Raw genomic sequence first — 72089 nt, forward strand, 5'->3', positions numbered from 1 at the left:
AAGGGTAAATTGGTTTCTGGTTATGCTGTATGTACTGCTTATGCTGTTGTTGAAAGTGCTTTTCTTCCTTCGGTGTTTTCCTCTCAAGTGGCTGAACTTGTGGCTTTAACTCGAGCTTGTACTTTGGCTCAAGATCAAACAGTTACTATCTATACAGATTCTCATTATGCTTTTGGAGTGGTACATGATTATGGTTTGCTCTGGAAATATAGAGGTTTCCTTACATCCACTGGTTCTCCTATTAAGAATAGTTCTTATGTATCTGCTCTTTTGGATGCTCTTTTATTGCTTAAAGCTATTGCTGTTGTTAAATGTGCTGCTCACAAAACCCCTCATGATGAAGTTACCCGTGGAAATGCTTTGGCAGATTCTACAGCCAAAGCAGCGGCCCTTTCTGCACCTCAGGCTGAACATACTTGTGTCTTTATTAAGCAGCCTCCACTAGCCTCCCTTGAGGATCTGGCTAAGATCCAGGAGGCAGTATCAGGAACTGAAAAACGCTCTTGGAGTGCTGCTGAATGCACTCTACATACTGATCATTTTTGGCATGCCCCAGATGGTCGCCTGGTAGCACCGAAGATGTTAATGCCCTATCTTGCTCGCATATACCATGGAATGGCACACGTGAGCAAAGGGGGGATGATTGCTGCAGTTAACCGAGATTGGTGTGCACCCAGTTTCCCATCTGTAGCACATTCCTACTGTCAACACTGTGTGATTTGTCCACAACACAACATTGGTAAAGCTGTTAAAGCTACGCGGGCAGCTCACCCTCCTCCTTGGGGACCTTTTGTAAATATTCAGATTGATTTTATTCAAATGTCTAAATGTTGTGGTTATGAATATGTGTTAGTTTTAGTTGATGTATTTACCAATTGGGTTGAAGCTTTTCCCTGCAGGAAAGCAGATGCCAGGACTGTTGTGAAACTTTTGCTTAAAGATTTTGTACCACGGTTTGGCATCCCTGTGAGTATCAACAGTGATCGTGGAACTCATTTTACTGGACAAATTGTAAAGGAGTTATGTGCAGCTTTGCAGATCCAGCACAACCTTCAGTCCCCTCATCACCCACAGTCTACTGGGACAGTGGAACGCCAGAATGGGATTTTAAAAAATAAACTAGCCAAGATTTGTGCTGAGACAAACTTAAAATGGCCAGATGCTCTTCCTCTAGCACTGATGAGTATGAGAGCCATTCCCAATCGAAAGACTGGACTCAGCCCTCATGAGATTTTAACAGGGCGCCCAATGCGATTACCAGCTGCACCCCCACTGACCCTAGCTCAGATGGACATTCATTTGATGGATGACATAATGCTTAAGTATTGTCAGGCACTAATGAAATGTGTTAAGTCTTTTTATATACAGGTGAAAGAAGCACTACCCAAGGATCCTGTACAACCTTGCCACTCGTTGGAACCAGGAGACTGGGTCTACATAAAGGTCCATCAATGAAAGACTGCTCTGGCTCCATGCTGGAAAGGCCCTTTCCAAGTCCTGTTAACCACCAACACTGCTGTGAAGTGTCAAGGACTACCTGCCTGGACCCATGCGTCTCACTGCAAAAAGACCCCTCCACCTCGGGAGGACACTCCTACTGATGACCAACGTACTACTTCCAGCCCTACTGTACCTACTGGACAGCGAGGAAGGAGGACAAGGTGAAGTGCTAGCAACCTCTCCCTTGTATCATGCTAAACCACAATTATCCTGGGAAAAGAAAAGAAGAAACATTCGTTCTGCGGAAACCTCCAAAGTCCAGGGATTCCTGACTACAAGAGACATTAAGAACTGGCCCTGGTGGAAGAAACGAAGCATTGTTACTTGGCAAGGAGGAAACTGTGATGATCATTCTTGGGAATGTGGGATTGAATGGTGGTTTGGATTTCTTACAGGGGAAGGGCTTTGTGCTTATGGACAAGTACCTTGGGGATGTACTGCCCTCCCTAATTGGCTTTCAGATGATAAATACCGAAACCACCTTGCTACCACAGCTGTTACCCCCACTAGCTCCTCAACCCTTGCCATCACCTCTGTAATTTATCCAGATACAAACAAAATTGTACATTCTAATGAAATTTATTGGCCAAGGCCTTCCCATCTTAGTGACCTATTAGAATATTGCTCAGAAAGATTATTTTTTAAGGTTCACAGGAATTCATATGAGCGAATAATTGAGTGGAAAACAAATGGATCAGTAGAAATAAAGATCCACAATATTACTGCAAATGAATCCCAAAAATTTATAATTGAAATAGATGGGTTTTATAGTGAAGTAGATATGATGGCTATCCCTGGAATTTGTACTATGCTACCTGAAAGAGGCCCTTATTGTTATTTGGTCACCCAATTAGTGAATGATCAAATGAATACCCAAACAGTTTGTTCTGCCACTAGAAATTTTACTTGTATTGAAACCATTCCAGTGATTGATAATGTAACCTGTACCTTATTGCAATACACTCCCTCCTATGCTATTAATATTAATGCCTCCCGGAAATATATAAAAGTATACAACCAACAGATGTGGTATAACCCTACACCAAACAGAGATGTAGCGGAATATCGATGGACTGTAATCAACACTACACTAGGGACTGTTAAGTTTACATTGCCCTTATCTAATTTCCAGATCACCTCTACATATCCAAATTGTTCACAAGGGGCTGCCATTAGATTAGCACAACAGAGGGCCTGGGTTATTTCCTCTAGAAAGAAAAGGGACCTGACTGGATCCTTATGGGATGGGGCCAACAGTGCAGCAGCAGTTTGGAATATTTTTAAGAACCAAGAACATGATGAGCAATTGGGTCAACTACAGAAGGCTACTGGCCTTATTTCTGGAGCTCAGCTAACCCAAGTAGAGGCTGGAGTGGGTAAGTTACATATTCTTTCCGCCTTTAGTTCTATGACCCAGAAATTACTGAGAGAGATGGTATTGAATATCACTGAGGCTGGGAAGGCATTGCAGTGGGATCTATCATGTTCAGAAATTCAGGATTTCCTGAATGACCAGCTGATGGCCATTCGGAGTGATTTTGAGCACCAGGCTTGGCCCACTGCCCTTACAGACACGTCAGGAATACCATCTGATCTGTGGCCATGGAGACATACTTGGAAACCTTCTGAGTGGAAGTGTGGACATTCACAGTGCTCCTTCCAAGCATATGGACTGGTTAAGGGAGTGTGGGCTCCCACGTACTGAATCCTACCAGGTCCATGGGGAGGATGCTTATGGGATTGGGTGATTCATCGAGATATCTGGGAAGTTAGACCACCTGATTTGCCTAATCGATTTTTAGTTAGTGCTCCTGGGATTACAACTGATATTTGGATGGGATTAGGAAATCAACGGACATTTTGGCCATTAGAACCACCACAGCTTCAGTGTGTACGGAAACTGAAGCCAGGAGAAGTTGTCACTGTTTATGATAGCGTCTGCTGGGAGGGTAGAGGACAAGAAACTACCTTGACAGGACACCCACTTTTTTAAAGCTAATGATAGCTGTGTGTATGTCAAAGCCACCACATTGCAAGATATACACATTAATCTTACCACTGCTGCAGGCAATCATATCATTTACTGGCCTGCAGATAGAATGTTGCAAGTAGCTCTTAGGTTTCAGGTATCATTTAACTGGATTAAAGTAATGCCTGATCGATTTCAAAATTTGCTTTCATTGTTACCAGAGGTTCAAAGAATCTCTGAATTACAAGGACAAATTCACATACTTCAGAATATATATCGAACTGAAAAAAATGCCTTTCATACAGCTTATAGAGTATCTACTTTGTGTACTAAGTATGATGTATTATGCTTTGTAACCAGAATTGTACAACAACCTCATCATATGCTTGCTCTGAGTATAATATTGCTTGCATTGCTGTTAGTCAGTTTAGGATTATGTTGTTGTTGTTGTAAAAGATGTAGTAATAGTAATACCTTTCATGTCCATGCTAATCATGCATTGTCATTTCATCCAATGAAAACTCCTACGGTTGAAACATCTGATGTAAAATCAGAAATCGATGGCTTAATGCAAATAGAGATTTGAGAATATCTGTTATACTAAAGTACAAAAGGGGGGAGTGTGGAAGAAGGGAAAGAATTGACAAAAATTTGTAGGGGATCTTAATGCATGTCAGTTTGTTAACAAGAGTTAGGCCAGCTGTAACCCTAATGACGTGAAACTTGTAGAAGCGAGGATTGTGTGAGGCGAGCAGAAAAGAACTGTGTGAGAAGTTATTACGACCTTGCACTGATAATTAAATCTGTAGGCTGGCGCCCAGAAGCTGAGAAAAATAAGATAGCAGGATAGCCTATGCATAAACAAAATGCATCTGTTGCTCATCATGTCTGTAATATTGCTTGCTATTGTCTGTAACAAAGGTATAAATGCTTGCTGTAATTGTTTACCTGTGGAGAGACCTGTCCGGGACTGGGGCAACCCAGTGTCCTAGGGCACTCCCTCCCTCAATTAATATTGCTTGAGAAATAATAAAGTATTTGAGTTTGCTACACCCAAACTAAAAGGGAGAACAGAGTTTTTCTCCGACACTCCCATGGCACAGGGAAGAGAAATGGCTGCAGTGGAGCCAGCCCAGGTAGGGATTATTGGTGGTGGTGGTGGAGGGGGGTGATTGGTGGGTTCCTGCTGGAGGAGAGGGACAGCAAAACAGCGGAGATGGGAAGGTTTGCACAGTCTGGTCTGGAGCTGCCCCTCTTTTCATCCCCAGCTCCTCACAATGAGGAGGGTGTTGGGCTTCCTACCAGGGAGCTCTCCCTGAACCCTGCTAGGGGCTCCATCTCCTGTATTAATCTGTGACTAGTAGGTGTGTGATGGATCTGCTGGGAGAGATGGGGCTCTCTTCATCCCCTCACCCTGGTATTTGCTGGATACTCTGAGCGGGATGGGGTGGGACTCTGTTGACTGCGATCCACCAGAGCTTCCATTTGTTTGGGAGTGTGAGTGGGGAGCAGATACTGAGTGTTGGGCTCTCACTCTTTCAGGGGCCGATGACCTTTGAGGAGGTGGCTGTGTATTTCACCAGGGAAGAGTGGGCTCTGCTGAACCCCACTCAGAGAGCCCTCTACTGGGATGTCATGCAGGAGAACTATGAGACAGTGACATCGCTGGGTAAGAATTCCCGTCCCCTCGGTTCTTGGAAGGGGAAATGAAGCGTGAAGGTTCATGCCACCCCCACCATGCCATCTGTACTCTGTCCTGTTGCAGCATCACCCCAGTATGCCAGTGACACACACACTACCAGAGAGCCTCCCCTGCTGCAGAATATTTTGGGATCAGAGCACAGAAGCAGTATCACACAGTGTCAAATGTCTCCTGTTTGCTCAAGAATAATGGGAGGTTAGGTCCAGCGTAATGAACAAAAGCTTCCTACCCCCGGCCTTCTCTCAAACGCTGAGCTTTCTCTACCCAAACCAGAATGTTATTGGAATGTAACAAGCAGGCTGCTGGAGTCAGAGCTGCCAGTCCAGCGTTACTTATCACACGGACACTCGGTGCATCGTTCAATGCTGGCTGGGAGTATCCAGACAGGGGAGCTCCAGCAGCAGAACATTGAAGCTCACCCAAGATTACAGATGACACAACTCCTCACTACTCTGGATTGCACCCCAGCATGTGAAAATGGCCTAGGTTGGTAGTGACATTTCTTGAGACCTGGAGAGTCTTGCTCCCCTATCACCATGTGTAATAACAATAACAGGCAAGGCCAAATATGGAAAACTGATTGTTCAGTTTGCTTTTGACCTGCATCGTATTTTGCAATATATTCCAAATAAGGGAATTAATGTGCAACGTAAGTGTCATTGTTTGTGGTTTTAAACTTTAAAAGGCTTGTGTGATGTTTAGCTCTGGGGGACAATATTCCAATAGTTGTCGCCCCCTGTGCACTTTTAACCAAGAAAAGGGCCTCAGGCTGAGCTGATTCAAAATCAATCGTGTGGTCATTTTCCACAAACGTTTCCACCTACTTTGAATGGACATGAATGACACATCTCGAAGAACAATAGTTACTAAAAGGTGGGTAACCGTTTTTTCAAAATCAATCATGTGGTCGTTTTCCAAAACAGCTTCAAGAGGGCCTTGTGATGAAATGTAAATGTCTTCTTCACACCTTCCCCCTGCAGGAGAATGGCTGTTTGACCAGCTGTTTGCCTTGCTGTCTCTGAGGAACTGGTCTGTGGGTGTTCCCCAGAATTGTAACTTTTTCAGTAATTTCATACTGTCAAATCTCATAATTGTACATACAGTGTTACTACACGTTTTAACAGGAGGATAATATTCAGTAAGTTATGCATTTTCAGATGATACCTCACAAGCCATACTGTGTACAAAACTAATCATAATTTTCTAGAAGAGTGAACACAGGGGTATAGACTGACAGTGTCTGTGTGTGTGTTCCCAGCAGATATGCGGGTATTTCAATTCCTCATAAGCATAGTGTTCGGCATCTTCAAGGACCTGGGGAACTGGTCCTGGGAATTCACTGGTTTACCAAGTGTGACACTGTATGGAATTGTGAGACACTTTGGTATTAATAATAAAATAAAATATAATCTGATCAAATTAAAATGAATGGTGCTAGATATGCCATGTAAGGTGTCAGTGAAAATGTTATGATTTGCCAAGTATGATAATTAAGTTTCTCTCTTTGTCTCACCTTTGTATTGTGAGTTATAGATCTGTAGGGTATATGTGTATTTCCAGACTTGTGCAGTGTTTCTGGGTGACACTCCCTGACGTATTGGCATCAACACTGCCTAGCCTGTTTGATGGCCCATTGAGGGTCATCAGCTGTACAATGAGCCCATGGAAAGGACCAAGGAGATTCACCTATTGAGTCAGCAAGACATGCTGGGCTTTTCCTGTGTACTGAGAACTCCAAGGGTTTTGCATGCCATGTGCTGTGAAGCTTCTGTTTGGGACACAGGAAGTACAAGCCACATGGCAAAAGGAATGTAACGGACAGCTGCATCATCTCCATTTTGTCTTCAATCCCCATTCCTGCCTCTGGGGCAACTTCTTTACAAACTGAACCCTGGAACAAAGGACTGAATGATCCATCCAAGCTGTGCATGTGTTCCAGACAGACTTTCAAGCCAGCAACTCACCAATACTGCTAAGAACCTGATTTATCCATTTTGGAATGTATCTGACTGCTTTTCCATTTAACTTCATTCTTTCATTCGTTCTTTCTTCTAAACACTTAGTTTAGCTGCTAAAGGATTGGCTGGCAGCATGGTATTTTGGATGAGATCCAAACCTATAGTGACTGGGTAATGTGGCTGACCTTCCACCCGCCCACTTCCTGGATCCAATTGGGATCACTCTTCTGCTGCCCTCTGGCCATGCTATATCACAGTGAGCAGAGTTTTTAAATAACCTCTCACTGTACTGGACCTAGGTGCTGATTAGGAGTCAGAGAACTGTCATGCAATAAAGGGGGCCATGTGATTTCTTTTTTCAGCATCTCGTTACTCAGTGTGTAGGATCAGAAGCACAGTTTGTGACTGGTCAGTGAGTTTAACTTCAGTGTTAACCACCAGTTTGGGGAGTATCTGCTCTCCCTTTTTTCAGCCTGCCCTGACCTTGGCATTTTCAGTGAGGACTGCCCCAGGCACACCAGGTCACACTAAGCACTGAAGTTAAATTAATAGAATGTTTTTTATGATCAAGTTTTATGAAATCAACTGAACTGCTTTCTTTTATTTCATCTGAGCAGGGTTTCTGTTTTTCCAGCGTGATGTGTTCTCCCAGCTGGAACAAGGGGAAGAGCCGTGGGTCCCAGACATCCAGGGTTCAGAGGAAAGAGAGATCCAAATGTCTCTCAATCCAGGGGTGGCTCTGGGCACCAGCAAAGCAAGCAGGTGCTCGGGTGGCCCATTTGCAGGGGCAGCAGGGATCCAGCCTGGGAGCTCAGAACCAATGGGGCCCTGGGAGCTGTAGTTCCTTGGTTAGCTCATGCTGCAGCTTGCTGCGAATGGAAAGCTGCACTAGGAAGGGCACGGAGACCATATTTTAACATTCAAAAAAGAGGACACTCTCCCGGACTCAGTCAGACCCCCTGTGCCTGGCCGCTGGCCCTCAGGACCACCCTGATTCCCCCCACGGCCACCCAGGTGACCGCAGGGGGAAACCCCGGCCCCGGGGCAGACTCACCTACACTCGCTTGGGCCCCCTGCGCCAGGCCCCAGCCTGCAGGACCACCCCAAATCCACCAGCAGCCACCCAGGCGAGGCCTGGTCTGGTGGTGGGTGTCCAGCTCCCAGAAGTTCCCTCCCTGGAGGACCAGTGGCCGGCAGACCCCGGACACGAGTCACACTCTCCCAGACTCAATCTGTCCCTCTGCGCCCAGCCGCCGGACTGCCCCAAATCCACCAGCGGCCTCGCCTGGTGGGATAGATGGCAGGTGTCTGATTCCCTCCCGCTTGCCCCATTTGGGACTCTTAGCCCCTAAAGCCGCTTGGGGCGACACCGGGCCTGAGGCAGACTCGCCTGGAGCCACCTGGATCCCCTGCACCCACCTGCCGGCCTCCAGGACCACCCGAAATCCACCAGCGACCACCCAGGCGAGACCTGGCCCAGCAGGACAGAGGGCGGGTGCCCAGGTCCCGCAGGCTTCCTCCCTGGAGGAGCTGCAGCTCCCAAAGCCACAGGGGAAGATCCCAGACCCAGGGCAGACTCTCCCAGACTCAGTCGGTTCCCCTGTGCCTGGCCACTGGCCCCCAGGACTGCCCCGAGTCCCTCCACAGCCACCGAGGATGCACTCGCTTGCGTACTGCTGCTTTCTGCCTGTGTCTAGGTGAAGTTTTCTACCCACACTAGCAGATAATGGGCTGTCACTAGGAGAGCAGGGGCTGCGGGTCAGGAGTGAGGGGCACGAGAAGAGCGGTGAGGGGGGAGCCTAGGGCTGGGACAGCAGGGGCTGCAGGTCTGGTGTGAGGGGCACTGGCAGTGTGATGACTGGGGAGCCCAGGCCTGGGACAGCAGGGGCTGTGGGTCGGGAATGAGGGGCACCAGAAGAGTGGAGAACGGGGAGCCCAGGGCTGGGATATCAGGGGCTGCAGGTTGGGAGTGAGGGGCACTGACAGAGCAGTGACTAGGGAGCCCAGTCCTGGGACAGTGGTGGCTGCAGGTCCGGAGTGAAGGGCACCGGCAGAGGGTTGACTAGGGAGCCCAGGCCTGCCCCACCAAAACAGCTGTGGGCCAAAAAGGAAGGTTGGGTTGGGGAGGTGATACTTGATTTTAAATCAACCAGGGACTCCCCGCTGAAGAGGTGGCTGGGATCCCTCAGGGTCAAATTGAAGAGCCTGGGGCTCCGGCGACTGGGGGAACCCAGAGCTTTGCAAGGCTGTGGCAGGGATTTAAAGGGCACAGAGCTCCTTCTGCTGAGGGGAGCCTGAGCCATTGAAATCCCAGCCCCACCCCATCCGTTGGAGCTGCGGCCAGGACTCAAAGGGCTCTGGGCTGCCCGTGGCCCTTTTAATAGCCCCTGAGCCCCAGGCTTCTGCTGCTGCTACTTTGGGCAGACCCCTGCTTCCACTGCCCCAGCCAGTAAATAGCCACGAGAACCCTGGGGAAGCAGCAGGGCTCTAGCAGCTAATTAAAGGGCTGGGGAGGTAGAAGCAATGGGAGTCCTGGACTTTTTAAATAGCCCCCAGAGCCCCACAGCCCTACTCCAGGGCTCCAGCAGCTGGGCTCTGGTGGAAATTTAAAGGTCCTGGGGCTCCAGCCACTGCTAGGAGCCCCAGGCCTTTTAAATTGTCCCTTGGGGAAGCTGGGCTACCCCGGTACAGCGCAATGGCTTTTGCCGGTACACGGTACTGGGGCTTGGGCGCGGGGCCCTCTTAGGGGCGAGGCCAATTCAGGGGAATTGGTTGAATTGGCCTAAAGCCGGCCCTGGCTGCTGGGATTTAAAGGGCTCTGGGCTCCCAACAGTTGCGGGCAGCCCAGAGCCCTATGAATCCTGGCCGAGGCTGAGATTTAAAGAGCTCTGGGCTCCCTGTGGCTGTGGGCAGCACAGAGCCTTTTGAATCCCGGCCACGGCTGAGATTTAAAGGGCTCTGGACTCCCCACAGCTGCGGGCAGCCCAGAACCCTTTGATTCCTGGCCACAGGCCGCACAGTGAACCATATGTTGTGCAGGCCTGGCATGGAGGGGCTAAATAGGTAAGAAATTTCCATGGCCTGTCACTAGCAAATAATAGCTACCATGGATCCTCCCAGAGGTGGCTACCTCTTAGCACTGCAGGAAGCAACCCTTCACAGAGACCATTTGTCTTGGGGTTTGGGATACTTCTCGAGCCACACTGCATTCAGAGTGACCCCCTCATCCCGTGCCAGCTGGAGAAAACAAAAGGGACCAGCCAACTCTCCTATTACCAGCTGAGAACCACTGATCCCCAAACAGTGGGAGGCCTCTGGCTTTGATGTGTATTAAATATCTGCCTGGTCTCTTTCTTCGGCAAACATCTAACAGAGCTAAAAGAGAGAACAAATGATTCTCAAAGGACAGTGGAAAGGTGATCACTGGGAAATTAATAACCTGCAACATCCAGGATGTAAAGCAACTCAGGGCAACAGGTTCCCCCCAAGAAAGAAGTTGTTGGGATTTAGAAACATGAGGAACAGCCCAAAACTCGAGAGGATTTTTAATTGACATTTGATAATGACACAGAAAGAGGGAAAACCTGAGCTTTCAGATCAGTTCAGCACAGAAATGAGGCAGAATTGGCCCCTCCAGTTTCACATGCACCTCTCTGCGTAGCACAGGCACAGCTCTGCCCAGCTGCTCCAACCCATCCCTCCATCAGCCAGTTACAGCTACAGCTGGCCCAGTGCACACAGCTGGAGGCAATGTGGATAAATGCTGGGGTTCCCATCTGTGAATGCAGCAAAGACAATGGCACGTTCTCTTAGTCTTTCCTCCGATCGATTATAGGTTCATAACTTTGAAGACCAGATGTGTCTATTAGGTGATGTACTCTGATGTCCTTTATACCACAGACCATAGAATTCATCCCGTTACTGCTGCACTGAGCTGAATACCTGAGTCCCTGTGGCTGTTTGTTAACCTTTGCATGGCCCACACAGAACCATCCTCAGTGGTTCTTGCCAGCTGCAGAGTTAAGGGTTGGGGGCAAAGTTAAGGTTGCATTGAAGGGGGTGTGTGTTTACATTAACTTCTCATTTCCTGGTTTGCAGAGGTTTAAGTTTAGTCACTATCTACACCAGAGGTGGACAAAGTATCCTCCTGCCTCCCTTGTTTTCCTTTTCTTGAGCAGGGTTTCCAGTTTCCAAACCCTCTGTGATCTCCCTGCTGGAAGGAGGGGAAGAGCCGTGGGTCCTGGATCTCCAGGGTTCAGAGGAAAGTGAGATCCTGGGAAGTCCCTGGACAGGTGAGGAACCATCAAATCAACCCAGAAAGTGTAAGTGCCTGAGAGAACCAGCTGGGATTCCCCACACAGACTCTGTGAGTTCAGGACAGTCCCCAGCAGATCTCACTCCTGGCTTCCTACAGATGGTGATTGACACCTTGGCTTGAGCTGCCTCCCTTCCTACTGAGTGTTTGGATGGGGTGTGGGCAGGGCCGACCTTGGGGACATGGCACCCTGGGCAAACTTGCATTTTGGTGCCCCTGGCTCCTGTGTGCATGGCACCCCCCCATTCCCTCTGTCCCCCATGGGCTCGCCAGGCTCCCCACCCTCCCTTCCCCCTGGCCCCTGCACTGTGCCCCCTTTGCTCCAAATACCTGCTCCCCCTTCACTCCTAACTTCTGCCCCCTCCAGCCCCTCCCAACACCTGCCCCCTCCTGTGCCCCTAAGCCCTGCACTGTGCCCCCTTCACCCCAACCCCTTCCCCTCTCTCCTGGGCCCCTAAGCTCTGCACTGTACCTCCTTCACCCCAGGACTGTGCCACCTTCACTCATACCCCCTGCACCTCGCTCCTGCACCCTGAACCCCTGCATGGTGCATACCTCCTTCACTCCAAACCCTGCCCCCTGCACCTCAACACCTGCCCCTTCCTGAGCCCCCAACCCCTGCACTATGCCCCTTTTGGCCCTGACCCTTGCATCCTCCCACACCCAAGTGGGGAACCTGACCTAGATGCACAAAGCAGCTGGCATTGCTGCTCGCTCCCCCACTGGACTGCTGCTCCCCTGCCCCTCGCAGCCCTGGGGGGCTGGGAGAGGGGAGCAAGGAGCGACATCAGGGCTTCCTGCACCCAGATCACTTTCCCTGCAGGCTGTGTAAGTGGAGGGCAGGAGAGCAGCTGCTCCTGATGTCTCAGCATAGGCCAGGTGGGGAAGTGACCTGGATGCACGGAGCCCTGGTGTGTTTGTTGGGGGGACTGTGTGTGTGTGTGTGTGTGTTGAGGGGAAGATATGAAGGAGTGTGTGTGTGTTGATGGGAGTTTGTGAAGGACTGTGTGTGTGGAGCAGGGCGGAGGAGGGGCCCCTCTGCTCTGGAGCAGTCACTTGGCTCTGACGGCTGGTCATCCAACTGCCCCCTGCAGCTCAGGTCTCTCCCACTCCCCCATGCAGCTGCTTATCTGCCTCCCGCAAAAGCGTATTTCCCCATCTGGTTTGGGTACCAGAACCACTGGAGATGCCCATGCACTGGTAGATGAGCGGATTATACCCATCTGTAGCATGTTCTGGATCTCCCGTTCTATAGCGGCTTGGGCATGAGGAGACACTCGGTAGGGTGGGGTTCTGATTGGGTGAGCATTGCCTGTATCAATGGAGTGGTATGCCCGTTCAGTCCGTCCTGGGGTGGCTGAGAACAATGGGGCGAAGCTAGTGCACAGCTCCTTGATTTGTTGCCGCTGCAGACGTTCCAGGGTGGTTGAGAGGTTCACCTCTTCCACGCCACCGTCTTTTTTTCCGTCGTAGTAGACACCGTCAGGCCACTCAGCATCCTCTCCCTGGACTGTAAACTGACAAACCTGTAAGTCTCTGGAATAGAAAGGCTTGAGAGAATTAACATGGTACACTTTAGGCTTTAGTGAGGAATTGGGAAATGCTATGAGGTAGTTTACAGCTCCCAGGCGCTCTTGGACCGTGAATGGCCCTTCCCATGATGCTTCCATCTTATGGGCCTGTTGCGCCTTCAAGACCATAACCTGGTCTCCTACCTTGAAGGACCGATCTCTGGCATGTCTGTCATACCAGGCCTTTTGCTCTTCTTGAGCATCCTTTAGGTTCTGTCTAGCAAGGGCTAAAGAGTGTCGGAGGGTGCTTTGTAGGTTGCTTACAAAGTCCAGAATGTTTGTTCCTGGAGAAGGCGTAAACCCCTCCCATTGCTGCTTCACCAACTGTAATGGCCCCTTAACCTCGTGACCATACACAAGTTCAAATGGTGAAAACCCTAAACTGGGATGTGGTACAGCCCTGTAGGCAAACAGCAACTGCTGCAACACTAGGTCCCAATTATTGGAGAATTCGTTGATGAATTTTCGTATCATGGCCCCCAAAGTTACATTGAACCTTTCCACCAGGCCATTGGTTTGATGGTGGTATGGGGTGGCAACCAAGTGATTCACCCCATGAGTTTCCCACAGTTTTTCCATGGTCCCTGCCAGGAAATTAGACCCTGAATCTGTAAGGATGTCGGAGGGCCAACCTACCCTGGCAAAGATGTCTGTTAGGGCCAGGCACACAGTGTTAGCCCTGGTGTTGCCTAGAGCTACTGCTTCCGGCCATCGGGTAGCAAAGTCCACTAAAGTCAGTACGTACTGCTTTCCTCTGGGCGTCTTTTTTGGGAAAGGACCCAGAATATCCACAGCTACTCGCTGAAATGGGACCTCAATTATGGGGAGTGGCTGGAGAGGGGCCTTGACCTGGTCTTGAGGCTTTCCCACTCTTTGGCATACCTCACAAGACCGGACATACTTGGCAACGTCCTTGCCCATCCCCTCCCAGTGGAAGGACTTCCCCAACCGGTCCTTGGTTCTGTTCACCCCAGCATGGCCACTGGGCTGATCATGGGCTAAGCTTAAGAGCTTCCCCCGGTACTTAGTTGGAACCACCAACTGTTTTTGCGGCTGCCATTCTTCCCGGTGTCCACCAGAAAGAATTTCCTTGTATAAAAGTCCTTGGTCTATAACAAACCGGGATCGATTAGAAGAGCTGAGAGGCGGTGGGGTGCTCCGTGCCGCCGCCCAAGCTTTCTGAAGGCTGTCATCTGCTTCCTGCTCAGTCTGGAACTGTTCCCTTGAGGCTGGGGTCACCAGTTCTTCCTCAGACTGTGGACTTGGGCTTGGTCCCTCTGGAAGCGATGTAGGTGATGGTGTTGTTTCCGTTGCTGGTGTACCGCTCTCCGCTGGTGCACCTGAGGGTATTTCAGACTCTGGCTGAGCCTTTTGGGTATGGCTGTCTTGTGCTTCTGCCAGTTCTGGCTCGCTGGCGCCCTCTGGCGTTGAGTTTGAAGATGTGGTTGCACTTGCTGGTGCTGGTTGCTGTTCCAGTTCCGGGCCTGGGACTGGAGGTGCTGTGGCTGTTTCAGTGGTTGGCATGGAATCCGGGTCCACTACCTGTGTCTGGGTCTCTGGTAACACAGACGGGGCCTCTGTGGACGGTTCAGGAACAGGAATGGGTCTGGAAGCTTGCCTGGTTTGGCTACGTGTAACCATTCCCACTCTCTTGGCCCGCCTCACCTGGTTGGCCAAGTCTTCCCCCAGTAGCATGGGGATAGGATAATTGTCATAGACTGCAAAAGTCCACATTCCTGACCAGCCTTTGTACTGGACAGGCAGTTGAGCTGTAGGCAAGTCTACAGCTTGTGACATGAAGGGGTAAATTGTAACTTTGGCCTTTGGGTTGATGAATTTGGGGTCAACGAAGGATTGGTGGATAGCTGACACTTGTGCCCCCGTGTCTCTCCACGCAGTAACCTTCTTTCCGCCCACTCTCAAATTTTCCCTTCGCTCCAAGGGTATTTGAGAGGCATCCGGGCCTGGGGATCTTTGGTGTGATGGTGGTGTAATGAATTGCACTCGCATGGTGTTCTTGGGACAGTTGGCCTTGATATGTCCCAGTTCATTACACTTAAAGCATCTTCCATCTGATGGGTCACTGGGCCGAGGTGAGTTACTGGAGACTGGTGAGGTTGAAGGGTAGGGTATCTGTGGCTTTACTTGGGTGGTATGTGGGGTCTTTGGCTGTCCTCGGTTGTGGGGTTTATGGTCTGTGTGCCCCCTGGGGTAATCGTTCCCCTTGACAGTAGCTTTCTTGCTTTCTGCCAGTTCCATCCATTTGGCTCCAATTTCCCCCGCCTCAGCGATATCTTTGGGATTTCCATCTTGTATGTACCGTGTGATGTCTTCAGGAACACCATCCAAGAACTGTTCCATTTGTATGAGGAGGTTTAGTTCTTCCAAGGTTTGAATGTTGTTTCCTGTTATCCAGGCCTCATAGTTTTTTGCAATGTAGTAGGCGTGTTTGGGAAATGACACCTCGGGTTTCCACTTTTGGGTTCTGAAGCGCCGACGGGCATGATCTGGGGTTATCCCCATCCTGTATCTGGCCTTGGTTTGAAAAAGTTTATAGTCATTCATTTGGTGCTTAGGCATTTCAGCTGCCACCTCTGCTAAAGGTCCACTGAGCTGTGACCTCAATTCTACCATGTACTGGTCCTCGGGAATGCTGTACCCAAGACAGGCTCTTTCAAAATTTTCCAAGAAGGCCTCGGTGTCATCACCTGCCTTGTAGGTGGGAAATTTCCTGTGCTGTGGAGCAATATTTGGCGCCGGGTTGTTAGGGTTGGCTGGCACAGGCAGCCCAGCTTTTGCCAACTCCAGTTCATGTTTTTTCTGTTTTTCCTTCTCTTCATTCTCTTTTTGTTGTTTTTCCATTTCTTTTTGTTGTTTTTCCATTTCTCGGCGGTGGGCCAACTCTTCTTCTGCTTGTTTCCTTCGGTAGGCCACCTCTTCTTCTTCTAGTTTTCTTTTGTGTGCTGCCTCTTGGGCTGCCTGTTCTCTTTGGAAGGCTGCCAGTTTCATGCTTTCTTCCTTTTCTTTCATCTCCATCTGTCGCCTGTGTTCAGCTTCTTTGATTTGTTCTTCGGCGTCAATTTTTGCCTTAGAAGTCATGGTTCCTGTTTTCTTGTGTTGGGGTGCCCTCCGGTGTTTATCTTCTGAACTCCAGGTTCTCTGTTGCCTCCTGAAGTCTGCCTAGCAACAGTGCTTTTTTCCCTTTCTCTCTCTAGCTAATGTTCAATGAAGGGAAACCAGAAAAACCACTTTATTTGCATGCCTATAAGTGCTGGTACTTGCCTCCTAATGGGAGGGCTATTGCATGACAAAAGACCCTTAACATGCAAGCCACAAACTGCGAGAGAGAGCAGAAAAAAAAATTCTCTCTGGTTCCCTTTTAAAACCAACTGCTTCTCTCTCTGCTAAAAAGCCCTTAGCAGAGAAAAGAAAAATATAATATTCCTACTGGCTTCCGGATTCTGTCTATATCCCACCACTGCTACACCATGTAATAACCTTAGTCCCAGATTTGGACCTTAGCGTCCAAAATATGGGGGTTAGCATGAAAACCTCCAAGCTTAGTTACCAGCTTGGACCTGGTACCTGCTGCCACCACCCAAAAAATTAGAGTGTTTTGGGGCACTCTGGTCCCTCTGAAAAACCTTCCCTGGGGACCCCAAGACCCAAATCCCTTGAGTCTCACAACCAAGGGAAATAATCCTTTTTCCCTTCCCCCCTCCAGGTGCTCCTGGAGAGATACACCGACACAAGCTCTGTGAAACTACACAGAGGGACTCCCCCTCTCCGTTCCCAATCCTGGAAACAAAAAGTACTTTCCTATTCCCCCAGAGGGAATGCAAAATCAGGCTAGCGATCCAACACACAAATCTCCCCTTGATTTCTTCCTCCCACCAATTCCCTGGTGAGTACAGACTCAATTTCCCTGAAGTAAAGAAAAACTCCAACAGGTCTTAAAAGAAAGCTTTATATAAAAAGAAAGAAAAATAAGTACAAATGTTCTCTCTGTATTAAGATGATACAACACAGGGTCAATTGCTTAAAAGAATATTGAATAAACAGCCTTATTCAAAAAGAATATAAATCAAAGCACTCCAGCACTTATATTCATGCAAATACCAAAGAAAAGAAACCATATAACTTACTATCTGATCTCTTTGTCCTTACACTTGGAAACAGAAGACTAGAAAATAGAAACTACTTCTCCAAAGCTCAGAGAAAGCAGGCAGCCAGAAAACAAAGACACAGACACTCAATTCCCTCCACCCAAAGTTGAAAAAATCCGGTTTCCTGATTGGTCCTCTGGTCAGGTGCTTCAGGTGAAAGAGACATTAACCCTTAGCTATCTGTTTATGACACTCCCTGTGCTGCTTTCATCAGCTCAGCCAGCCTCTCAGCAGCAGGTCAGATGGGAATCCAAACCCTGCGCCTGATATCCCCTTGGGTGGGGCACCCGTATGGCCCACCCTAAAGCCCGGAACTGGGTGTGGAGCAGAATTGATCCCCTCCACTCTCCCCTATGGGGATGAGTTTGGGGGAATTCAGTCCCTGATCTTTATTTTCTGTCTCTCCAGCACTTACTTGGGTTTGCTCTCTGCCTTTCCATCCCCAATTCTGAGATTTTTCCTCTCTTCTAGCAGGTGATGGGGTGATGAGGGAGAGTGAGGAGTAGAATCCTCACCAGGAAGATGCTGAACTCGCCGATGCGCATGGGGAATTACTGCAAAGATCCAAAGGGAATGTGTCCAGCCCCCATGAGCAGGGAAAAGCTGGGGAAAGTTACCACAGACCAGAGAGATAGCAGGGAAACCACTCAGAGGAGAGAGTGGATGAACCCATTAATTGTCAAGGAACTCACAGGGACCTCAAGGAAACTACATCCCAAGAGAAAATCCAAATGGAAGAGCGCGAGAATACATGCAGTGAGTGTGGGAAAAACTTCAATTACCACTCAGCCATTATTTGACATGAGATAATCCACACGAAAGAGAGACCCTATGAATGCTGTGAGTGCGGGAAAAGTTTCACTCAGAGATACAGCCTTATCTCTCATCAAAGAATCCACACGGGAGAGCGACCCTACAAATGCTGCAAGTGCGGGCTAAGCTTCACTCAGAGATCAGCCCTTATCTCTCATCAGACAATGCACACAGGAGAGCGACCCTACGAATGCTGCGAGTGTGGGAAAAGCTTCTCTTGGAGCTCAAACCTTACTGTACATCAGCGGATCCACACAGGAGAGAGACCCAGATCCTTTACAGCTGTGCTACCATCTAGCCAGTCATTCCCCATTTTGTAGTTGTGTACTTGATTTTTCCTTCCTAAGTGTAGTACTTTGTACTTGATTGTATTTCATCTTGATTTCATACCCATTCTCAGGTTTGTCAAGGTCATTTTGAATTCTAATCCTGTCCTCCAGAGTGCTTGCAACCCCCCCACCCCAATTTGGTGTTCTCTGTGTGTTTTGAAAGCATAGTCTCCATTTCATTCTCAAAGTCATTAATGAAAATGAATAGTAAGGGACCCACTAGACATGTCCTCTTGGTTTAACAGCAAACCACTGATAACTACTCTGACAGGATCTTTCAGCCAGTTTTGCTCTCACCTTACAGTATATTCATCTAGACCAGTGTTTCCCAAACTTACAACATTTGTGTACCCCTTCTGAGACATTTGTCCTCCCAGCATACCCCTTCTCCAATGAAGATAATTTTGGGGGGAAGGCCCTGCTCAGGCCACTGCTGGCCCCTTGCCTCCCGGGATCCCAGCTGCCTGCCTGGCTCAACCCGTTGCTGGCCTGGGTGAACAGGATCCCTGGCCAGCAGCAGGCTGAGTGGGACCAATGGATGGAACCCTGGGCCGGCAGCAGGCTGATTCGCTCAGCCCACTGTGGGTCTGGGGTCCCAGCCACCAGCCCCGCTCAGCCCACTGCCGGCCTGGGTGAACATGACCGAGGGCCGGCGGCCAGGAGCCGGCTGGCAGGAGCCGGTGGACGGAACCTCAGACTGGCAGAGGGCTATCCCTGCTATCCCAGCCCTAAGCTCCCTGTTCTCTGCTCTTCTGGTGCCCCTCACTCCCGACCCGCAGCCCCTGCTGTCCCAGGACTGGGCTCCCCAGTCACCACTCTGCCGGTGCCCCTCACTCCCGACCCGCAGCCCCTGCTGTCCCGGGACTGGGCTCCCTAGTCACTGCTCTGTCGGTGCCCCTCATTCCCAACCTGCAGCCCCTGGTGTTCCAGGCCTGGGCTCTCCAGTCACCCCTCTGCCGGTGCCCTTCACTCCCGACCCACAGCCCCACCTGTCTCAGCCCTGGGCTCCCCAGTTACCACATTGCCGGTGTCCCTCACTCCCAACCTGCAGTCCCTGCTGTCCCAGGCCTGGGCTCTCCAGTCACTGCTGTGTCACTGCCCCTCACTTCCGAGCTGCAGCCCCTGCTATCCCAGTCCTGAGCTCCCCGCTCTTCTGGTGCCCCTCATTCCTGAACCACAGTCCCTGCTGTTCCAGGCCTGGGCTCCCCAGTCACTGCTCTGCCGGTGCCCCTCACTCCTGACATGCAGCCTCTGCTATCCCAGCCCTGGGCTCCCCGCTCACCACTCTACCGGTGCCCCTCACTCCCGACCCACAGCCCCACCTGTCAAAGCCCTGGGCTCCCCAGTCACCACACTGCCAGTACCCCTCACTGCCGACCTGCAGCCTCTGCTGTCCCAGCCCTGGGCTCCCCCCTCACCGCTCTTCTGGTGCCCCTCACTCCTGACCCGCAGCCCCTGCTCTCCTAGTGACAGCCCATTATCTGCTAGTGGAGTAGAAATCTTCACCTAGACACAGAAAGCAGCAGTATGCAAGCGGACGCACCCTGGGTGGCTGTGGAGGGACTCGGGGCAGTCCTTGGGGCCGGTGGCCAGGCACAGGGGAACCGACTGAGTCTGGCCTGGGTCTGGGATCTTCTCCTGTGTCTTTGGGAGTGCGGGTCCTCTGAGGAGGAAGCCTGTGGGAGCTGGGCACCTGCCATCTGTCCTGCTGGGCCAGGTCTCGCCTGGGTGGTCGCTGGTGGATTTGGGGTTGTCCTGAAGGCCGGCAGGTGGGCACAGGGGATCCAGGTGGCTCCTGGTGAGTCCGCCTCAGGCCCAGTGTTGCCCAAGTGACTTTGGGGGCTGTGAGTCCCAAATGGGGCAAGCGGGAGGGAGTCAGACACCTGCCATCTATCCCACCAGGCGAGGCCACTGGTGGATTTGGGGCAGTCCGGCAACTGGGTGCAGGGGGACCGATTGAGTCTGGGAGAGTGTGGCCCAAGTCTGGGGTCTCCTCCTGTGGCTTTGGGGGCCACTGGTCCTCCAGGGAGGAAGCCTGTGGGAGCTGGACACCCGCCGCCAGGCCAGGCCTCGCCTGGGTGGCTGCTGGTGGATTTGGGGTGGTCCTGCAGGCTGGGGGCTGAGCGCAGGGGGCTCAAGTGAGTGCAGGTGAGTCTGCCTCGAGGCCAGGGTTTCCCCCTGTGATCACCTGGGCGGCTGCGGGGGGATTCAGGGAGGTTCTGAGGGCCAGCGGCCGGGCACAGGGGGTCTGACTGAGTCCAGGAGAGTGTCCTCTTTTTTGGATGTTAAAATATGGTCTCTGTGCCCTTCCCAGTGCAGCTCTCCATTCGCAGCAAGCTGCAGCATGAGCTAACCAAGGAACTACAGCTCCCAGGGCCCCCTGTTCGTTCTCAGCTCCCAGGCTGGATCCCTGCTGCCCCTGCAAATGGGCCACCTGAGCACCTGCTTGCTTTGCTGGTGCCCAGAGCCACCCCTGGATTGAGAGACATTTGAATCTAGTCCTGAGAAAACACCACCAGGTGAATAATTTCCACACTTCACTGAGTAAATGAGCCTCCAAGTTCCAGTGTATTGACAACCGTATAACATGGGTAAAATCAAAGAGTCCAGGATGGTTTAACCCACAGGTGTATACGTGTAAGATACACCCAGAGCTAAAGATTGTCCAAGAAAAGGAAATAAAAGCATTTCCTGTACACTGACTTAATGGATTCATAGAGACTTCCCTTCTCACTATTTCCTTTGAATTGCTGATAACTCCTCCACCGCCCTTTTATCTGACACTCTCGGTCAGGCACAGAAAAAGCAGCAGAAGTGTTAAAATGGTACATAGCAAGCTAGTTCCCAAATGGGCTGTTGAAATGACTCAGTTTTGATGGCACTTAAAATTCCTATTGGCATTTAAAAATAACCTGGGAACTGGGTGCAGGCTACAAACAAAGGAGCTTTTCATTCTGAAGCACATACCAAACTCCCTCTAGACTGCGCTGAGAAACTACACTGTATAACCAAATTCTCCTGGCAACTGGAGTAGCTTTGCTAAGGTTGCTGGATTTACACTGATGGAAAACTAGTGCACGAGGAGAACCAGGAAATCAAAGGGTACAGGTAATTTCTATCCCTTTTAGGTAAGGGAACCAAATGTGTGTGTAAAATATTAAATATCAACAATTGGCTGTAGTTTCAAGCTCTTCCCTATAGAAACTTAACTGCGTTATCTGTTTGCTCAAGCTGAAGAGAGAGCAAGGAGGACATCCCATGAACTCACAGCAGAGAGGATTCCAAACTCTGAGGAGAGGTAGCCTTTCTTTGTTTGAGCATTTCTATAGATATACATATAATGGCTAAATCTGCAAGGCAAATGGTTTGAAATGCACAACGTATTACCCTGCTGCCATCCATGCACCATCTCTTTAAATTCTGTTCTCAGCCGGCTCGAGCCAAACGTTACTAACATTCCCACTCTAACCTCTCATTACTTCATGGCCTGATCCAAAGCCCATACTTTAACAAAATTCTGTATTGGGATAGCTTACACTGTACGGTGGTGCAACAGCAACAACATAGTAAAGACGCAATCTCCCATTCTACAAGTCTAAGTTTTTTCTCCCTCATCTCCATAACTTTGGTGAAAAACGTAACCAATCCAGCTGGTAGTGCCCAGCTTTAAATAAGGGAGAACATAGATCCTATCACTAGTCAGGCAACTAATTAACTTCCCTGGGTGCTCAGATGCTACGATGGGGGCCTATACAAACCAAGAGAGGAGTAAAGCTTTTGTGGTAACAGCTATAAACGTATTAATGCCTTGCACTTCACTGTATGCATATTTTTACTGTAATGGCGACACTGACTAATCAAAAGGACAACTCTGCAATTTAGATACCACAGCAGATTTGGTATAATTACAATGAAATTAATTGTCCTTCCTCCCCACAAAATTAGTGAGAATATGCCAATAAGAAACAAATACAAATTTCATTCAGACACGTTTAATGTAGTTGAGAGGTAAAATATATCTGGTGGGTATGTTTCAGACTGTAAAAAAATATACAATCCATTGTTCACATAGTTAAGAAAAACAATTCAGTTACCAAAAATTTATTGATAAAAGTTTAATGTCAACTTACTTATAAAAATGAAAAAAAATTTTTTAAACATACACTGTACAATTGAACATCCGAGCCCTACTGACTATTAATGATAGTAAAGCATTTAAGGAAGTTGTGTCAAAAAGCAAAGGTTAACTCCAGGGATGTATGCTGCCTTAAAAAAAAAAGTTTCTTGTTTTCAGGAACCTACATGCCTGGCCTAGTTCTTAAAGCTAATTACAAAATCCTCTCTTCTACTGGTCCAGTTGTCCTGAGAGTTGTTTCTTCTAATAGCACTGTGAAAAGAAAAGAAATATTTGATGAGGTATCTGCATACAGCTCATTTCTAGTTCTTTGGAAGCAGGAAGAGAAGGCGGCAGTGCTCTAAGATGGTAATTCCCAGTCACAGCATTTGCTTCCATTCAACAATCTCTACAGGGATTGAAAATGTTTTTTCTGTTCACTTGCCCATAGGAAGTGCAGAGAAAAGTGTATTTGGTCCTGAAGCCATTTGTATTGGTAGAAAAGAATTTCTAGACATGGCAGGTTATGAAATACCTTGACGTGTGGGTTTGACCTAACTTTAAATAAAAGGACAAAAATAGATGTTAACTTTATAAAACTTCAGAAAGGTGCACAAAAAAAAAGGAAGCTTTTCCCTGGCATTTTCCCCATTTTCTTCTGCTGACATTTTCATTAGCATAGAAACAAGATACGTTTCTGGGGTGCTACAGCAGCCTCATAGCACAAAGAACATATAAGAATTAGGGGGAAAACAGAAGCTGGATATTCACAGTTCACTGTACAATGGCCCAATTAAGTAAAGAAAGACCTTTTTCCTCCTGCTTCTAGTATTGTCTTCACTCTCCTGGGCCATTGTAGCTCCCCAGAAACTTTTGAAATAATCTTCCAAAATACAAGAATTAATGTAAGTCAATTCCAGACCTCTCTCCCCAGCCCTTCCCCCCCCCCCGCATTCACCAGGGAGGTCTTCCTGCCCTCTCCATTGAAAGGGAGAAAAAGCGGAAAGCTGATCAGGCCTCTTCCCAGGAGGGCAGATAAAGGAATGCTGGGAAATGTAGTTCTTTCCCTGTTCCAGGGCTGTCTCTATAGGAACTATAGCTCCCAGGGCCCCCTGGTGGTTCTCAGCTCCAAGGCTGGATCTGCCCCTGCAAATGGGTCCCTGAGCACCTGCTTGCTTTGCTGATGCCTGAAACCAGCACTGAACCTACCTAAAATCTGCTGCATGCTTTTTAAAGTGTAAGTTTAGCACAACATATTTTCATTGAAAGCTGATTTGATCAAGGAATATTATCTGTAGTTAGTGAATTGAACTGCTGGTTTCTGCTGACTATTTCCTTTAGATTTTGCCAACAGGACCTCTCATCCTTTCTCACCTAGTTCTTGGGCTTAGACTGGAAGAGGAAAGCAGGTCTCTGCCTCTTTTTTTTTAATTCTGAGTCCATTTCTCAACTTTCAGTGAAGTAGCCATTTAACAAACTAGTTGAATAAGCTGAAATAAAGAAAATATTCTCTCTGCCACTTTGTAAGAGGCTTCTGTTATCACCATCTGGTTAACACTTGAACAAATGTACTTCCGGTGCTCAGCACAGTGAATTCCACCAGTTCAGTGGCTTAACTTTCTTTAGAATTTCAGCATAAACATGTACTACTTGAATATGAGTTAGTTTATTTTAATAGATTATACTATATTTAGGCCTTAACATAAGTTGTCAAAATTTCAAATGTAATTTTAAATAGGTTTATTTTTTGAAAGAAAAACTAATTTAAATATCACATCCTGATTTTTGTTTTTAAATCAGATGTATGCATTGGCAGATACAAAGTATTTCAAAAAGAAGCAATGTTGCCTCTTTTAAAAAACCCAACTTCCTTTTTTCAAAAGAGGTGCCCTTTATTGTTCACTTACATCAACTCCTCACATGGTAAAACTGGTCACTCTCTTTTCAATTCAGGTAGACGGCAAGAAATAAAAAATGGACAATGGATATTCTACCCGTTGTTAGGAGAGATCATAAATCCATCCCCACCTCTGGAATCATCCAGGTTATATAGTAATTAGTCTGTGTGTGGAGATGATACCAGCATGGCAACTTCTTTCCAGTACTGCACAAAAGAAAGGTATTAAATAAGTGTAATCTTAGGCTGTTTCCTGGAAGGCTGAAAATTGTATTGGGTAGGAGTGTGAGGGTTTGGTTCCTAAGTATTATAAGGAAGACGTTATGGAAGAACTACAGAAACTCATAGGCAAGAAAGTACCAGAATTTAATAGTATTTGTCAAATAACTCTGGAAATCATGGTTATACTTTTTTAATGTGTGACTTAAAATTTCTTTATTAGGGAATGTACTGGGAAAGTCAAGTATCAGACGAATCTTGATCTTTGTATAATGACAAATATTTACCTTTTGAAAAGGCCTCCTTGTTACATCACATCATTATGACCCTTTGTGGCGACAGAGGGAGCTGTCTTCTACAACAGCAGGGGCACGGTGAATGCCAGTTTCTTCCTGTTGTTACTGCATAGCACAAATGGATGAAGGTTAGGGGATCTGCGTGTGTGGATCTTCATCACCACCTGTATCGTAAGCATGCATATGCCGGCTTTCTGGGGTTTATAGTCTAGTCCAGTGGTTCTTAAGCAAGGGTGTGCAGAGGTCTTCCATGGGGTACATTAACTCATCTAGATATTTGCCTAGTTTTACAACAGGCTAGATAATGATTTTGTAAGCAAGTAGTTTTTAAGTGAGCTGAAACTTGGGGTACACAAGACAAATCAGACTCCTGAAAGGGGTACAGTAATCAGGAAAGGTTGAAAACCACAGGTCTAGCAGCTTGAAGCAGATTACCTAGCAAATAAATAAAAATTGCAAACTAACCTTAATATACTAAATAGAATGGATCTGAACTAGCAGATTTTTACCCAGAGAAATGATCCAAGCAGGCTGCAGGTTAATAGGGACCAAGCTGCACTTGCTTTACAGCTTGGAATCTCCCTGTCTTTTATTCACAGGCTAGAAATCCTTTAGCCTAGGTCCAGAACTTCCCCCAGGTCAGTCTTTGTTCTCAGATGTTTCCAAGAGTCTTCCTGTATGGGGAGTGAGGAACTCCAGATGATGTCACTCAAGGGGTTAAAGGGAGAGATTAAGGAAGATAAAAGCATAGCTGAGAAGTTAAATGATTTTTTTGAATCAGTCTTCACTGGTGAGAATATTATGAAGAATCACAGAAGTGTAGGACTGAAAGGGACCTCATTAGGTCATCTAATCCAGTCCCCTGCACTAAAGGTAGGACTACATGACGGACCAGTTCTGACAGGTGTTTGTCTAACCTATTCTTAAAAACCTCCAATGGTGGAAAGTCCACAGCGTCCCTAGACAATTTGTTCCAATGCTTAACCACCCTGACAGGAAGTTTTTCCTAACGTCCACCCTAAACCTCCCTTGCTGCAATGTAAGCCCATTGCTTCTTGTCTTCTCCTCAGCGGTTAAGAAGAACAATTTTTCACCTCCCTTCTTGTAACAACCTTTATTTGAAAACTGTTATCATGTTCCCCCTCAGTTTTCTCTTCTCCAAACTAAACCCATTTTTTCAATCTTCCCTCATACGCATGTTTGCTAGACCTTTGCTCTGCTCTGGACTTTCTCCAATTTGTCCATATCTTTCCTGAAATGTGGTGCCCAGAACTGGACACTGTACTCCAGCTGAGGCCATTATTGGCAGGCAGTAGAGTAGAAGAATTTCTTCTTGTGTCTCGTTTACAACACATGGAGAACAATTGATCACCTCCCTTTTTATAACAGCCGTCTGTGTATTTGAAGACAGTTATTAGACCTTCCCCGTCAGTCGTCTTTTCTTGAGAGTAAACATGCCCAGTGTTTTTAACCTTTCCTCATAGATCAGGTTTTCTAAACTTCTTATCAGTTTTGTTGCTTTCCTCTGGACTTTCTGCAATTTGTCCACAACTTTTTAAAGTGTTATGCCACAAACTGGACACAGTACTCCACCTGAGTCCTCACCACTGCTGAGTAGAGGGGGACAATGGCTTACTATGTCTTTTAGACTCCCCTAGAATATTCACCTTTTTAGCAACTGCCTCATGTTGTCTCCTATTCAATTTGTGGTCCTTTGTAACCCCTGATCCTTTTCAACTGTACTACTGCATAGCCATTGATTGGCCATTTTGTAGGTGTTATTGCTTTATTTATTCTCAGGGCCGGTGCTACCATTTAGGCAGCCTAGGCAATCACCTAGGGCACCAGAATAATTAGTGGGCACCGTTTTGCTGGAGGGAGCGGCAGGCTGCTCTGGTGGAGCTGACACAGTGGTGTCTGCAGATGGTCAGCTGCTCGCGCGGCTCCGGTGGACCTCCCGCAGGCACTACAGGGACCAGCATGCTGGGCAGTGAAATTGCCGTCCGCCTAGGGTGCTCAAACCCCTAGCGTTGGTCCTGTTTATTCTCAAGTAGAGTTTGCACTTGTCTTTATTGAATTCCATCTTACTGATTCGAGACCAATTCTTCAGTGCTTTGAATTCTAATTCTGCCCTCCAAAGTGTTAGCAATCCTTCCCATCTTGGTAGGATCTTCAGATTTTATAAGCATGCTTTTCACTCTACTATCCAAGTCATTAATGAAACTATTGAGTAGCTGCAGCCCCAGGACAGACCTCTGCAGGCAGTAGATACATCCCTTAGTTGGCCACAGAACCATTGATAACTACTCTTTGAATATGGTCTTTCAACCAGTTTTTTACCCACTTTATAGTAATTTAATCATTTCCCTAGTTTGGGAAATTTGTTCCATTTGTTCCATATGTTTCCAAGTATCAGAACTAGCTCAACTGGTATCTAAGTTAGCCACTGTTTCACAGGATGGAGGGCAGCAAATTTGTACATCTATTTTAAAAAGGGTCTGTGGGTGACTGGAATTACGATTCACAAAGCTTTGCATCTGTGCCTGGCAAATTTATTGAAATGACCATTTAAAAGAGAAAACAAAATGTTTGAAGGATCATGGTATGATAGGGTTTTATCAGCATGGTTTCTAGAGAGGAAAATGTCTCATTATTGTCTTAAAATTCTTTTCAGAGGGGTAGCCGTGTTAGTCTGTATCAGGAAAAACACTGAGGAGTCCTTGTGGCACCTTAGAGACTAACAAATGTATTTGGCATAAACTTTTGTGGGCTAAAACCCACTTCATCAGATGCATGGAGTGAAAAATACAGTAAGCAGTCTATATATCACAGCAGATGAAAAGATGGGAATTGCCTTACCAAGTGGGGGGTCAGTGCTAACGAGGCCAATTCAGTTTAAGGTGGAAGTGGCCAATTCTGAACAGTTGACCAGAAGGGGTGACTATCAAGAGAGGGAAAATTGCTTTTGTAGTGCTAACAAGGCCAATGCAATCAAGGTGAATGTCTCCCATTTCCAACAGTTGACAAGAAGGTGCGAGTATCAGCAGATAGAAAATGTATACCTGCTTATTGTATTTTTCACTCCATGCATCTAATGAAATTGGTTTTAGCCCACAAAAGCTTATGCCCAAATAAATGTTAGTCTCCAAGGTGCCACGAGGACTCCACATTAAAATTCTTTGAACGTATCAATGAGGTGGTGGATAAAGGAGAACCAGTTGATGTTTACCTGGACTCCAAAAAGGCCTTTGTCCAGGTCCCTCAATAAAGAAACTAAGTAGTCACGGACTTAGAGGCGAAGTATTCTTATGGATGAAAATCTGAATAGGAGTTAGGAAGCAAAGGGTTATGTCTATAGTGCAAGTATTACAGTTGCATCTGCTCAGCTGTGGTGTAGATTCTTGCTGCAGTGATGGAAAGGGTTTTTTTGAAATTCACTCCCTTGAGAGATGCTATCTAGGATGACAGAAGAATTCTTCTTTTGACCTAGTTGGTGTCTATACTAGGGCTTAGATCGGCTTGATTATGTTTTTTAGGAATGCGACTTTTTCAAATCTCTAAGCAGCATAGTTAGGTTGACCTAAGTTTTAGGTGTAGGCCAGGTTTAGGAGTAAATGGCCAATTTTCGTCTTGTCAAAATATAAACCATATGATGCCTCCAAGGTTACTAGGCTCCTTTTCGTTTAATGTATTAATGATCTGTAAAGGAGGGCAAGCAGTGAGGTAGCAAAATTTGCAGCTGGCACAATTCCTTAGGTTAGTCAGGACTAGAGGGAACTAAATAAGCTGGGTGAGCAGGCAACATGGTGACAAAGAAATGCAAATGGGAGATATAGTGTTAACTCCTTAGAAGTGTTACAATGTCCTAAGTTAACTGTATCAAATCAAGAAAAGGATGTGGGCATCCAACTCCCCAGTAAACATTCTAGAACCCAAAACCAATGCTTTGTGCATGAGGGCTGAGATCTGCACAAGGGGCCATAATCCTGGTGCTTTAAAACATGCCAATTATTCAAATATGTGTTTACTGTCAAAGGTATGCTAGAAGATAGTACTTAGCTTGTCATCTGCAAAGAACATTATTCCATTAATTCTTAGTGGGTGAGGAAGCTCCTTTTCTCCCCCTCTTCTGTTTATAATATGTTACAGCTAAAGGAATCTGGAAGTAAACTTTTGTGTGTTGCCTCTTTATTGGTTGTTTTTTCTCCTGAAGATATGATCCTATCTCTCTGGGTTTTATTTTTCAGGGCACAGATAACTCTGTCTTACTCTGACAGTGGCCCAGATATGTTTAGGCTAGTGTCGAGCATCCTAGAGGAGGCACACAAGCCAGAACCAGTTACAGATTGGTAAGTTTATACTGAAAACTTGCATGGTGTTGTGTCTTCCAGTTTAAAGTTTTATCTATTTTACTTACCAGTAGACATTTGACAAGACAAATTATGTGTTGTCTGATATAGTACTGAGTTTTAAGATCTCATCATTTAAATAAGCTATCATCAAGTTAAATTGGAAAGGTCTGTTACTAGTACTTCCTTGGAATAAACTGAAGTAGAAAGGGGCAGTCTTCTGTTCATCCTTCTATCAGCAGATGGCAGTTGGAAAAGAAATGAATGTCTTTCGTTACTTTAATTTATTAAGAGGATTAATGGAAGTATGTCTGTGGATATGTCTGAAGGTAGAGTTAGCTCATAATTCAGAACATTCTGAAATGTATTTGCAAAAAGAATAGGAGTAGCTGTTGCACCTTAGAGATTAACAAATTTGAGTATAAGCTTTCGTGGGCTAAAACCCACTTCATCGGATGCATGCAGTGGAAAATACGGTAGGAAGATATATATACGCACACAGAAGATGAAACAATGGGTGTTAGCATACACACTGTAGTGAGAGTGATCAGTTAAGGTGAGCTATTACCAGCAGGAGAGAGAGCCACACTTTTTGTAGTGGTAATCAAAATGATCCCTTTCCAGCAGTTGCCAAGAAGGTGTGAGGAATTGCTGGAAATGGGCATTTTGATTGCCACTACAAAAAGTGTTTTTTTCCCTTTCCTGCTGATAATAGCTCACCTTAACTGATCACTCTCGTTAGAGTGTGTATGGTAACATCCATTGTTTCATGTTCTCTGTGTGTGTGTGTATATATATATATCTTCCTACTGTATTTTCCACTGCATGCATCCGATGAAGTGGGCTGTAGTCCACAAAAGCTTATGCTCAAATAAATGTGTTAGTCTCTAAGTTGCCACAAGTAGTCCTGTTCTTTTTGTGGATACAGACGAACACGGCTGCTACTCTGAAATCTGAAATATATTTGTATTTCTAGATACTATAAAAATCTAAGGATTTTGAACTGATTGATCATTGCATCTAAATCATTTTGAGTAACTGGCCTCCAACTGAAGAATTTGACTGTAGCATAGATAGCCTTTTTCACTCAACTAAGCCAAATGTGGAAGGGTTTATAGAGGGAGTTTTAACTATATATACACAAGTCTATTAAAAAACTCCATTATAATACCTTCCCCATTTGTTTTAGTTGAGTGAAAAAGGCACTGTGCCAAATGCTATGGCAAAATTCTTCAGCTGAAGGCCAGTTACTCAAAATGATTTAGATGCAATGATCAATCAGTATAAAATCCTAAGATTTTTATAATGTCTAGACATACAAATACATTTCAAAAAGAACAGGAGTACTTGTGGCACCTTAGAAACTAACAAATTTATTTCAGCATAAGCTTTCGTGAGCTACATCTGATGCATCCGAAGAAGTGAGCTGTAGCTCACAAAAGCTTATGCTGAAATAAATGTGTTAGTTTCTAAGGTGCCACAAGTACTCCTGTTCTTTTTTTTGTGTGGATATAGACTAACATGGCTGCTACTCTGAAAATACATTTCAGAATGTTTTGGATTGTTTATCTATTTCCAAGATTTATGAACTATAATATCTAAGAGAACAAAAAATATCCCCTGAACAGTAGCCAGTCCTGCAAATCAGTATTTTTTCTTCAGTCACGGAAAAGGATAACATCAGAAACAAAACATTAGTGTTGTATCTCTTCCCATATCATCCATCTGTTTTGTCTTTTTAGACTGTAAAGTATTTGGGAGCAGGGACCAGATTTATGTTCTGTAAGGTGCCTAGTGTACTTTGGGGTCTGACTAAATAATACTTTTAATTATACAACTGTGCTGAAGTTTGCTAGTGGGATCTACACAAATCATATTGTAGGAACATGAAAGTTAAATTTCTACTATTTTTATTTTTCAAATGCAAAAAATATGTATTTGTATGTAGCAGAAGAAAATAACATGGTGCCTTGGGTGCTGTACTGATGAGTTGCTTATTCAAAAGACAATGTCCATTAAGTTGTGGGACTATGCCAGCAAAGGAGGTACTCCTTGTTATTACTGTGGTGAATTTTGGGGTGTCTTCCTTTATAAAGAGAAGCAATGATCTATTGATCAGGCATAGTGAAAAGAGCCATCATTTTGATTGCCATCAAGAAGGGCCCATGTTTTGGGTACTAGAAAAGGGAGTTTGTGATGCTTTCAGGTGCTACCCAGACCAGCAAGGAGTTATGTTATCACCTGCCCTGTGCCTTAAATGCTTGTGTGACACCAACAGCTGGCATTCAACATGCAGGTCACATTCTGGTTTCCGTTGGCAAGCTACTTTTTAACAGCGTGACTGCAAAACTTGCCCTGTCCCCCAAGTCCCAAATTTCCCCCAAATTCTGTTCCCTGTAGTGTCCCATCCTCTCCTGGAACTACTCCTTAAAAGAGATAGTACACAATAGCTCATTAGTTTAACTGGGGTTTGACAAACACTCTGTTTTAATCAAAACACTGAATTGGTTTATAGTAAAAACAAGTTTATTAAACAAAAGCCCATAGTTTTAAGTGATACCAAGTATAAGAAATAGAGAAAGGGTTACCAGCAAATGAGTAAAAATACAATTTTAAAATTAAAACTTAATTTCTGCAAGTTACAATCTTGTCCTCAGCAGGTTTCTCACCTATACGAAATACCCAGGGACTTCAAGCACTTGAGTTGAAGGATCCAACATTCTGTAATTTCAAGATCTCTGACCCCTTTAGCTCCTCAAGTGATGGTGCCTGTCAAGGTTCCTTCCCCACTCTGAACTTTAGGGTACAGATGTGGGGGACCTGGATGAGAAGTTCTAAGCTCAATTACCAGCTTAGTTCTGGTCTGGCTGCCACCACTCCCAAGCACTACTTTCCTTCCCTGGGTAGCCTTGAAAGACTTCACCAATTTCCTGGTGAACACAGATCCAAACCTCTTGGATCTTAAAACAAGGAGAAATGAACCATCCCCCCTCCTTTCTCCCACCAACTCCTGGTGAACCCAGATCCAACTCCCTTGGATCTTAAAACAAGGAAAAAATCAATCAAGTATTAAAAAAAAGGCTTTTAATTAAAGAAAAGAAAGGTAAAAAAAAAACCTCTAGGAGAGATTAGCATACCAGCTACTCTCACAGACAACAGATTTCAAACACAGAGGATGTTCCCCTGGGCAAAACCTTAGTTACACAAAAAAAAAATCCACATACCCTATTTGAGTGTTCCTCTAATTGCACAAGACAAGTTACAAAGAAATAAACACAAACCTATTTATTTCCTTCACTAATACTCACTACTTAATAAGAGGCTGAATTCTGGAGCTTTCCTACTCCGGTCAAAGTGAAACTGACCCAGACAAAGGGAACTTCCCTCCTCCCTTCTGAACCATCTTGTTCCCCCATTGGTTCTTCTGGTCATGTGTCAGCTAGGCTAGGTGAACTTCTTAACCCTTTACAGGTAAAAGAGGCATTAACCCTTAACTATCTGTTTATGACAGTGCCAAAATGGTTTTTCTCTCTCCCTATAGCTTCCCAAAGTTCATTGATCCTGCTTCGAGGCAGGAAGGCTTCCTGGAGATGCAGTTCCCATCCTCCCACTTGCTGTCCTTATGGATTTGTTTATCTTGCATGTAAATGTGTCTTCCTTTTGTCTGCCTGACAACCGGGCTGGTCAGACATGAAATACACAGTCCTTTGTCTAGGGCAGACTGGGTTATGCTCTGCTTGCCAAACTCATTTGAAGAACGTAATTTTAGCACAGCTGAACTCTTTGTACACAAGTCTGCATCCATTATGGAAGAATATTACTGAACAGTGAGGTTTTAGATTTCTGATAATATATTACATGCCATCTTTTGGGTAATTATCATGAGAAGAGCGTATTAGGTGTACTGAGTGTGTCAAGAGTTGCTGATGCAAAGTAGTGACCATCAGTGGGTCTCTATCTCAGAGTTTATGCAGAAAATTTGAAATACCAAATAGCTTGAGTTAAATGTCTGCTTTTAAGGCATACACTTCCTATTTTTACTATGCCTGATCATTTCTAAAATACATATGCTGGGAGGGGAAATTATTCCCCTCACCTTCTTCGTGCCCGATACCTCTCCATGTGGTGAGTGAAGTGGTTGCTTCAAGGGTGGGGTAACATACATTGTTGCAGCTTTTCTCCATTACCCAACTTCCTTCTGGTACCCAAAGGAGCTTCTCACAGAGATGTGATAGTATAGTGTTATATTACACTTCTTCAGCTCTATCCTGCACTGAGGGTCCTAGGGAACAAATTTGACCAGACCTGATGGCATACCTCCACTGGAACTGTGTGGCAGTTGGCTTGGGGAAGAACTAGAGACCCGGAACTAGTGCAGACATATAGAGCATGTGGATCTCTTGGAATTGGTAGGATTTGTTGGCAGGTCCTGCAGCCTCCTGACTGGGCTTCACTCTTTCTTGCACCCAAACATTTGGTGAGGAAATTCCACAAGGAGGATCAGAGTTCCTCCTCCTCCCTGCAAAAAATAGAATGATGGAGACTATATAGCTAACAGTGACTTTACTGACTTCTCTTAGATAGTTAGTATTTGGGGGGAAAAATCAAGAGAGCGATTTGCTAGTGCATTATTTCTCTTGAATTTTTATCTTCTCAATCTTAAAACATAATCAGTTATCATAGAAGGTTGCTAAGAGGAGAGGCCATCAGATGTTTTCAAGCACTGCAGGAGTCAAATCTGTATCTGGTGGCTTACAAATGTTGTTAAACTTCAAGCAGAATGATGTATATATTTTAAACAATGACTGGAAAACCTTATAGCAAGTGATTTAAACAAATGTTTTCTTGCTGGGGGCAAAAACATACTTTTCTTGAACAAGGAAAATGTAATTAAAAAAAGGAAATAAGGAATCAACTTTGCGGAGATGTTGGGAAAGTTAATTTTGTTTTAGAACTCTATGGAATCTTTCTATGGAAAGTGCTCTAGAAGTTCAAATGTCAATACAGAAACCCTTTAAGAATCAGTAATGAAGTTTCTGAAGATATGAAGAGCAAATAGTTGTGATTGAAGCACCATAATGTGACACATTAAAAGTAGACTAGAAAAAACAATAAAAAATAGACTTCAGGAAATAATTATCTGCTGTCAACAGTCTAGTATGCTAATAGTGTTTTATCACTAATTCCTGTGACAAAACTGCTTGAAATCACATCTTTAGCAAAGGTCTTAGTAGTAGCTTTGCATTTTGAAAAAAAACAACACTAAACTCTGAACAGAGCTATAATGTAACATGAATGTGTTTGGTCATTCCTAAAAGTGCAATTCTATTTGTTACAGGAATTATCTGTTGAGATTGTTTCCCCCTATTTTGGCATCTGACACTGGAAACAATGGTGACTTGTCAGGTCTGTCTTCTGAGCACCGTTTACAAAGTAAAGATTTTCCAAACCCGACTGGCACATGGAACTGTTACCAAGGATACTTGCAAAAGTTATCTGCTGTGGAGACTTCACACAGAGTATTTGACAACCTTCATCTTATAGAGTCTTTGCTTTCTCCTTCTGACCTTTATATTCAGCCATCTGCTGGAATCTTGAACATTTATTCTGAAAATCCTGCTTTTGAAAATAATGCCATCTTTCAGCAAGAAAGATTAGTGTTTCAGAATGTACAGTTAATCAGCATGTGTGCAATTATCATAAGATGAACTTAAATGGAGACCGTGAAAAGAACTGCTCTGATTTTATTTATTTTTCTTCTCAGTTTCGAATTAAAGATGGCACTGGTATTCAGAAAGAGTATTGGGAAACTGACCGAGCAAGAGGCAAACCTATGAAAAATGACCAACAAGCGCAGGCAAAGTACTCCAATGATTTATCAAGTCCACCTACTAATGGCACATGGGACAAAGTGTTCCAGGACAATCATTTGGTTTCTAAAAGATATGAAAATTTTACAACTTCTTGTAAATCACAGCCATCTAGTCACCCACCGCTCTATTTTTTCAATCAACCATTTACTAAAGAAAATGGTTTTCCTGGAGGAACAAATAGAAACCTGCAGGAAGCTCACATGCAAAATGGCCAGAATAGCTTCAGTTTGAGGGAAACCTGTAATAACATTGAATATAAGAACCGTATTAATCCTAAAGAATGCTTTTATAAATCTTGTGACTATCGTTTACTTCTAAAAACTGCTCTACAAAATAGAAATTTTCATTCACTTTGCGATGGCCATACTTCTTTCTCATTAATGTCTGATTTTAAGCAAAATGGCCTATTTTGTGAGGAATCAAGTGCACCATACTTTGCCTTTCCAATTCCTTTAAAGAAATGTAGGCCTCGAAGAAATTGCCTTTGGCCTGCTAATGAGATTGGTATTCAACTGGATAAGTGTTATTTACAGTGCAGAACTCTGAAGGAGGAGAGGAAAAAGGTAATAATCTATACCATGATAGACTTGTATGTAGGAGGTGATTATAAAGGAACAGCTAGGTAGAGTAGAAATTCCTGCAATATACTAGTGAAAAGGAACAAGTCTTGCTGCCTTTTTGAAATATTGTGACTTTCATTGTACTCTAAATATTTTGAGCCCCATCTACAACAATCTATTCTGAGTCTACACAATTGTAAGAAGATACCAGACAGTGTGACTGTCGTACAATTGTGCATGACACTGAGGTTCACCTTTTTGTTTTTCAGCTGCACAGAAGTTAGGGCAACTTGTTCAGCAGTAATTTTCTTGAAATAAATTACACTTGCCACCAATGGTTACTTAACCAAGTACCCTCTTTGGCCACAGTGTCTTATGTTATCTGGTGACATGGATCCTATACTTTGGTTCATGTTGTTCAGTGCAAGCTCAGTAGCCAATAGTTACCACCATCCATGGATCGTGGAAGAGATCACTGATGTAAGCCTGGATGGTTGATAAAGCAGGACCTTTATTAGTCCAGCTCTTTTTGGATAGTGCTCAGTTTGGCATGAACGGAGGGAGGGCCAAGAGGATGGTTGTTTATATCCAGGGATGGCTCTAGGCACCAGCAAAGCAAGCAGGTGTTTGGGGCAGCTCATTTGCAGGGGTGGCAGGGATCCAGCCTGGGAGCTGAGAACCAACAGGGGGCCCTGGGAGCTGTAGTTCCTTGATTAGCTCCCTGCATATAGCACCAACCTTGGTGCAGGGAAAGAACTACATTTCCCAGCATTCTCTTGGCCGCTATCAACAGGAAAGGGAGGGGGAGTGAGGTAGCTGAGACCTCATGCTGCAGCTTGGTGTGAATGGAGAGCTGCACTGGGAAGGGCAGGGAGACCGCGCCCCCATCCACTCCTTCCCAATTTCCACCCCCTCACCAACCTCCCCCAGAAATCCCAAACCATCCAACCCCCCTGCTCCTTGTCCCCTGATTGCCCCCTTCCGGGACCCCTGCCCCTAACTGCCCCTCAGGACCCCACCCGCTATCTGTCCCCTGCCTGCCCTGGCTCCCATACACACCCCCACCCCCTGACAGACTCCTGGGACTCCTATGCCTATCCAACTGCTGCCTATTCCCTGACTGCAGCCCCCAGAACCCCTGACCCATCTAACCCCCCTCTCCCTGCCCCTGATTGCCCCCAAACCTCTGCCCATCCACCCCCCCGCTCCCTGTCCCCTGACTGTCCCGACCCCTCTCCACACCCCTGCCCCATCCAACCCCCCCTGCTCTCTGTTCCTTGACTGCCCTCTGGAACCCCCTACCCCTTCTCCAACCTCCCAGCCCCTTACCATGCTGCTAAGACTAGCGTGTCTGGCTCTGCACAGAGCCGGACATGCTGCCGCAGACATCTTGCTGCACTCCCCCATGGAGCACACAGCCCTGCCCGCCCCCAGCGCTGCCGGCTGAGGCTGCAGGGAGGAGTGGGGGGCAGAGGAAGATCCAGCTGAGCTGCCCTGTCAGCTGCGCCACACTCTGCATTGGGAGGAAAATCCTGAACCTTCTGAGAGTTTGATCGCTATTTAAAACCCCCAAAGCCGGACATGTCCGTGATAATACGAACATATGATAACCCTAGTTGTATGCTCAAGGAGTAGGCTTTGGCCCAGATATCCCCTTCAGAAGACATCACCAGACTGGATTAGGGATACTGGTGTGACTTCACCTTGCAGCCCCCAAAGAAGGAATTGGGGGGACTAAATAGACAGTGCCGTCTATAAATGAAGCCTAGCAAGGGAGGTACGTGGATTCCACTAGAATTTAAAATGAAAAGTAAGGGAGGGGAAGCTCTGGACCTGGGAAGCTTTAGATACAGTACCAGGTACGTAGGAGGATATCCACTTCTGAGCCATGGAAGCAAAAATTGACTTTTCCTTTCCAAATGTAGCTAATATTCAGAAAGGAAATCTAGCACCTGCCTTCCAGATTTGAACACCTCAAAATTCAGGAGTGCTCAAGCTCAGTTTGGGCAGCTGTTACTTCATTTCTCCCAAATCAAATATACTGATCCACTGTAACTTGCTGTAGAAAAAGTAGGATAATATGGAGCAAGAAATGCTTCCCAGTGGTTATTAGGACTGGAACTGCTATTTTCAACAGCCATTGACTTTAGTTTTATTTGTTTAAAAGGAAGACAGTGATATTGCATTGGCAAATTCCCCATAGAAACAAAGAGTGGAACAAAAGAATAATAAAGGCACCTCAGCTTTTCCTCATTTATGGAGGACAGTCTTATAATATGCATCCAGATAGCCTCCAATCACACAAGCTGAAAATTGTTGCACTTTACTGCAATTCTGTAACTATATGGGAACCAATCCTGTCTGTGTTCTGTGCACATCCAAAATTCCTGCTGAATGACCCACCCTCAGAGCGAGTTACCAGTGTCCCAGGGCTGGGACAGCAGGATGGTGCAGGTGGGGAGGCGGTGAGAGAGCCCAGGGCTGGGGTGTCAGGGAGTACGGGTGGAGGGGGGGAGGCCCAGAGCTGGGGTGGCAGGGTGTTTGTGTGTGGGTGCTGAGGGGGAGACCCCAGGGCTGGGGCAACAGGGGGGTGCGGCAGGGAGCCCAGGGCTGGGGTGGGGGGCAGCCGAACATTTTTTTGCTTGGGGTGTCAGAAAACCTACATCCGGCCCTGTTTATATCTGACTTAAAATATAAGAGGGATGTCCCTCTAAAATACAGTCTGTTGGCTTTGTCCCATCTTTATTTGCCTAGGCCTATTGTCATGGGTGACTTTGATGTCCACGTAGATGACTTTTCAGAGCTGATATCTTCTCAAAGCCAATATGTTAAACCTGGGATTCTCCTTGGGGATTTCAAACACAACCACTACAGCAATTGAGGACATCTCATGTACTTGCTAGTAGTTCCTGGATTTGAGTCTCTAAGAGCCCTTAACACAGTTTTCTCAGTAGGCAGTTGTGAATTCATATTGCTAATTAGGTGTGACAAAGCTAGAGTTTAACCTTCCAAGGATTGTGCAAGATCCCTCTATTTCCTTGGGTCTGTACCCAAGATTGATTGTTGGTTACAGATGTTGATTCTAGATTTATGCTCTAAAGTAGTACTTATTTTTACAGCCATTTTTTAGCAGTTTGAAGTTTAATAATGACTTCTTATTGTTTTAAATGCCTCCAGAGACTTAAACAGCAGACACATCTCATGCATCTACATAGTGAAAAAATAGAAAAGCTGAGGCTATCAGATAAAACTGTTCTAAATATTTTGAAGGTATGTGCTTTCTCTTCAGATTGAAACTGATCTTGCAAGACACTTTCCAGGAGCACAAAGATCTAACTCAGATAAGACTCCTGTTTCCCAACTTCCTGCTAACCCTTCAGAAGTGGATCGTTTGATTATGTACCAGTTATCAGAACAGGCCAGAGTAAGCATACTTACAGCATGGAATGTTCTGCAAGGATGAGTAACATCAGGTTATATGTTTGTGGGTTTATTATTTTGTGGAGGATTTGAAAAATTAACTCTTTTGGTGTTTGCAATATATTCGGTAGGTGCTCACCTTAATAAGAAAAATGGAAAGGCTTCGTGGTACTCCTCTCCATGAGAATATATCCAAAACTCTAGAACGTTATTTGGAAGCCATTCATGTTACACAAGCGAGGTGGAAAGATGAGATTGATAATGCTGCTGATCCACAGAGACAAGGAGCACCTTGCTATAATAATGAAAATGGTAAATACTTTTGTTTGCTTTGTAGTTCCACATTTCAATTTGTAACACATTTTAAATGTTGTCCTGGCAACAGGTAGACTTACTCCATTAAACAGAAACTTTCTCTATACGTGGGCTTTTGACTTTAAAAGAGAAAAATCCCTCACTTGTATCAGGTAATTTCTACATAGACTTAACTGTTTTGTGGTGTTGATTTTTAGACCCCTTCTTGTCATAAGATATTTTCTCAGTTAAAAAAAGCCTTCTTTGTTATATTAAATAATCAGACTTTGTTAAAGACACTGGATGAATTCCTGCTTGTTTCAGTGCATGCTGTTAGTTAACAAGTAGAGTATATGAGAGTTATCACTGTAAAAAGGTAGCCTATGACTGGGAATTGATACCAAACAAAAATATCTGCCAAGTAAGCAATTCAGCGTCCTTAAGCAGGTTATACTCATTTTAAAAAATTGAGTTTCTTCATTAATAGTGATTGAGAGTGAACTTTCATCCTTCTTAGCTTACAGAGTAAAAATTCTCTTGGTCTTACACTGCTCGTTAATTGATGTTTTGTCTATCACAAAACCACTACAGTAACTCCTCACTTAACACTGTAAAGTTATGTTCCTGAGAAATGCAACTTTAAGTGAGACGATGTTAAGTTAATCCAATTTCCCCATGAGAATTAATGTAAATGAAGGGATTAGGTTCCAGGGAATTTTTTGTTCGCTAAACAAAAGGCTATATAACACACACACACACACACACACACACACACACACACACACACACACACACACACACACACACACACACACACACACACACACACACACACACACACACACACTATAAATTTTAAACAAACAATTTAATACGGCTACACAGTGATGATGACTGTGAAGCTTGGTTGAGGTGGAGGAGTCAGAGGGTGGGATATTTCCCAGGGAATGCCTTACTGCTAAATTATGAACTAACAATTGGCTGAGTTCTCAATGATTAACTCTCATACTCTACAAGGCAGCAGGGAAGGAGGGAGGGCAGATAGAGACAAAGACACACTGTGTGTGTGTGTGTGTGTGTGTGTGTGTGTGTGTGAGACAGGCTGTCTGGTGTGTGTGTGTGTGTGTGTGTGTGTGACAGAGAGAGAGAGAGGGAGAGGGAGAGAGAGATGTGCATTTCCCCTTTAAGTACACTTCCTTGTTACTTAGATCAGGTTGCAGAAACCAGCTGCTACCAGCAAGTTCCCTCCATCCTGACCCCTGTTGTGTTTCCACCCTGCTCTATGGAAGATGGGGTAAGCGGGACGCAGGAGCGGGAGGGGGGAAACACCCTGACATTAGCCCCCTCTTCCTCCCGCCCTCCCCCTGTACAGCAAGCAGGAGTCTCTGGGAGCAGCTCCAAGGCAGAGGGCAGGAGCAGCACATGGTGTGGGAGGAGGGAGAGCTGCTGCACAGGGAACTTAGGGGAGCTGCTAGGGGGGCTGCTGGTCCACGCTGGTTACACCCACCCACCAGCTGGTGGCAACGGGCTGCTCTTCCTGCAAGCAGTAGACAAAGCAGGTGGCTGCCAAATGATGTTAGAAGGGAGCATTTCCCAATTTTAAATGAGCATGCTCCCTAATTGATCAGCAATGTAACAACGAAACAACATTAACCGGGATGATTTTAAGTGAGGAGTTCCTGTACAAATTTGGCACGATTGACAGCTTCTGCTGAGGAATGGCAAGCCAGAATTTTTGATGACACTGGTGAATCAAAACCAGGTGTTGTTGAGATCACATCTATCCAATTTGGAGAAACCAAAAAAAAAAGTTTGTTTTATATTTTGTTTTTGCTTTATTAAAAAAAAAGGGAGAAGGATAACTCATAATGTAAGATAGAAGTCAAGGATCCTAAGATTAAGCATATTGTGGGCTAGTGCTATCCTGCTAGCAATGAAAAGAGCAGGCTTTACTCCCCAAATCTTGGGGTTGAAGAGTTGGAGTTCACCGCCAAGAACAGTAAGTAAATTCTGCATAAAAAAGTCCAGACTCCAAAAGTGGAATCCAAAGTCACAGTTGAAAAAATAAGACCATCCTAATCCTGTGGACTTTTTCCTCTTAAAGATGTCAGATAGACTAGATAAACTGTCATAACCCCACCACCCCATACACATTTGAGCGAGTAGACAGATTCTTGTAGACTTCCACTGCAATTGCCTTATTCCAAACAGGGACGGAAGAATTGACTCTTTAATGACAAATATCTCTGGCAGTTTTATCCATGCTAGCCCCAATCACATTTCCAGCCAGAGTCTATGTGGATAGTGCACTAGTTAAAAGGCAGCTTTGGCTTCATTCGTGGGATTATATTTTCAAGCAATTGTGATCTGTGTAACCAGAGGAGAATGGCAGAGAATTTCAAGTAGAAAAAGTCTGTCTTCCTCCACACATTCTCCAGAAATACCATACATACTTTAAATCTTGCATCTCCTTCCAACAAGTCCAGATGCAATAGGAAAGACCATTCATCCTATACAGGCAAACTGAAGATTAGATCTTGTAGGAAACAAGGCAAGAGTTATCTTTCAAGGTGTTTTCTCCTTTGTGACTTTTTGATTTGTTATGATTATCCACAAGGAATAAATATCTTACACAGAGCAGTATATCATGGTTGACCATGTTAAACGTTGCAGAGAGAGCCAGGATAAAGGAGGAAGGCTGCCCTCCAACCATCTTCATCAAGAGAACATCCATCTGTGCCAATAATACAGTGTTTGCTCCATGTTCTTGGCTGAATCCAGATTGCATAGAGTCCAATATCTTGGTTTCAGACCAATGAGACTGAAAGTGGTCTATTGCTAGCTTTCTGGGAACCCTAAAGATTTCATAGTGGATACTAGCCAAGTCCAATACGTCCAGGGTGTAATTCAGTCTGTTCTGTGATTGAAGGCTGAAGGGTGGACATACTCACTGAGTAAGGCATTGGCTTTCTCCATCTAGTGAAGCTCTCATTTACATTTTTTAAACCAAGCGGGAAGGGTAGGTATAAAACTTGCAGGTTTGGGATTAAATCTCCTCTAGGGTGTGCAAGAATTCCTGTGTTGTGAATGGGCTGAACTCAATGAATGACAAATAAGCTTATGCTCAGATAAATTTGTTAGGTGCCACAAGTCCTCTTGTTCTTTTTGTGGATACAAACTAACGCGGCTGCTACTCTGAAACATGTGATTGTCACACTATCTTGAAGGAAAGGAAATTGTTAGTACAAAGTTCTCCTTTTTCTTTGATTTGTACATTAGTACCATTTGTTACCAAGAACTCATGTTCTGGAATCTGAATTTATCTCATAACTTAGGTGCATTGGAAAGCCTAGAACATAACTAAAGAAATATTGGAAATATGGTTCTTTAATACCAGGATGCAGTCTTTCCTGTGGGATTACATTACTATAATACAAAGTGTTGGCTGAATTCAAGAGATTTTTGTCTAACTGATAGATGTCATGGTTGTATATTAGTTCTGTTGTGATGTGGTTGCATATTCTTGTCTTTTTAGATGTTCTTACTCTAGCAGCTGCCATTAAAGAGTTAGCTGTTTCCACACGCAAGGCTTGTACTGCTTTATGGTGTGCCCTGCAGATGACTACCAAAAACCTGCTTAAGCACGGAAGTGAAACAGAAGGAGGTTTGAAAGGAAACAGCACACAAGAAAAAAATAGTGCAGATCCTGAAAACCAGGGAAGTAAAAAGAAAAACATGAGAAACCCATGCAGATTTCTGAATAACTGTGCAGGGAAAGAAAGAAAGAAAGAAAGTGAATTGACTTGTGCTATGGAGAACTGTTTTGCTAGGTCATCAGAAAAAATAAGAATAACCAGCTGATCAGTGCTGCAATTTTATTACTGTGATTCTAGTGTTGACAAATATTTATTGTAATAGTGTTATTGCAGTTGTAATATTGCTGGTATTACAGAGTCTTCTATGTAAGATAAAGATTTTATTAATAAGGGGAACTGGGCAATAGATGACCATTTTCTCAACCACTTAGCCAAAGCTACGTATCAGCTGTGGCTCAAGCCATGACCTGAGAAACCAGTGAGTGGCTATGATCATTTTGATTTTTTTCTTCATTTTCAGAAACATTCCATATTTATTTTAATGTTTTGATTAAACGTTCATTTAAAATTCTGTTTTAATAAGATACAGTTGTATCTTTTGCCCAATCTTCCTAGTAATCAGATTTAACAATTTACTCAGGAACTATGTATATTATATATAAATATATACACAGTATATAGGGGATTTTTGAGGAGTAGGGATGTTTGCAAGATATTTACACAAAGCTAACTATACTAGGTTACCAAAACCCTTTAACAGATTTGTTTTAGCATGAGAAAATTTCATATGTTTAATTGCTATTACTAATCTTGATTCTGTTGCTTAGGCAATCACAACGGTTACGTATCAATGTGACTGTAAAGTGAGAATTAGAAAAGGATGAATAATTCATACTTTGATCTTATCACCCTACTTATGAATATTTTAATGCTTTATCAATTGTGTCTTAATGTTAGATTGTCTTTCACAATGTACTAATTACCAAGTATGTTCTTAGGTGTTAGTATATTGATTGGTTTTGGAGAGCAGTTCTTGTTTTAAAAAAAAAGAATTATGTTACGGACAGGAAAAAAACATTTAAAGACTTAAAATGAAGATTTTTCTGTTTCCTAATGTTATGATGTTGAATTTGACACTTTCTCGATAAATATATAATTCTCTTTGCCTATACATGTGCTTGCTAAATATTGCAAACAGTCTGTAATTTTGGACCTGTGAATGTTTCTAGAACATCTGTAGTCTTATAGTTGTATTAATACCAATACAGTATCAATGGTAGTACCATTGTTAATGGTAATGAGGTGATGAGTCCATCATTTTGTAGAATGGAAAATCACTAATGCCTCATTTTGATCCACTGATTAAACAAAGGAATTATTAGAAGGCAGAATCTTGTTAAATGATGCTCCACTTTTTCTAAAGAAAATTTAATCATTAATGGATGGTTTCAATGGACATTTTAAAGTCTTATTCTAAAACTAAAAATTGGTACTGAAGAGAATTATTTTAGTGCTGCCTGAGTGCATTTTGTGTGCATGTGTGTGCAATCTGTTTGCACTAATATCTGAAGGTCAAATGTGTTTTTGTGAAACTATAGTCGGTGGTTTGAAAATGTTTCAGAGTTCACAGTATTTGAGTTGTTGATAGAATTCTAAGTTTTTGGTTATGATTTTATGTTAACAGGAAATAGAATTTGAAAGTCTTGATTTGCATTACTGTTTACAAAATAATTGGAGTCTTGCAGGATTGTTTTGTAGCATTGGATGTATTGGGCATTGTAGTGGGGTGACCACCCGCTCTGGACCTAGAGGGATTGGAAAAGCGCTGCAGAAAGCTGGGGCTGGGCAAGGTAAAACCCCAGCTTACTTGGGGGAAGGGGCTGCAGCTGAGACCACGCCCCAAACTAAGGAACTGGGCCTTATAAGGAGGCCAGGGCAGCCAGCGGGTGCAGCCTCTCTCTGATTGGAGAGGGAGACAGGCCTGGCTGCTGGGGAACTCACCCAGAGGACCTAGTGGGAGGCAGGGCTGGGTAAAGGCCTTAGGAGCTGGGAAGCCCTAGGCGAGTAACTCCTCAGGCTGCAGGGCCTAGTTTTAGGCCCACCTAGGTATTGGGCTTGCAGAGGGGAAGCCAGATGGTGTGTGAAGGCAGCCAATCCAGAGCCCTTGTTGCCTGTGATGATTGGCTGATAACCTGCAGTCTGCCCCAGGGTGCGGGGGCTAAACAGAGACTGACAGTAGCCAGGACTGAGGTGATGTGGGGGTTCCCCTGGGGTGGGGAATCCCAGTAAGACTGTGGGGTACTGCAGGAGGCAGAACCCTGGGATAAGGGCACCGGGGTCCTGGGAGGGACACGGAGCCAACAGCAAGCGGATCACCGGCCTGTAGAGGGCGCCCCTGGGTCCAAGAGCTAATTCCCGAGGATAACCAGCAGGAGGCACCACAGGGGTGAGTGTGAGCTGTGCTACAGGCATATTAGGTCCTTATAGTTTTGTTTGTATGTAAGTTATTGTAAAGGAATGTGATCTTAATCAGTTCATAATATAGTTAATGTGCCTTTAAAAGTCTTATTTTTCAAAAATGGTAGGTAACTGTGTATGGTCACTTAAGCTTTTGGTTGCAATTTAGTAATACATTGAAAGGGTTTAATGTAGCTGCATTTGACTATAGCTACCGTAGCATATGGTATTAGTGTTTTTCTCGCGTAATATTTGATGGTCCAGTTATAGACTCTCTAACATGTATAAGGCACCGTAGCTGTTGAGAGTTGCCCGAAGTCAAATGTATTAATGACTGAGTTTAGTTGTGTTGCCCACAAATGCAACATGGCCACATTTAATTCTTTTTGACTTGATCTGCCTGTGTTCTTAAAATACGAACTATCTGATGGTCATTTTAGTATGGGAAGTTTTTTGCCCAGTTCTTGAAATACTTTTAACAATTAGCATCACTGATATGTAAAAACAAGACTTTAGTTCTGTTTCTGTTTTGTTCCACACTCTTCCATATTTCAGGGGGAAAGTCCAGTCTTTTGGAAGCTGAGCAGTTTGAATTTGGGATTACAGTAGCTTTATGCAGCCATACAGTGTCCCGAATTGACTACTGTTTGACTTGATAATGAAAAGCAATTTCCATAAATAATCCATTCAGTCCTTCACACCGTTCAGTGTAATTTCCTTTCTGCTTTGTTAGGGCCTAATCCTAGTCTCATTTGATTGACTTCAGAGGAAGCAGACCTGGGTTATTAGGTAGCCGTCTGGATTAAAGTGGATAGTGGTTTGTGAGTTTTTCAGTTTGTGAAGCAAACAAACAGTATATAGTATATACATATACTATACATGCTGACCTTACACGGGTACAAGATACCACTTACTCTGCTCTAAGGGCTGGAAAGCCAGAAACTGGGGCTGCCCTGTGGGCTGCAACTACACCAGAGCTGGGCCCTCCCATTCTGTTGACAGGCTGGATGTACGTGACTGGAGGAGGCAAGAGGGATCCTCGCTGTACTGCTATGAGGACAATTAAACCTGTTCCTTCTCTCTTTAGGGGGCAGAATATATCCTTCCTCTCCAACCAGCTGGGCTCTCACCTTCCCCTCCCTCCCATACAGTCATCAGAAAAACCTAGGACTTCTGAGTGATGTCCAGTGCTTGGGGCCTAGACACCAGAAGTGACAGCCGGATCCCACCCCTGGCCCAGGACAGTTGTTTTTGGTGTTAAAAGGCCCCATCGTTGCAGTGGACGCAGGCCAAGGATAGTAGTTAGCTCAGTCCGGTGACCTAATGGATGAGGCCACACCACACACATCCCCACCCCAGGGCAGTCCCATGCGAGAGCCTGAGAACCAGGATCCATGAAGCGACATTTCCCGCCCTGCCCTGACAGGTGGGCTCTGCAGATGATGGTGGAGGGCAGCGGGAGGGAAGGTTGCACTAGTGCTGCCTGGGCTGTATCTTCACCAAGGGTAAATGGAGGGGGTCAAACAGCCTGTGCCTGACACTCCGCAGTGCTACAATCACTGCGAGGAGAAGTCAAATGCTGCACCAAGGCTGGTGAGTTCCCCGTGAATTCCCATGTGAGCACACACTGCCACTGTCCTCCACACACTGTGCATGAGCACACACACAGTGCCACTGTCCTCCACACACACACTGCCACTGTCCTCCACACACACACCACACACACACACAAACACCCCATGCATGCTGTGCACACATAGACTGCAATGAAAGAGACACAAAGTGCACACTGCGGAGACAGCCTGTTTGTTTCCAGGTTGCTTTTATTTCCACAGCTACTGACGTGTGATGTCTCTGCTTTCCGTGGGCAGAAATGCAGTGGAGGAGAATCTCATGTCCCTGAGCTGCAGGTGCCAGTAGCAGGGAAAATGCAGAGCACTGAAATCTTACAACACTCAAAAATCATTTCCCACTGTGGGTTGGGGTGTCCAGGAGGACCCAAGGGAAGAGATTAGGGGGAGAGGAGGGTGGGGTAACCAAGGTGCACTATGGGAATGAGGGATTTAGAGACCCTGAGAGGATGGGTGGGTGTGGGTTGCAGGGCCCCATGGTGGCTGAAAAGGGGAACCCAGCAGGTTAGGGGGTAGCAGAGATTGGAGATGAGGAACCTCACACCTTGGGGATGGACTGGGACAGTGGGATGCTGGGAAAGTGGGGCCCAGCAATGGCGAAATGGGCTGGAGGTAATTGGGAGGGAGGAGGTCAGGGTCGGGACACTAAGGATGGGGGAGGGGTGCTGAGGATGGGGTGGGAGGATGAGGCGGTCGGGGGCGGGGTGCTGAAGATGGGGTGGGAAAGGAGGAGTTCAGGGGAGGGGAGCTGAGGGGGAGATTGAGAGCGGGGCACTGAGGCCAGGGGTGGAAGGAGGTGGGGCCAGGGCACTGAGGGTGTGGGGGTGTGGGGGAGGAGGAGGAGGTGGGGCCAGGGCACTGAGGATGGGGTGGGAGTAGGAGGAGGTCAGGGGCAGGCAGCTGAGGGTGTGGGGGAGGAGGTCAGGGGAGAGGCACTGAAGGTGTGGGGGAGGAGGAGGAGTTGGGGACAGGGCACTGAGGATGCTGGGGAGGAGGAGGTGGGGCAGGGCACTCAGGACGGGGGAGGAGGAAGGAGGTTGGGGCGCGGTACTGAGGATGTGGGAGGAAGAGGAGGAGGTCAGAGGTGGGGCACTGAGGATGGGGTGGGAAGAGGGAGAGGGCACTGAGGATGGGGGCGGGGAGGAAGGAGGTTGGAGGTGGGTCCCTGAGGGTGTCGGGGGAGGAGGAGGTTGGGGGCGGGGCATTGAGGACGTGGTGGGAGGAGGAGGAGGAGGAAGTGGGGGCGGGGCAATTAGGTGGTTGGGGAGGAGGAGGTTGGGGCGGGGCAGTGTGTGGGGGAGGAGGAGGTGGGGACAGGGCACTGAGGACGGGGGGGAGGAAGGAGGTTGGGGGCGGGGCACTGAGGACGGGGGGGAGGAAAGAGGTTGGGGCGGGGCCCTGAGGGTATTGGGGAGGAGGAGCTCGGGAAAGGGCACTGAGGATGTTGTGGGAGGAGGTTGGAGGTGGGGCACTGAGGGTGGGGGCAGAAGGACGAGGTGGGGATAGGGCACTGAGGACGGGGGAGGAAGGAGATTGGGGGCAGGGCACTGCGGGTGTGCGGGAGGAGGAGGTTGGGGCGCAGCTCTGAGGATGGAGGAGGAGGTCGGGGCGGGGCAGTGAAGTTGTTGGGGAGGAGGAGATGGGGCAGGGCACTGAGGACGTTGTGGGAGGAGGCGGGGCGGGACACTGAGGATGTGGGGAAGGAGGAGGTTGGGGCGCAGCGCTGAGGGTGGGGGAGGAGGAGGAGGTGGGGGCGGGGCAGTAGAGCAGCAGTACCACCCGCTGGCCAGTCAGGGTAAGGCACAGAGCAGTATCCCCCTGGAGAGGCAGTGACACCTGGTGGCCAGTCAGGTTAATACACAAAGGGTGTTTCCCAGAGAGAAGTGACAAGCTGTAGTCAGCAGGGGCAGCACCATCCTCTTCCCCGGGCAGTGCGGGGGGCGGGGCGCTGAGGTGGAGTAGACTGAAGACTGTGGCAGCTGCGCGCCCCCCTTGTCGCCATGAGTCCTGCCACTCTCTGTGGCCCACCTCCTGCAGCTCCTCAGTGACGCGTAAACCCCGCCCCCTCTCTTCTGAGGCCCTGCCCCCTGCCCAGGCCAGAAGCCAGAGCCGGGGTGTGTGACTGCTGCGCTAGCTGGTACCATCGGGCAGGCAGCCGCAGCGCTGCCCCGTCTTGTCGTCCTGCTGCCTGGGGCTGTGACTGCTCCTCAGCGTCCAGCTGCTGCCCTTTGACTGCTGCCTGGGTAGGGAGCTGGGCAGGGCTCCAGTGCCAGTAGAGTCCCCGGGCAACAGCAACCATGGGCACAAAGGGCTCCCCCAAGCTTGCCAGGCACCAGTTAGATGCAGAGGGGGGTGTCTATGGGGGGAGGAGATGAGCGGGGGGGGTCTGTTAGGAGCTGGCTGGGGTGCTGTCTGCGGGGGAATGAGGGTCGCTGGCTGGGGAGGTCTCTGCAGGGAGCAGGTATGAGTGGGAGGTCTGAGGGGCGCTGGCTGGGGGGGGTCTCTGCAGGGGGAGGGGATGAGTAGAAGGTCTGAGAGGCACTGGTTGGGGGGGTCTCTGCAGGGGGAGGGGATGAGTGGTGGGGGTGAGGCCCCGGTTGGGGGGGGTCTCTGTGGTGGGAGGGGATGAGCGGGGGGGTCTGACGGGCACTGGCTGAGAGGGGTCTCTGTGGGGAGAGGGGATAAGCAGGGGGAGGGGCGCTGGATGGGGGGGTCTCTGTGGGAGGCAGCGGATGAGTGGGGGAAGGGGAGCTGGCTGGGGGGGGTCTCTGCAGGGGGAGGCGATGAGCCGGGGGGTCTGAGGGGCACTGGCTGGGGGCGTCTCTGTGGCAGGAGGGGATGAGCAGGGGAAGGGGAGCTGGCTGAAGGGGTCTCTGCTGGGGGGAGGGGATGAGTAGGGGGAACTGAGAGGCATTGGCTGAGGGGGCTTTGTGGAGGGAAGGGATGAGTGGGGGGTCTGAGAGGTGCTGGATGGGAGTCTCTCCGGGGGGGGTGGCGGGGCTGAGCCACGGGGTCTGGGACGGGTAGACCCATTGACCTCCCCCTCCCATGCCTGGCCTGGGCCCTGCTCCCTCTGGAGCCGCCCTGGGGCTGCCCCGGGTTCCCCATCCACTGCGGAGCTGCAGCCTCCAGGTACTGGAGCGAGGCCCCAGGGGCTGGGCCAGTGCCGGGGCCGGGGCCGGGCGGTGACTCTGCCCCAGTGTCCAGGGGTGGGGGGCCCCAGCATCTCGCAGCACCAGGATCTGCTTCCTGGGGCTGAGCCATGGGGTGCTCGGAGCTGCTGCCCCAGCCACAGCCAGTGCCCCTGGGCCTGGCCAGGCTCTGCTCTGGGGCCCCAAGGGGGGACTGGCCCCACTGGGGTCCCGGTGTGTGGCTGGGTGGGGGCTGCTGGGTGGGGGCAGTGAGACCGGGCGGGGAGGTGGGGGGGGGGACCAGCGCTACTGGGGTCCTGGCGTGTGGCTGGGCAGGAGCTGTTGGGGGGGTGGGACAGTGAGACTGGGCGGCGGAGTCCCGGGGGTGGGAGACCTGGGCAACATGTGGATGAAAGAGCCGGTGACCCCCAAGGAGCGGCGAGAGAAGGGAAGGGTGCTGAGATCCCCTCGGATTTATTGCTGCCCTGTCCCATGGGAACCCCATCCAGAGTGATCCCCCATTTCCTCTCAAATGGCTGAGAAGGTGATTGTTCTCCTCCTCGATTGTGCCCCATTTCCCTCCTCTTCACCAATGGCCAGTTCAAATCTCAGGTTTGGGGTGTCCCTCTTCCCAGCCCCCACTTTTCCCTGCAGTGATTTGTCCTTGTTTAGGAGGGAAATAGTTCCCCTGGTGATTTGTGAACTGGGCAGAGGCTTGGGGAGTCCTGAGACAGGGACACGCTGAGCTGGGCTCAGGGGCGGGGCCTCTCTCTGCTGGCAGCAGGGCATGGGAAGGGAGGGGCAAGCGTCCCACATGGAAACTGGGCAGCCCCAGGTTTCCCAGCGCCAGCTACCTCCCCACCAACCACCCAGCAGCCCCCCTGCTCCCTCCCCACCACCTGCTAGTCACATTCCCAGACCCCACTGCCAGCCCCTCCCCACTGCCAGTGACCTGACTCCAGTCCCCTCCTTTCCCTGGAGAAAGCCACAACACCCTAGCTCCCTGCCCGCCAGTGGATGTGCGGTGAGGAGAATCCACCTCATTCTGTTGGTGTTTGAATATCGCTGTATAATCCCCTCAAATTTCCCCTTTTTTCCCTTGAACTGTTGAATGGAGATAGAAAATCTCCCCACATGTTGGTGCTTCTCTCTTATATTGGCAAATATTTAGTTTGTGCCCCATTTTCTCCTCAGTTCTGAAATTCTGATATCAAATTCTTCAAAGGCTTCCTGCTTTTCTCTCCAGGTGTGTGACTGAGATCAGGGTTCTTATCGTCCTGAGCGTGGCCCAGGCCTTGCCTGAGATCAGGCCCCCAGTGTGTCAGGCACTGCACAAACCCTGACAGAGTTTGGGGCACTCATTGTACCAGGGACTGCACAGACCCCTACAAAAAGTAGGGACCTTGTTGTGGCGGGTGCTGCAGTGACCCTGACTGAGCCTGGGCCGCTGTTGTGCCAGGCTTTGCATCAACATGAATGGAAACCAGGCTTCCATTGTGCCAGGCACAGCAGGCACAGCAAACAAAATCAGGGACCTTGTTGTTCCTGGAGCTGCAGAGACCCAGAGCGAGACCGGGGCCCCGTTCCGCCGGGCGCCGCAGATACCCCGAGCGAGACATGGACCCCATTCTGCCGGAGGCCGGGCAGACCCCGAGCGAGACCTGGGCCCCGTTCCGCCAGGTGCCGCAGAGACCCCAAGCGAGACCTGGGCCCCGTTCCGCCAGGCACCGCGGAGACCCCGAGTGAGACCTGGGCCCCGTTCCGCCGGGCGCTGCGCAGACCCCGAGCGAGATCGGACCCCCGTTCCGCCGGGCGCTGCGGAGACCCCGAGCGAGATCTGGGCCCCGTTCCGCCAGGGGCCGTGCAGACCCCAAGCGAGATCTGGGCCACGTTCCGCCGGGTGCCGCGGAGACCCAGAGTGAGATCTAGGCCCCGTTCCTCCGGGCGCTGGGGAGACCCCGAGTGAGATCTTGGCCTTTGTTGTGCCAGGGCAGACTGAGACCTAGACCGAGATCATGGCTCCCTTGCGTGGGGCAGTGCACGACTGCAGCCCAGATTGCTGCCTCAATTGTGCTGGGCACCTCAGAAACTCCGACTAAGATCTGTGTCCCCATTGGGCCTGGTACAGATCACGCCCTACCACTGTACTGAGCACTGCACAGACCCTGACAGAGATCCTGGCCCCGCATTTTGCCAGATGCTGTAGGGACCCCAAACAAAATCAGGGATCCTGTAATGCCGGGAGTTGCAGAGCCCCCAACTGAGACCAGGCCCCTGTTGTGCAGGGCTCTGTCCAGACTCTGACCAAGATCAGTATCCCCATTGTGACAGGTGCTGCACAGACACCCCAGGTATGTCTGCCATGCCATTAAACCCCCCTAGTTGGCCCATGGCAGCTGCCTCAGGCTCCCAGGGCTCAAGTGAAGGGGCTGGTTAATTGCAGTGTAGATGTCTGGGCTTGGGTTGGAGCCAGGCTGTAGGACTCTGTGAGGTGGGAGGGTGCCAGATCTTGGGCTGCTCTCCCAGCCAGAACATCTACACCACAATTAAATGGTCCTGCAGCCTGAACCATGTGAGCCCAAGTCAGCGGGCACGAGCCAGCCGCCGCTGTCTGACTGCAGTGTAGACATGCCCACAGGCACAGAGAGGCCTTGCCACAAAAAGCTCAAAGGCTAAATAGGCCAATGGTGGGAGGCGACTCTCCATTTTACAGATGGGGAAACTGAAGCTCCGAGAGCTGAAGTAATTTGCTCAAGTTTGCATGGAGAATTTGGGGTAAAACTGGGAACTGAACCCAGCTTGTTTGAATTCTTGCCTCTCCCCTTAGCCTCAAGCCCAGCGTGTGTGTGTACAGTGTTGTTTTGGCCTGTGTTTGCCTTCATTGGCTTCCAAGGGAGGCTGTGGAAATTCCTTCATTGGAGGCTTCTAAGCCCAGGGTAGAGATACACCAGTCTGGGAATGTCTGGGGATACTTGGTCCTGCCTCAGCACAAGAGGCTGGAGTAGACACCCTCTCAAGATCCCTTCCAGGCCTACACTGAAATCATTCTCTTTCCTGCTCTTGTGTTCTGTGCTGAGCTGTTTTGCATGGTGCCATTTGGAACTGGGATCACCCCATGCTGTGCTGCAGAGTTTTATGGTGCATCGTTTTGCCTCAGCTTGTTTGGTGTCTGTTGTGCTGGTTTGAGTTGTGCTCTTTTGCATTGTGTACTTTTGTCCTAGGGTGTGTTAGTTTGCATTGTGTTGCTTTCTTCTCCTTTGTATGGTGTCATTTTATGCTGTGGAGTGTCGTTTTTTGGTTTCTGTTGTTGTTTTTCTGAATTGCCTGGCATTATGTTGTGGTGGGTTTTTTTTTCTGTAAGTTGTGTTTTTATATGTATTGTGACAGGGTCAGGCCAGCTGGCTACAGGAGGGTGATCGAAGGCAGATATATTAGCCCCAGGTGAAGTAGGTCCCCTTTCCCTGAGTGAGGTAACAGGGAAAGTTCCAGAACAATCAGGAGCTTTCTGGAAACAATTAAAGCGGACAGGCTGTGACGTTATTGATATAATCTGGGACTATATAGAACATGGTTGCAACCAAGGTCCTATAATGGCACCAAATCTTATGTAAAGGGGGTCATATAAAGTGTCTAAGACCAGGTTATGGGTTGCTGGTTATGATTCTGCTATCTATTTTGTGACAAAGTTCCTCCTCTACTCTGGTGGGTCCTGCGCTTATTGGCAGATTTGTTCACCTCAGTGATCTTCCCCACAGTCTAGGTCAACTCCTCCTGTGTCTGATCAGGAGTTGGGAGGTTTGGGGGGAACCCGGGCCCACCGTCTTCTCCGGGTTCCAGCCCAGGGCCCTGTGGATTGCAGCTGTCTATAGTGCCTCCTGTAACAGCTGCATGACAGCTACAACTCCCTGGGCTACTTCCCCAAGGCCTCCTCCAAACACCTTTCTCCTCACCACAGGACCTTCCTCCTGGTGTCTGATAACACTTGTACTCCTTAGTCCTCCAGCAGCACAGCCTCTCACTCTCAGCTCCTTGTGCCTCTTGCTCCCAGCTCCTCCACACACTTCCTCTCCTCTGGTTCCTCCCTGACTGGAGTTTTTAAACCCAGGTGCCCTGATTAACGTGCCTTGATTGGCTGCAGGTGATCTAATCAGCCTGTCTGCCTTAATTGGTTCTAGCAGGTTCCTGATTATTCTAGTGCAGCCCCTGCCCTGGTCACTCAGGGAACAGAAAACTACTCATCCACTGACCAGTATATTTGCCCTCTACCAGACTCCTGTACCCCACTGGTCTGGGTCTATCACATATCGCTCCCTCCTGCTCAACACCAAGGGGTTGGGCAGCTTGGGATGCCAGACAGTGCACACGTGACAAGCCATTGGCATTGCCGTGACGGCTCCCTGCTCTGTGTTGCACACGAAACTGTAAAGGTTGGAGGGATAAGAACCTACCTATGAGAGCGACCCTCTGGCTTTGAGTCAGTATTTGGGTTCCCAAGGCTTTAGCTGCCCTCCTTTCCCTTTTTGACTTTCTAACCTGTCTAGAAATGGAAAATAATTCTGGGGATATTTCAGAGACGAGCGGGGGTTCTCCCTTCAGCCTTCTTTTGGTTAGGCTAAACAAGCCAAGCTCTTTGAGTCTCCTCTCATATGGCAGATTTTCCATTCCTCAGATCTTCCTAGTAGCCCTTCTCTGCACCTCTTCCACTTTGAATTCATCCTTCTTAAATGTGGGAGACCAGAATGGCCCGTGGTATTTCAGATGAGGTCTCATCAGTGCCTTGTATAGCAGTACTAACCCTTCCCTGGGTATATTTGAACTATCTCGCCTGATGCATCCTAGGGCTGCATTAACCTATTTCACGGCTGCATCACACTGGGGTTCCGGGGCTCTGATAATTTGGGATGTTCCTTTTCCCATAGTCAGTTCTTTCCCTTTATTGTTTTACCCCCACCTGTGCCCAATGTCACCCTCTTCTTAACTTCTTTGGTTATTTCAGCTCCAGTTTTTTAAATGGGATCTAAGAATTGCAAAGCTGAATGAAAGATAAAACAAACAGAACCACTTGAATTTTGGCACATAGCTGGGAAAACTATACCTAGTGAAGGTCTGCTGTAATTACCCGGTTACCTACAGCATTTTCTGGTGGGGTGCATAAAGCAATGTCAGAGAGGCAAAAACGATTTTAGGGTGAAAGGGCTTGTCAGGTGTTTGCTCCCTAGGGACCATGTCACCGCCCAGGGCTTGTAGTCTTTCAGGAGTGGTGTGCTGAGTTGTATTTAGGAATCTCAAAAGAAAAGGCTAAGATGGCTGGTTTACAATATCCAGTGAAATCTTGCAAACAATTATACAAATAGACTCTGATGCTATTTAAACAACATGGTATTAATACTGATTCAAAACTGAAATTAAAATTATGAGATTAAACACGGAAGAAATGAACTGATGCCTAATTTCCATTTCTTAATGCTTGACATTTTGACACTTGCTCATGCCATCTTGTTTTTAAAGTGATGCACAGCACACAGTCACGTTAATTCATGAAAGCACACCAATTACTGACTGCTTTGTGTTGCAGAAGCATCTGATTAAGCAGCTAATTAAAATTGCAAGTGGAAATGCATCAACACAGCTTAGCTCCAATGCATTTAAGTGTGAATGAAAAGTTTCTAAATTAAATACATGGCAGGATGGTAAACGGGGATATTAACCAGAAGTGCCTCTAGCCAGTCCTGTTCGCTTCTTGTCCCAACCCCCCATGAGTTCTGGCCTCTTGGTCAACTCAGCTCCCAGTCCCACATCAACTGTGCCCTCTCCCAACCTAACCCATTTCTACTGCAGTTCTTCATCTCCCTCATCCAGGCAGGGATTGGAGCTGCAGTCCCTAAGGCACCTGTGTTAATCACTGTCTCACATACTGAGGCTATTTAGTTTTCAGGAAACAATTATAAGAGTTACTGACTCTGGGAGGTGGGAGAGAGGAGAGGCTGAGCGTGAGTGTGCTCCTCACACTCTGTAGGGCTGTTTTCAACCCTATAGCCTCCATGTTATCTCATCCTCCACCCTGACACATGGCTCTCTGCTCATGTGTCAGTGTCACCTTCTGATCAGAATGCTACTGGCGTCAGCGGAGCTCCCAGACAGGAGCCTACATCATGATGAGGTTACAGTACTGAGAGTAAAATACACCACAGGGAGGGTGGAATTATCCTCAAAGGATGCATTACAGTCCAGGAAGTGAAAGAATTCAAGTATTTAGTTACTTAAAAGTACACTTGAAAGGACTGGCTTTTTATTAATAAATTGCAGTAAATGTAGATTTCACTGTGTATATGCACACACACACACAGATGAAAACCTATTTCTATTGGTAAAATACAGAAATGCTTCTGGAGAAAGTCGAGTTTGATTTACGGATATTTACACTGTTTATTTTGCATGTGACATTGACAATTTGTATTTGAACAGTTATAAAAATTTGGCTTTGGGAATCTCGTTTACTCTCATTAAATAATTGTTGTCTGACCACCCCCATAACTTCCCACAGCTCTGAACACTGAAACTGTAAACATTGAAAAAAAGACTTAAAATAAATATACCCTCTAGTGAAATTAAAAAGAAGAAAGCAACAAAATGAATATTGCCAAACCCACTTAACAGCAATCGCAATATGCCAGGGGATGGAAGTTCACAGCTAAGGCCCCCAACCTTAACTCTGCCCCTGTGGTGACACCATGGAATCGCCATAGGGCTATGAATAAGGCATTTTAGTGTATAAAGTCCCAGATTAGATTATACCAATTTGTAAAGACACATGAGCTCTCTCCCTCAGGGTGTGATCTGCACTGGGTTGTTTCTTTGATTGATAATTCCCAGAAGTCAATAGATAAATACACGTGAGTCTCATCTTATGCTGGGGTTACGTTCCCCTGTCAGCGCGTAAAGCAAAAATCGCATATAATCAAAATTACATTGAGTGTAATGGTGGGTGCAATTGCCTGCACTAAGGGACAGTATTTTAATTATTATTTTTCTCTCTCTTAATTTTTGCCGACTGTGCAAAGCTGAGTTCATGCATGTTAAATGCACGTAAGATGAGACTCGCCTGTAACAGTCTATCAGCTATGAAGTGGCCATTTTGGATGTCTGAGGCATGTCTGTTATTTGGAGAGATGGAATCTTGGTTTCATTTTAACTTGTACATGCTCAGAAGCTTCCGGCATTTGGTTCAAAGTATTTCCATGTTTCCCTGACCTGTTCTTAAAAGTGCTGCTATAGAAAGTGGGGAGGGGCAGGAACTCACGGCAGGATCAGTAGCTGGGTCCCGTAGATATTTATAGCTCACAGGAAAGAGGATGGAGATTGGTGGGTGTCTGGGGATTTAATAATAAACACACAAATATCTTCTAATTCCCGTAACCCACTAATTAACCCTGGCTGCCCCTGGCAGTCTGGGGAGGGAGGACTAGTAAACTCCTGAGGCCAGTGTGGAACCTAAAGCATAAGCCCAACATCTCTACCCTCATCTGTGCCTAATACCTCTTCCCTCATCTGTGTCTGTCTTGTCTATTTAGACTGTAAATTCTTCAGGGAATGGGCCATCTACTGTTCTGGGTTTGTACTGTGCCTAGCACAACAGGGGACCACGGTTCGTTGGCTCTTAGGCACTAAGGTCATTAATATGACTTATAATAATCATAACTCTCTTGCCACTTTGAGCGAAGGAAGCCGGCCTTGGGATGTTACATCTTAAAAATGAGCTGGGGTCAAAAGCATGGAATATTCCTTGTGACAAGAATCTCACAAATTCTAAAGGATCTTCCTTGTTTTCTTGGCCTTCCCAGGATTTCCAATTTCCAAACCTGATGTGATCTCGCAGCTGGAATGAGGGGAACAGCCGTTGGTCTCAGACCTCTATGGCACCAAAAAAAAGTGCTCCCGAGAACTGTCTGCAGAGGTAAGGAATTGGCTAAACCATCTCAAAAACTGTCCATGAATACAAGAAAGCTTTGGCATGCCCTACAAAGACTCTCCAAGTTGTGAGCTCTCCAAGTTCAGGATTGTTCCCTGCAGATGTGCAATCATTAGGCAGATGTCATTCATGACTTCCCACCTGTTCTGACTGACAGTTGACAGCAGGTCCCTCCCCAATCTCACATTCCTCTGAGAGTTCTGGTGAGATGCATACCCAGAACTGATCCCTTCCTCCCTCTCTTCTCTGGGGAAGCGTCTAGGAAAAATCAGCTCCTAATGGGTTTGATCTTTCCTGCACATATTTTGGTTTGTTCATCCTTTTTCCATTCCTCTCTCTGAGGTTTCTTTTCTCTGGTGCAGGGAACGAGGAGACACTCCAGCAGGAAAATGCTAAACAAGTAGAACCACATGGGATGTTATCAGGAAGCGCAAAAGGGAACATTTCCAGGAGTTGTGCACTCCCAGAAAAAGCAAAAGCCTGTGAGACTAAGCACAGGCCAGAGGAAAACTTCAGTAGCCACTCAGACCTTATTATATGTGACAGCATCAACTTGAAAGAGACAAGCTACACATGCCATGAGTGTAGGAAAAGCTTCAGTGGGAGCTCAGACCTTTTCACACATCAGAGAATCCACAGAGGAGAGACACCCTACATGTGCTCTGGGCGTGAGAACAGCTTCAATCGGAGCTGATACCTTATCAGACATAGGAGCATCCACACAGAAGAAACACCCTACACATGCTCTGAGTGCAGGAAATGCTTCAGTTATAGCTCACCCCTTGGCATACATCACAGAATTCATACAGGTGACAAACCCTCAGAGTGTGGAAAACGCTTCATGGATCGTTCAGCCCTCATCACACATCAGATAATCCACACAGGAGAGAGACCCTACATGTGCTCTGAGTGCGGGAAAAGCTTCAATAAGAGCTCAAATCTTATCACACGTAGGAGAATCCATATAGGTGAAAAACCATAAGGATGCTCTGACTGTGGAAAACACTTCATTGATAATTCAACTCTCATCTGACATCAGAGAATCCACACAGGAGAGACGCTCTTCACATGCTCTGAGTGTGGAAAATGCTTCAGTTATAACTCAGTCCTCATCTCACGTCAGAGAATCCACACAGGAGAGACATCCTACATGTGCTCTGTGTGTGGGAACAGCTTCAATTGGAGCTCAAACCTTATCAAACGTCAGAGAATCCACACAAGCCAGACGCCCTTCACCTGCTCTGAGTGTGAAAAATACTTCAGTTATAGCTCAGCCCTTACCACACATCAGAAAATCCACACAGGTGCCAAACCCTATGGATGCTCTGTGTGCAGGAAAAGCTTCAAGCAGAGCTCAAATCTTACCACACATCAAAGGATCCACACAGGTGACAAACCCTATGGATGCTTTGAGTGTGGGAAATGCTCCATTCATCGTTCAGCCCTCATCTCACATCAGCACTCTACCCTGATTCTTCTGAATGCTGCCCCAGAGGGGCGTGTTCTTCTTTCACTCATGACTGCTGTTCTGTGCCGACGAGAGCAGCTCTCAACACTCAATTGAAGCGGACAAAAAAGCAGGCTGGTAGCAGAGTCTGTGTGAGGGAAGATCTCAGCGTTTTAAGGGCCTAACTGGCTCCTACAATGTCAGTTGATTGCCTCAACTGTTTTTCTCAAGTGGGTTCAGAAAAGCAGCAGGAAACAGGAAGCTCCCTGAGAAGCTGGTGTGAATCAGTCCAGGCTCCTGGGGGTGCTTGAGAGGTACATAAGAGGCTCCTCCTCCTCTCTCTCCCTGTAGCTCCTGCTGTTTTCTGTTATTCCCTTTCACCTTTTCTCCTGCCAGCCTTTTATGTCTCTTGTGCCCTCCTTCCTCCAGAACAGCACTCCACCCTCTCTGTGCATCTCAAGCAGAGAGAATACATATGCACCAGCACCAGACACAATTTTCTACACTCTCGGTCCTACTGGCGCCCCCGCACGGTCTGGCACCTGAGGCGGCCACCTCTGTTCACCTCATAGTGAGGCCAGCACTGTCCTGTGGACACAGAGAACCTAACTCCCACTGAGGTCAGCCAGGGAGGCTGGATGTGCACATTGCAGGAAATGGACTGTCAGGGCAGCATAATCCACTGAAAAACCGCATCCTGCTAATTGCAACCCAGGCTCTCACTGTGTGGCTCTTTGTCCTGCCTCTGTTGCCTGGAGTCTGAGCAGAGCTTTCTGAGATAGCTGCTGCTTCTGCTCTTGCCAGCCATCGAAGTGCATTTCCCATCGTTGCTCTTCTGGCTACAGATGCTCGACTGCAGCAGCTCTGCGGAGGTCCCAGCCTCGCTCTTTAATGTCCATTCTCCCTGTGTTTGCATGACACTTCATGGACCATTGAGTAGCCTCAGGAAAACATCCCAGTTGTGAACACAGGCACCAGCAACCGATTCCCCAAGTGTAAGTCCTCTTTGCAATCCAGGGAGCCTTAGCCTGGGTTGTCTGGAGCACAGGGTTTGGCCCATGGTGACTGAAGACACTGCCCCTGCTGCACAGCCACACGGTGACGCCTGGGACCCCTCTAGCCCATCAGCACTCGGCTCTCCCACATTCTGCTGAGCAGCTGAGATCTGTGGGAACAGAAACCCTTTGTTAGAGATGGAAAATCTCCTCACAGGAACACTCTGTAGGTGGCTGCCAGATGCCTTTCCTGGGAAATCCAAATGCGCAGCCCTTCGGGTTCCCACAGAGGGGATCTCTGCTCATTCACTGGTCACCCGTGGCTGAAGTCTCTGACATGTGAATGTTGAGGGGGCTCTGCAGACAGTCCCTCTTCCAGTGCCCATAATGAGAGGAGGTTTGGCCTTGCAATGTGTGGCCAGGGTCTAAGAATCAGGGCTTCTGGGTTCTGTGACACTGGAAGGGGGTGCGCTCTAGTGGGTAGAGCTGGATTGGCTGACACTGAGGGAGCGGAGCTTGTGCTGAAGGACCCTGGTTCAATCCTGCCCAATTCCTGTGGGGTCTACATGTGGCCATGACTTTACTTACCTATCAGTGAAGGTTGTTGAGTCTATTCCTGGACATGTCTTACATCTGCTGCTGGCCATCCCTGAGATGTAGGTCCTTCATCCACACAAGGACATGGCACATCAAGGTCAATACAGCAACTCCCATCTGGTCTTCACGTCCTAATGGATGGTGAATCTGAGCCTGACCACAGAAAGCCAGGGTGGTATTTTTCAGGGGAATCTGCTGGAGCTCCTGCTCCACCTTACTCCCCGACACTATAAGATTTTCCAAAGGTACCACTATTCTCGGATAAACAAAGCAGCCAAGAGGAGGTCAGGGTGGGTGGATTTACAGAGCAGACTAGTTTGAAGGGAAGAACAGATGTCTTCCCTGCTCTACGGAGATTCCCAGAGGAAAAAGTATGTGATGGTGAGGGTGGGGGCAATGGAAACCTTGTTTCGGACCCATCATGCATATTCCCCAAAAGAGTGCGCTGAACGATGGCAAGTTGTACAACAGGATACCTATCCATCCATCGAGTACTGCACTCTGCATCAGTACACTTACCAGGAGTGCTTATGCACACCACCGACACAAGGAGCCAAGTGTGCATGCACACAAGCATGTAGTAATTGCAGCAGCTGTGTGCCAATAGGACTTGAGTCAACATACATTTGAGATATAGGCATGACCTTAAGCTTACCAGAACCCCAATTAGCAGATGCTGTAGGCTCTTTGATTGTTTTTAAATAGGATTTCTCTCTAATGTTTTTTATCTGAAGAATAATGTAGGCTTGCTTCTAAAGACCCGTGTAGTCACATCTGTGGCAACTATTCTGGTATCAGCCTCTCAAGAGGAAGCAAGTAGGTCTGTTTAAGCAGACTGTCTTGGCTAGGGAATACATAATGAAGGCAGGAAACTGTACAACCTGGAAATACCCTGGTCAGAAGGGTGAGAGACACGCATCTCCACCTGAGAGAGGAACAGCTGGGCAACTGGAAGCCTGAAGGCAGGCACTCTTGCTGAGATGCAGATGCAGTCACCCTGAACTGTGACAGAAAACTGAAGAGAGAAAACTCCTGTACTGAGCAGTCTAGGAAGATGGGAGAGTCATCTTTGCTTACTTTTAATTTACAGTTTGGGTGATGGAGTGAGAAACTATATGGCAGAAGTGTCCTGTAGGAAGGAGGAAGTACAAGGGATTTTATCTAATATGTCTGAGAAATACATGGGCAGTAAAATGCTACCCTTCTATTTAAAAAGCAGGGCCAGATGCCTGCTCAGGGAAGTTTTATGGGTAACCCCAGCAGCTGCCAGTCAAACAAGGCTCAACTGCAACTTGAGTGAAGTTTTGGAGTGAGATTTAAGTTCTCTGCACATTGCCCAACCAAACTGTGACAAACAGGGGCTGCATCAGTTTAAGAGAAGGAAATAACTGGAGAAACCCAAATCCCGAACTTAAGATGTTCCAGCATTATAACAGTTACATAGTTATTGCATCGCATAGGCAAGTGGATACTATTTAGGTGGCATCACTGCGGCTGGTGTTAAATGGAGAAATGGCATTCACGTAGGGGAAGTAGAAGTGGGTGGGAACTTGGGCAGCAGTGACCATAAGATGGTTGAGTTCAGAATCCTGAGAAAAAGGAAGGAAGGAGAGCAGCAGAATACGGACCCTGGACTTCAGAAAAGCAGATTTTGACTCCCTCAGGGAACAGATGGGCAGGATCACCTGGAAGGCTAATATGAGGGGCAAAGGAGTCCAGGAGAGCTGGCTGTATTTTAAAGAAGCCTTATTGAGGTTGCAGGAACAAACTATCCTGATGTGAGGAAAGAATAGCAAATATGGCAGGCGACCAGCTTGGCTTAACAGAGAAATCTTTAGTAAGCTTAACACAAAACGGAAGCTTACATGAAGTGGAAACCTGGACAGATGACTAGAGAGGAGCATAAAAATATTGCTCGAGCATGCAGGGGTGTAATCAGAAAGGGCAAAGCCCAATTGGAGTTGCAGCTAGCAAGGGATGTGAAGGGTAACAAGAAGGGTTTCTACAGGTATGTTAAAACAAGAAGGTCGGGGAAAGTGCGGGCCCCTTACTGAATGGGGGAGGCAACCTAGTGACCGATGATGTAGAAAAAGCTGAAGTACTCAATACTTTTTTTGCCTCTGTCTTCACAGACAAGGTCAGGTCCCAGACTGCTGCATTGGGCAGCACAGTATGCGGAGGAGGTGAGCAGCCCTCAGTGGTGAAAGAACAGGTTAAGGAGTATTTAGAAAAACTGGACATGCCACAGTATTCTTGCCAGCAAGTTAAAGAAGTATGTATTGGATGAATGGACTATAAGGTGGATAGAAGGCTGGCTAGATCGGGCTCAATCGGTAGTGATCAATGGCTCCATGTCTAGTTGGCAGCTGGCAGCAAGCGGAGTGCCCTTGGGGTTAGTCCTGGGGCCGGTTTGGTCAACATCTTTATTAATGATCTGGATTTTGGGATGGATTGCACCCTCTGCAAGTTCGCAGATAACACTAAGATGGGGGGGAGAGGTAGATATGCTGGAGGTTAGGGATAGAATCCTGAGTGACTTAGACAAAACAGAGGATTGGGCTAAAAGAAATCTGAGGAGGTTGGACAAGGACAAGTGCAAAGTCCTGCACTTAGCACAGAAGAATCCCATGCACTGCTACAAGCTGGGGAGTGACTGGCTAAGCGGCAGTTATGCAGAAAAGGACCTGGGGATTACAGTGGACGAGAAGCTGGATACAAGTCAGCAGTGGGCCCTCGTTGCCAAGAAGGCTAACAACATATTGGGCTGCATTAGTAGAATCATTGCCAGCGGATCGAGGGAAGTGATTGTTTCCCTCTATTTGGCACTGGTGAGGCACATATGGAGTACTGCATCCGGTTTTGAGCTTCCCACTACAGAAAGGATGTGGACAAACTGGAGAGGGTCCAATGGAGGGCAAGGAAAATGATTAGGGGGCTGGGGCACATGACTTATGAGGAGAGGCTGGGGAAACAGGGCTTATTTAGTATGCAAAAGAGAAGAGTGAGGGGGGATTTGATAGCAGCCTTCAGTTACCTGAAAGGGGGATTCCAAAGAGTATGGAGCTCGGCTGTTCTCAGTGGTAGCAGATGACAGAACAAGGAGCAATGGTCTCAAGTTGAAGTGGGGGAGGTCTACGCTGGATATTAAGAGAAACTATTTCACTAGGAGGGTGGTAAAGCACTGGAATGGGTTATCTAGGGAGGTGGTGGAATCTCCATCATTAGAGGTTTTTAAGGCCCAGCTTAACAAGGTCCTGGCTGGGATGATTTAGTTGAGGTTGATCCTGCTTTGAGCAGGGGATTGGACTAGATGACCTCCTGAGATCTCTTCCAACCCTAATCTTCTATACTCCCATGAGGGTAAGTACACCCACCTAACTGAACCACCCTTTAGATTGGCGTGGTGCCTCTTCAAGTTTCTTATGAGCAGATTTGAGGCTACTGCATTGTCCCATCTTCTCTGTCCTGTGTGCACCCCGCTGGAGTACCAGGAGTGCAAATGTTCCTGGCCCTTCTGCAGGGAGTTTCAAGAGAAGGCCATTGCTTATTGATGCAAGGACAAAGTACATTCCAGCTTCCCATAGCTACAATTTTTTAAAACACCAAAAATAAGACATTATGTCTGCACATTTTTTAAAACTATATATTAAAAGTAAACCACTGTTACTTAATAGGAAAAAAAATCCATAGAATGCAATAAGCTTGATCTACCACTTCTTGTTCTCTGAGAGTATTCCTGACTTATGTGAATACAGGTGAGTCTCATCTTACGCAGGGGTTCCATTCTGCAGTTAGTGCGGAAGGTGAAAGCCGCGTATAGTCAAAATTACACTGAGTTGAATGGTGGGCGGAATCACCTGCACTACAGTTACAGTATTAAAATGGTTATTTTTCCTCTTCTTTGTTTTTGCTAACTCTGTAAAGCTGAAATTGCACATGTTAAATGCGCATAAGATGCGACAGACCTGTAGTCTCTTTTTGAAAGTAACAAAACTGCTCAGATGATTAATAGTATCAGAGGGGTAGCCATGTTAGTCTGGATCTGTAAAAGCAACAAAGGGTCCTGACGCACATCTGTTAGTCTACAAGGTACCACAGGACTCTTTGTTGCTTGTACAGATGATTAATGTCCACCAGCAGCATTTGCAGATTGGCAAAGAACATAAGGTCCATTCTCGAATTAAAAGATTGATGCTTCTGAGCAACCATTCAAAATATTCAGGATTAATAAATGTGCATTAAGTTATTTAACATTCCATAATGGTCACAGAGACATTTTGCATAGCAAGTAAAAAGTGAAAACAGTAAGTAGCACAGCCATTTCAAAGGATTTTGAATCCAACAGAATGTACGAAATCATATAAAAGACACTGCCTGTACATGTTCATCGCTAAAGTAATTGACATTAACATGATTGATTGTGTACTGAAAGAAAAACAACTGCTTCCTTCTTGTGTAAGATGAGGCTACTGCAAGCTGTATTGACCATACCCAGAACTGAACTATTTCATCACTCATTTGTGCTGTTGGTGAGAGCCCATGATGGTGTGATGGACCTTTTATCAGCATGATTTGGCTAGGACTGCAATACTTATGAATGGCAATATCTTCTTTACACATTGTGGAGTTAAGTTGTAGCCAGAGAGCTCTTGGTCCTTCAGTTCCTAAAGAGGACCAAGATATGTTGTGTGGGATGCTTGTGTGTTAGTTTAATTAAAGATGTTTACACCTACTATAGAGCTCCCTATTTTTGTGTGCGTCTTATTTTCTGCCTGTACCACCACACTACAGACATTATCCTAGTGGAAAATAAAATGAGATACTTGGTTGCCAAATTAATTGGAGTTGGCCAGATGTGGAAATTTGATTTTCAACTATCCAGAGAGCTCAGATGTGACAGGGCTGGAGTTCCAAACATAATGCACTAGTTGCATTCTTCCCCTAAGGCAGCTACTACAGTACTAATGAATGAGAAAATACCTATGACTAGACCTGACTGGGAGAATTTCAACAAAACGCTTTTGTTGGAATTTGCTGGTTTATCAAAAGCAAAATGTTTCACGGGACCATGTCAATTTCAGCAAAATTCCACCAGAAACCAGACAGGTTTTTGATGGAACCCTGTCAGGCAGGCAGGTTTTTGATGGAAACCTGCCTGGTTTCCTGTCAGCTCATCTACCTGGTGGGCGGATTGGGAGCTGGGAGTCCCAGGGTCTGGCTCTGAGGAAGTTCATCATGGAGACTGCCCTGAACCTGGGACTCCCAGTAGAGCTGTGGACGAGAATGGTGATTCAGTTTCACAGAGAATTTAGAAATTTGTGGTTTTCTTTTTTAATTGGAATAAAGCGAGACTTTAAAATCTTAAAATCCTACATGAAATGGTATTATCGTTCTCCACCCAGCTCTCCCCCTACCCAGTATTGCCAAATCTTGCAATTTTCTCATGAATCTTGCAATATTGGGGGGGGGGGTTGAGGCCTCATGTGATTATATGAGACTCTCAGAAAGCAAGTTTCTTACCTTCCTGATTGCAGTGAAAAAACCTGAAAATGTGATAGCAGCAAAGAATCCTGTGGCACCTTATAGACTAACAGACGTTTTGGAGCATGAGCTTTCGTGGGTGAATACCCACTTCATCAGATGCATGTCAAAAAAATGCACTAGTTGTATTCTTCCAGTAAGGCAGCTACTACAGTACTAATGAATGAGAAAATACCTATGACTAGACCTTCAAGAATTTGTTGAAATTCTTCCAGTCAGCTCTAGTCGTAGGTATTTTCTCATTCATTAGTACTGTAGTAGCTGCCTTACTGGAAGAATACAACTAGTGCATTATTTTTGGAACTCCAGCCCTGTCACATCTGAGCTCTCTAGACAGTTGAAAATCAAATTTCCACATCTGGCCAACTCCAATTAATTTGGCAACCAAGTATCTCATTTTATTTTCCACTAGGATAATATCTGTAGTGTGGTGGTACAGGCAGAAAATGTGATGTAACAGCACAGAAACCAATGAATAAAAGCAGCCCAAAATATATGGGATTAAAAAAAATCTCATGATTTTAGGCCAAACTCGTGATTTGTTTGGGGGGGAGAGTCTGATTTTTTGACAGCTTGGGTTTGGCAATACCGCATACAAACATAATTCAGCTCAAGTGACTGATAAGTCTCCAATTTAGCACTGGATAAAGAAAACGACAGCATGAAGTTAGGAATTGTTTTCTGTTCTATTCTGTGGAATAAAACCTGTCACTGACTTACGCAAAACATAGGCCTTTAAAACTGGTTATACGAGTCAGGATTCACACAGCTCACCTATGTATAAAACAGGTTTTGACCCTAGGGTTGAGGGGAAATTCTCTCTTTAGAGAAGAGAGAAAAAGTTAAGTCTTAACTCCTTAGCCAGCCTACTTGCCTCAGCCACAGAACACAGGAAGAGCCAGGCAGGAGCCTTCTATAGCCCTTACCCAGGAAAGGTTGACTGGATCTGCACATTTCTTTAATATTCTGTAATGTGTAGAACTGTAGCCTATAGTGATTTCATCTTATACCTTAGTTACTATTAGTTATCACAAAACAACCACACAATTTATAGTCTCTGCTAGTCCCCCCCACAGCCAGCGGTGGCTCCAGACACCAGTGCAGCAAGCGCATGCCTAGAGCGGCAAGCCGTGGGGGGTGGCCCCGCCGGTCCCTGCAAGGGCAGTAGGCAGGCTGCCTTTGGCGGCACCCCTGCGGTAGGTCCACCAGTCCCACAGATTCGGCGGTAATTTGGCAGTGGGTACGCCAAAGCTGTGGACCAGACAGACCTCCCGCAGGCAAAGGTGACAAAACACCACGACAAGATTTACTGCATCGCTCATCTCTCCTTGGTAGATTGTGTTGTGCTGTGAAGTACATGACCTACTTTGTTTACTTCACTTTACCTGCTCATGTCACAATAGGATAAATGGGCTATTGTCAGAACTCTGATTCATGATGGCCTGGCTTGCATAGTAAAGATGAAAGTGCTTCTTCAAGGCTCCCAGGCACAGCTGCCTTCAGGGAGGAGACCTGGCAATTCAATATGGGGCACCTGAGCAGCTCTGCAGAGCACTGCTTCAGGCCACTAGCTCAGCCCCGTTTTCTTTTTAACCCCTGGTTCAGAAGGTGACAGAAATAATACTTAGTGACACTGCAAATACATGGCCTATAACTATGCTAACTGCTGTTCACGTTCTGCCCAGGGATTGATTAAATTAATGGAATGTAAAGGCCCACTCTGAACCTTTGCTGAAAACTCCACCCAATTTTTTAAAGTTCAAGTTTAACTTATTCTTTAAAAAACTATTTTATTTTACCCTCTCAGTGTCCTGGTTTCAGCCCACATGGAAGATGATGATATTCGGGAAAGCTGCAAGAAATCGGCTGTTATCACTCCTTCCCCAAGCATACCATGAATCTTGTAAGGAAGCCTGCTCTCTTGATTTGTCCAGTCTAATTTCCATAGGAAAAGAGATGCATGTAAGTATCCATTCCAAAGTGAGAACATAAGAACAGCCAAAGGTCCATCTAGCCCAGTGTCCTGTCTTCCAACAGTGGCCAGTGCCAGGTGCTTCAGAGGGAATGAACAGAGCAGGGAATCATCTGGTGATCCATCCCCTGAGGCCCATTCCCAGCTTCTGGCAAACAGGCCAGGGACGCTAACCCTGCCCATCCTGGCTAATGGCCGTTTATGGACCTGTCATCCATGAATTTATCTTGTTCTTTCTTGAACCCAGTTATAGTCTTGGCCTTCACAACATCCTCTGGCAAAGAGTTCCACACGTTGACTGTATGTTGTGTGAAGAAATACTTCCTTTGGTTTGTTCTAAATCTGCTGCCTATTAATTTCATTTGGTGACCCCTTAGCTCTTGTGTTATGAGAAGGAGTAAATTCCACACATTTCATGATTTTATAGACTTCTATAATATCCTCCCTTTCTTAGTGACCTCTTTTCCAAGATGAAAAGTCTCAATTTGATTAATCTCTCCCCATACAGAAGCTATTCCATACCCCCATGTCAAAACCCTACAGAGATTTAGACAATGGGGCAGAAAGAAATTTGGGTAGGAGGGAGCAGAATCCAGTGTACTTGGCTGGCATAAGGACACCGGGAATTAGTTAGGGTGAGGTGAGCCAGGTAAAGGGCCAACATCTCAATGGCTTATTTGAGAGCAAAAAGCGCTAATTTCCCCAGGCTGCTCAGAAGATTGGGGCCAAGCAAGAGGCAGAGGCAGTGAAAGGGTCTTGGGGAATTTTCTCCTGATTTAGTGCCCACTGCTAGCCATGAACAACATATGGCTGCCAGTGACTGGAAATCAATTCCACCCAGGCTCCCCCATTTCTCATTTCTACCTTCTTGTTCAGAGTGATACATATTGGTTCAAAGGTGGTCTCCTCAACACTCACGTTAATGGGATCTTCCAGTTTGAAGGATCCTTTAGAATCTCTTTTCGGCCTCAGGATGGTCCTAGGAGTGAAGACCAGACATGCACATTAGCCTAGTCCAATGCTGCCCCACCAATCAACAATCTTATTCAGGAAACAGACTTATGGATCCTAGTATTTGACCTGCCCTTGCTGTGAACAGCAACTCTAGAGAAAGCGGCATGGGCACTAGAAGGCACATGTCACAAAGCAACTGGTTCTTCAAGGTGACGAGGGATCAAAGATCAGCTTAAACAAATCTGCTCTACTAACTTTAGCTTAAGAATAACAAGCTTCATGACCAAGTTCTGCTGGTGAGAGAAAAGAGCAGCTCTGTGTAGCTCAAAAGCTTGTCTCTCCACCACCAGCAGTTGGTCTAATACAAGATGTTACCTCAGTTACCCTGAGACTCAATACAGCTACACCACTGCATACACCTTAAGAGTAAGCAGTTGCACCGGGTAGCAATGTGGCGCCTCCTGCTGGTATCTTTTGGGAATTAGCTCTCCAGCCATTGGAGCACCCTGTGTAGTTCTGTATCCCGCTCCTCTTTGCCCTCTGTGTCCTGCCCAGACCCGGTGCCCTGTTATCTGGGGAGCTTCCCCCTGGCAATAACCCCTCAGTCTTAGGGTCTCCCCTCGCTGGGGAACCCCCACCCACTATCCCCTCTTGCCTCAGTATACAGCTATTGGCTAGCCCCCACGCCCTGGGGCACACTGCAGTATCAGCCACTCAGCACTGGCAAGGTTGCGTTTGGACCTGCTGCCTTGGCCTACCCCTAGGCTGCCTTCTGCAACCCCCAGGACCTGTTGGCCTTATGCTAAGCCACAGCCTGGGGCTTTCCAGGCTGGAGCTCCCCAGCTCCTCAGCCTTTCCCCAGTCCTGCTCCACTCAAGTACCCTGTCTCTAGCTCCCAGCAGCTAGGTCCTTCTCTGTCTACAAACAGACAGACTGCTGAGCTCCTGGCTCACTGGCTCTTATATAGGGCCAGCTGAGGCCTGATTGGCACATGGCCCAGCTGCAGCTGCTTCCCCAATCAGCCTAGTAGCTGCTTTCCCTGCCACAGCCCTCTCCCAGGGCTGTTTGAAGCCCTTCAGGGCACGAGTGGGGTGACCACCCTGCTACACACAGGAATGGGAAAAAGAGGATCATTTCTCTGAAATACTACCTCCTCTTTGCATGAAATGGTACAGTCCAACCGTTTGTCAATGGCTACAGTGAATAGTTTTCAAAGAAAGTTAATACTGACATGACACATAATAAAAATATTTGCTCATCTCTTTTAAAGCAGAGGCTAAATTTGTTAGTCTCGCTCTTATCCCTACGTACATCAGGATCCTGTGAACAGCAGCAAAGTAAGTAGTTAAAAATCAAAGCCGCTGACATTATCTACTTCCCTCCTCCCCCTTTTCACCCCCCGCCCATGATGTTCAAAATTCTTTGCATCAACTCAATCTAAAATCAACTCATTTTGCTTTCTAGATTACCAGGGTGGGAGGTTTGGAGCAAAGGCCTCCCAGAACCAGACTGCTAGTCAAACTCAGTTGCAAAAAGGCAGATAAGGCTACTATTTGGAATCAGAAATGATCAGGATGGTCTGTGAGGCAGTTAAAACCAGCTAAGTTCCTCTTCAGATGTTTTTAAAAAGCGAAGAATAAATGGAGTGGAGTACATTTTTTGCACAGTTTGGACCAGAGGCACAAGTTCATATCAGCTACCAGGCAGAAGGGGCTGCCATTACCTATCCTCTGAGAAGCATCTGCCAGGTTGCAGCAAGTTAGTCCAAAAGGCTGGAGACCAGTAGGAAGACTCCCACATTCATATACTTTAATCCTGCAGGCTGGCAAAGCAGAAGGAGCTACTAACATGGCAAGATGCACCAGGGCGATTATATTCAGTGACATTTACAATCGTTTCCAACACAGGGATAGACCTTACATTGCCAAGTTGGGTGCGTAGGCACCACTAGTTTGTGGAGGCCTATGTTCGTCTTTCTGAATTAGATTATATGGAGGTTATTGGGTAGATGTTGGATGCAACCAGCGCCAAGCTCCGAGCGCCAAATGCAGTAGTACTCACCAGCAGATAAATTTTGTTGCATCACAGTGACAGCCTGCGGTACAGCCTCACTACTGCTTCCTGTAGCCACACTGCCTGTTTCCACATCGGCCGTGGCAGGAACGCTTTTAAGAGAAGAGAGCTCAAGGTAATAACAGTCCCCATTACACATGCCAGCAACAGCCAATCTCACTCACAGCTCTCAGTGCATGAAACTAGAGTTTCTCCCAGATAAAGCTAATGCGCAGCCCAGTTCAGAAGGAAAAGGGTTTTGTGGCACAGTTTGAAATTCTAAGGGTGAAGTACAATCAGTCACTCTCACCCCTGCAATGGACATTCTGAAACGGCTCACTTTTTAAATGAGGTTTGAGCCCAGCAGTTCAGAATTACAAACTCCCTTTGATGCCAAGCAGC

The 72089-nt window shown here is 46.8% G+C and overlaps 1 pseudogene; it reads left to right on the top strand.

The window, feature by feature from the left end:
• The first annotated feature begins 22063 nt into the window (after positions 1-22063).
• Positions 22064-43109, top strand: LOC127041860 (uncharacterized; annotated as a pseudogene).
• The last annotated feature ends 28980 nt before the right edge of the window (positions 43110-72089 follow it).

The sequence above is a fragment of the Gopherus flavomarginatus genome (assembly GCF_025201925.1).
Source record: "Gopherus flavomarginatus isolate rGopFla2 chromosome 13 unlocalized genomic scaffold, rGopFla2.mat.asm SUPER_13_unloc_6, whole genome shotgun sequence".
NCBI lineage: Eukaryota > Metazoa > Chordata > Testudines > Testudinidae > Gopherus > Gopherus flavomarginatus.